Genomic DNA, 60948 nt, shown 5'->3' with positions numbered 1-60948 from the left:
AAAAGCCACTTGCAGTCAAAGCTTACACCGGACCTCTGACCACTCGAGTCAGATCTGTAGTTACGTCACCTTTACTGGCAGCAAGTCCCGTACAGCCCAGCACCGTCCACCTAGTCCCCAGGAGTAAAATGTTATCCGGACTTGGTTGTATACAGAGCAAGGGCAACACATTTCGGGCTCCCACTGTGGCCTTTTTCAAACCTCAGCTTACGCAGGCTGACCGGCATGCAAGGCCAGGAAACTGCGTCTGTGGACACTGCATCTGGTCTTGCCACTCCCAGAAAATGTGGTGGACACGCCCCTGTTTGCTGGAACGTCGGCTGCCCCTGCACTGCCTCTTAAAAGCCTCTGCCCCTGGCCTTGCCATTCCTGGAAAATGGGGCCGACAAGCCCCCGTTTGGGGGAACACCGGACATCCGCACCCAGGCAGCGGCATAACAGGGGCTGCGTGCGATCATGTTGGACCTGTTCTGCACATTTGCAGAACGGTTACTGCGCATGCACAGATTCCCGATAATCGGGAATCTGCCTTCAGCATTGCACTTACGTGCAATGCTGAATCAGCCCCTAAATCAGTCAGTCCTAGGGCGAGATGCACTAAAACCTCGCAGTACTTGCCGCCAGATGCCACCTCACTGCTGATCGCATATGCACTAACATATGCGATCAGCAGCACAAAGGCCATCTCTTCCGATAAGAGCTGTCCTTTGCGATCTGCCCTGCGCCGTGGGCTTCCGGGTTTATGACCCGGGAGTCCATCTGTGCATGTGCAGAGTGACGAGGCGGCCGCAGGGCATGCTGGGAGGGATCCGATCCCTCATAGCAGCGCGATGCGGTAGAAGCCCATAGGCTTCTATAGGGTAATGCTAGCAAAAGCTGGCGTTACCCTCCGCATCGGAGCCCGGCGGCCAGGAGATTGATGCATACGGAAAATGTGGTAAACAGGGGTTTTACCGCATTTACCGTTTAGTGCATCCCGGCCCTACTATTGTTCATTTTATATTTTATTTACAGTGGAAGTAAAGATGCCAGCGGGCCCTAAATGATTGGACATTCTGGCATATGTGGTTATCCAATTGTCGTTGGACAATTGGATAACCAATCGGGGCCTCTTGTTACACTGTATAGAACAATATTAATTCTAAATTTTACACCAATAGCCTTGCTCCCAAAGCCTCCAGGGGTGGTTGTTTCTAGGGGACCACATTTAATTTTTTGGGTCCCCGCTTTCTGAAGATTTCCAACCGTGGGGACCAGTTTTGGACTGGTTATACCCCATGCTGTGTCTCTTCCTGCTATAGTACAAGCCCACAGGCTGGTTCCGACCGGTGATGGTTACTGGAAAATAAGGGGGACACCATGCCGGTTTTTCCCTCGATTTTCCATGACTAGACCAGGCTCAGAGGTCTGGGGCTAGTTATGCTTTGGTGGGGACCCCACACATTTTTTTTATTAACCCTTAATTTACTAATTTAAACACAATGGGGTCTATTTACTAAGCAGTGTTAGGAGACAGAGGGAAAAGTGATAAGGTGCCAGCCAATCAGCTCCCAACTGTCATTTTTCAAACACAGCCTGTGAGATGGCAGTTGGGAGCTGATTGGCTAGCACCTTATCACTTTCTTATCACTTTTCACTCTGTCTCCTAACCAGTGGCAGAACTAGAGAGTGGTGGGCCCAGGTGCAAGAATATGCTTTGGGCTCCCCCACCCCGCCCATTCCTGGCACCCCGCACAACCAACATTTTTCCACCACCCCTCACTTCCCCCAGTAATTAAATCCAGTGTCTGTCCTGCTGCCCAGCCTTGTTTTGTCACCACCCCTCACTGCCGCCCCAGTCAGTAAATCCAGTCTGTCCAGCCCCGGCATGTCAGCCTCATTCTCTCCCCCAGCCCCAGCGTGTGTCCCAGTCCCAGCGTGTCAGCCTCATTCTCTCCCCCCAGCGTGTCAGCCTCATTCTCTCCCCCAGCCCCAGCGTATCAGCCTCATTCTCTCCCCCAGCCCCAGCGTGTCAGTCTCATTCTCTCCCCCAGCCCAGCATATGTCCCAGCCCCAGCGTGTCTGCCTCATTCTCCCCCCCAGCCCCAGCATGTGTCCCAGCCCCAGCGTGTCAGCCTCCTTCTCTCCCCCCAGCCCCAGCGTGTCAGCCTCATTCTCTCCCCCAGCCCCAGCGTGTCAGCCTCATTCTCTCCCCCCACTCCCAGCATGTGTCCCAGCCCCAGCGTGTCAGCCTCGTTCTCCCCCTAAGCCCCATCGTGTCAGCCTCATTCTCTCCCCCAGCCCCAGCATGTCAGTCTCATCCTCTCCCCCAGCCCCAGCGTGTCAGCCTCAATCTATCCCCCAGCCCCAGCGTGTCAGCCTCATTCTCCCCCAGCCCCAGCGTGTCAGCCTCATTCTCTCCCCCAGGCCCAGCATGTCAGCCTCATTCTCTCCCCCCAGCCCCAGCGTGTCAGCCTCATTCTCTCCCCCAGCCCCAGCGTGTCAGCCTCCTTCTCTCCCTTCAGCCCCAGCGTGTCAGCCTCATTCTCTCCCCCAGCCCCAGCGTGTCAGCCTCATTCTCTCCCCCCAGCCCCAGCATGTGTCCCAGCCCCAGCGTGTCAGCCTCGTTCTCCCCCTAAGCCCCATCGTGTCAGCCTCATTCTCTCCCCCAGCCCCAGCGTGTCAGCCTCATTCTCTCCCCCAGCCCCAGCGTGTCAGCCTCATTCTCTCCCCCAGCCCCAGCGTGTCAGCCTCATTCTCTCCCCCAGCCCCAGCGTGTCAGCCTCATTCTCTCCCCCAGCCCCAGCCTGTCAGCCTCATTCTTTCCCCCCAGCCCCAGCGTGTCAGCCTCAATCTATCCCCCAGCCCCAGCGTGTCAGACTCATTCTCCCCCAGCCCCAGCGTGTCAGCCTCATTCTCTCCCCCAGGCCCAGCATGTCAGCCTCATTCTCTCCCCCCAGCCCCAGCGTGTCAGCCTCATTCTCTCCCCCAGCCCCAGCGTGTCAGCCTCCTTCTCTCCCTTCAGCCCCAGCGTGTCAGCCTCATTCTCTCCCCCAGCCCCAGCGTGTCAGCCTCATTCTCTCCCCCAGCCCCAGCGTGTCAGCCTCATTCTCTCCCCCCAGCCCCAGCATGTGTCCCAGCCCCAGCGTGTCAGCCTCGTTCTCCCCCTAAGCCCCATCGTGTCAGCCTCATTCTCTCCCCCAGCCCCAGCGTGTCAGCCTCATTCTCTCCCCCAGGCCCAGCATGTCAGCCTCATTCTCTCCCCCCAGCCCCAGCGTGTCAGCCTCATTCTCTCCCCCAGCCCCAGCGTGTCAGCCTCCTTCTCTCCCTTCAGCCCCAGCGTGTCAGCCTCATTCTCTCCCCCAGCCCCAGCGTGTCAGCCTCATTCTCTCCCCCAGCCCCAGCGTGTCAGCCTCATTCTCTCCCCCCAGCCCCAGCATGTGTCCCAGCCCCAGCGTGTCAGCCTCTTCTCCCCCTAAGCCCCATCGTGTCAGCCTCATTCTCTCCCCCAGCCCCAGCGTGTCAGCCTCATTCTCTCCCCCAGGCCCAGCATGTCAGCCTCATTCTCTCCCCCCAGCCCCAGCGTGTCAGCCTCATTCTCTCCCCCAGCCCCAGCGTGTCAGCCTCCTTCTCTCCCTTCAGCCCCAGCGTGTCAGCCTCATTCTCTCCCCCAGCCCCAGCGTGTCAGCCTCATTCTCTCCCCCAGCCCCAGCGTGTCAGCCTCATTCTCTCCCCCCAGCCCCAGCATGTGTCCCAGCCCCAGCGTGTCAGCCTCGTTCTCCCCCTAAGCCCCATCGTGTCAGCCTCATTCTCTCCCCCAGCCCCAGCGTGTCAGCCTCATTCTCTCCCCCAGCCCCAGCGTGTCAGCCTCATTCTCTCCCCCAGCCCCAGCGTGTCAGCCTCATTCTCTCCCCGAGCCCCAGCGTGTCAGCCTCATTCTCTCCCCCAGCCCCAGCGTGTCAGCCTCATTCTCTCCCCCAGCCCCAGCGTGTCAGCCTCATTCTTTCCCCCCAGCCCCAGCGTGTCAGCCTCATTCTCTCCCCCCAGCCCCAGCGTGTCAGCCTCATTCTCTCCCCCAGCCCCAGCGTGTCAGCCTCATTCTCTCCCCCAGCCCAGCATGTATCCCAGCCCCAGCGTGTCAGCCTCGTTCTCCCCCTAAGCCCCATCGTGTCAGCCTCATTCTCTCCCCCAGGCCCAGCGTGTCAGCCTCATTCTCTCCCCCAGCCCCAGTGTGTCAGCCTCATTCTCTCCCCCGGCCCCAGTGTGTCAGCCTCATTCTCTCCCCCGGCCCCAGCGTGTCAGCCTCATTCTCTCCCCCGGCCCCAGCGTGTCAGCCTCATTCTCTCCCCCAGCCCCAGCGTGTCAGCCTCATTCTCTCCCCTCAGCGTGTCAGCCTCATTCTCTCCCCCAGCCCCACCATGTCAGCCTCATTCTCTCCCCCAGCCCCAGCGTGTCTGCCTCATTCTCTCCCCCAGCCCCAGCGTGTCAGCCTCATTCTCTCCCCCAGCCCCAGCATGTGTCCCAGCCCCAGCGTGTCAGCCTCATTCTCTCCCCCAGCCCCAGCGTGTCAGCCTCATTCTCTCCCCCAGCCCCAGCGTGTCAGCCTCATTCTCTCCCCCAGACCCAGCATGTGTCCCAGCCCCAGCGTGTCAACCTCATTCTCTCCCCCCAGCCCCAGCGTGTCAGCCTCATTCTCTCCCCTCAGCGTGTCAGCCTCATTCTCTCCCCCAGCCCCAGCATGTCAGCCTCATTCTCTCCCCCAGCCCCAGCGTGTCAGCCTCATTCTCTCCCCCAGCCCCAGCATGTCAGCCTCATTCTCTCCCCCAGCCCCAGCATGTGTCCCAGCCCCAGTGTGTCAGCCTCAATCTCTCCCCCAGCCCCAGCGTGTCTGCCTCATTCTCTCCCCCCAGCCCCAGCATGTCAGCCTCATTCTCTCTCCATCCCCAGCGTGTCTCTGCCTCGTTCTTCCCCCCCAGCGTGTGTCCCAGCCTCAGCGTCTCAGCCTCTTCCCCCCAAGCCCCAGTGTGTGTCTCAGCCTCTTCCCCCTCCCAGCATGTGTGTCAGCCTCTTCCCCCCCCAATTACCACCGCCACTTACCTTATTTCCTTCTTCCTCTTCTGCTCCTCTCGATCCGTGGCTCCTCTCGATCCTCTTATTCCAGCAGCTCGGCCCCTTGTAATTACATGGCGCACATGATGTCATAACGTCACACATGCCGTGTCTTAACATGGGGCCAGGCCAAGGCGGGTATCTGTCATGTTGGAGCCAGAGCGGCCGAAGCGGGCCCAGCTCCGGCTCCAACCATTTACTTAATGGGAACCAGGTCGGTGGGCAGTGGCGCTGTTGGATGCAGGCGGCCATGGGCCACTGCACCACAGCGGGCCCCGGTGCAAGGCACCGGCTGCACCGCCGCTAGTTCCGCCCCTGCTCCTAACACTGCTTAGTAAAAAGACCCCCAAAACCTTCGGTTAAACACGCTGCTCACAGGCAGGTCTATTTATTTTGTGCACTGTGCTGTGATTTTGGGTCCTGCATCAGAGACGGAAGGTGCAAACGAGCGATTGTTAGCCATTGCACATGCGTATAAGCTGCACTGTACGTGCGCTGCGATCGCACTGCAATTACAGACGCACTTCAGAAAACATTGCACAGTAATTGACAGGAAGTCAGCGTTTGGGGTGGGTGACGGGATGTGGTGAGAAAAACGCAGGCGTGCCTGGCCGTTTTATCACCGTTTCATGGGTGTGTATAAATTAGCCACTGCGAGTGCATACGCAGCTCTGCGTGTCAGGAGAGATACCATGGCTGCGGCTGGTCAGACCTGCCGCAAAGGAAAAATGGCCGCCGATGAGCATCGATGATACCGATATTTACACTGGTGTGCGTCGTCGTATGCAGGTAAGAAGGCAGCAATGGACATCTTTATGCTTGGATGACCTGTGCTAACATATTTTCGCAGCTGCATTGCGTAAGAAATCGCAGCTGCGATCGCATTACCGCCCATCTCTGAATGAGGCCCTTGGTGTGATTTTGATTGATTTGACAAACACAATTCTTAGTAAATCCGTGATTCTTACTTGAGTCCAGGAGTGTATCTAGGGATCCGAGCACCCCTGGCAAGATAATGGACTGGCGCCCCCCTCCCCTCATAATTTCAGTAAGTACCCCCAGTACGAGTCCCCCCTATGCAGTGCCCCCAGTAGTAGTCCCCCTTATGTATTACCCCCAGTAATAGTCCCCCTTATACATTGCCCCCAGTAGTAGTAGTCCCTATACAGTGCCCCCAGTAGCGGCCATCCCCCCCTATAACGTGCCCCCAGTAGTGGCCCCCCTATACAGTGTCCCCTAGTAGCCACACTCCCTCCCTGTGCTGTGCCAGAAAAAAGCACACACACTCAGGAAAAAAAAAGCAACTCACCTGAGCCCCGCTCCTGCCGACGTCCGCCGCTGTCCACTCATCCGGGCCCGCTCTGGCTCTGCACTATGGGATGGGAGAGACATCATGACGTCTCTCCCATCACCCGCTGCAGGGGGAGCCGGAAGGCGGAGCTCATGAGTGAGCTCCAGCCGGCTCCATCCATGGAAGCAGCAGCCAATGAGAGTCTGTCTGACTCTCATTGGCTGGCTGCTATAACAAACACTGTTGCTGTGTAGGGCAGACCGCTCTCACTGCGGTCTGCCCTACACTTGTGGGGCCTGGGAGACTAGTGGGGCTAGTCCACCCATTGGCTTCTGGTGGCACTGCCGGGCGGCGCCCCTCCTTTGGCTGGTGCCCCTGGCGAGTGCCATCCTGGCCAATGGGTAGATACACCCCTGCTTGAGTCCATGTTATTGATACAATGTTTGGTCCGATGGTGTATTGTCTCCAATTCTTGTGTTAAGTCGTGTTTAACCTGCGAGTTGCCCTCAATTTGGGCTTTAGTAAACCTCAGGGATATTGCAGAAAAATCGACCCAAACTGAACTTTAGTAAATATCCCCCTAGCTGTATGAGGACACATCTGTACTTGCTGACTGTCCCAGAATGTCAGGAAGACTCCCTGAAATATTAGTGATCTCCCTGGGGGAGATGAAAGAGGAGGACGAGTGCTACAAGAAAATGGCTGCCACTTTCCAGCATACTGATACAGTAACTCATACTTACCAACACCTCCGGAATGGCTGGGAGGCTCCATAAAATCGGGTAGCACTCCCGGCTGCCCGGAAAAGTAGGTAAGTGTCCTGGACGTCCGCCTAAGCACGGATGACGTGATTCACGCTGAATCCCGTCATCGTGGCCCCACCCCCTGCTTCACAATGCCGGTATTCTCTGCATTATGTAGCAGAGGCGGTGCCACAATGGCGCAGTCACTTCCCCAATCCGCCCCAACGCTGTCAAGTCCCCGCCCTGCCCCCCTTATGCCGCGCCACACCCCATTGCCGTGCCACGCCTCATTGCCGTGCAACCAGAATGTCGGCAAGTATTATGTAGTAGTTACATGAGACCATGAAGATAAAAATCACATCGGCATGCCATCTGTAATGGCCACTTAGACATCTTTTCGGGATCAGTATCAAATATCTGTAAATATGGTCCATTTCAATTGTATCGTCATATGCGTGTGCTTTAGTATATGGATAATATTAAGATCTGTCACTATTATAGTTATTATTGCTTATTATTGGTGCTTTTAAATTACTAACATTTATTGTTATATATAATTTGTATAATCCTAAATGGAAAATACTTGCTGTCTAAGTGGGCCATTAGTGTATTTATCCACGGAGACGCTTTATATAAATGAAATATAAATAAGTAACAAGCTTGATGTGATTATCCCCTTATCTCCTAAGGATGAGTGGGACTGGGATGTCGAAATTGTAAATATCAACATCACAATGTTGACAGCTGGCATGACAACATTAAACATGTTGGCATATTCGCAATGTCAACATGTGTAATGGCAGCAAAGGGTAAGGCTACCAGAGAGGAGGGTTAGAGTTAGGCTACCGGAGGGTAGGGTTAGGCTCTAGGGGGAGGGTTAGGCTATGGTAGGGGAGGATAGGGCTAGGCACTAGGGGGAACGTTAGGGTTAGGCCATTGGAGGGGAGGTTAGGATTAGGTGCTAGGGGGAGGGTTAGGCACTAGGGGGTGGGTTAGGCAACGGTAGGGGAGGTTAGGCACTAGGGGGTGGGTTAGGCTATGGTAGGGGAGGTTAGGGTTAGGCACTAGGGGGAGGGTTAGGCTACGGTAGGGGAGGTTAGGGTTAGGCACTAGGGGGAGGGTTAGGCTACGGTAGGGGAGGTTAGGCACTAGGGGAAACATTAGGGATAGGCTATGGGAGGGGAGGTTATGGTTAGGCACTAGGGAGAGGGCTAGGCTGCAGGAGGGGAGGATAGGGTAAGGCACTAGGGGGAGGATAGGTATAGGTCATAGAAGGGGAGGATAGGGTTAGGCACTAGGGGGAGGATAGGTATAGGTCACAGGAGGGGAGGATAGGGTAAGGCTACAGGAAGGTAGGTTATTGTTAGGCACTAGGGGTAAGATAGGGTAAGGCCACAGGAGAGGAGGGTTAGGCACTAGGGGGAGGGCTAGGGGATAGGATTAGTCATACTTACCGCTGGAAGCCACGTAGGATCTACCGGAAGTCATTTTGGATCAAGCAGCTATCGCTGAAGCCACTGGACCCACCGTACTAGGTAAGTCACCACTAGACCACCAGGGACATACTGTTTACATTCTAATCATGTTGACATAATGAATGTCAACTTGCTGCATGTTGTAATTATAACCATGTAGACATTTTCCTGTTACCATAATGAATGTCACATGATGAATGCTGACAAACTTTACCACACCCGTGGGACTCATACTAAGCATTGCAGGGGTTGAATTGGGAGGGGAAGCTGTGACAGGTGATGCAAACAAAATGGCTGTGGTGCTGTTTTGCTGTTAAACTGTTCAGAGTACTTTTAATGTATATATTAGTGATTGTATTAATGTATTTAGAATGTTTTTCTATTCATTCAGCTATGCAGTTTGATACTAACATTTAATTATGTTTAGAGGTTGTCCTTTGATATGATTCTGAAAGAAATGTGCTGTAGTTATGTTATGACTAGTTGTATTGCTTAATGCAATGAGCCTTGAACATATAAATGTCAATGAAATTTGTTATATTTTGCCAATAACTATATTTGAGGCAATGCTACCCCCTATTGCTAATATTTATTTGAATATTATGACCATATAAGGTATATAGTATCCGGTCTTTGTTAGGAGCCCTATAATTAGGTGTGAAATGCGGAAGTCTGTAGCCTTAAATCCCGTCTCCCAGTCTCTGCAGAAAGTGCTGGATCTGATGTACCCATCTGGCCTATTGTGATAGGGCGAAGCTCCCGAGTGTGAATTGTGCTGTATTGGACCATTATCAGAATTAATTAGAAATCAAAATTAAGTACCAATAAATCCTATTAATTAATTAACTTAAACTGTGTGTGTATTGTGTCATTTATATCACTCTGTTGCTGTCTTCCTGAACCTTCCGTAACCAAAAAGTCCTCGCCTGGTGGTGTCGCTCAGACCATGGGCCCGATTCAGACATGGACGGTGTTGCCATCGCTGCTGTTACCAGGGAAGCTGCAGCGACAACTCTAATATGGTAATAACTGACAGTATTGTATTAATGTGATGTGAGGCTGTCTGAGCTGCATTTCCTCTGTGCTGCCAGCAACCACCTGCCCCCATCCTCTGTGCCCTGCTGCCAGGGCGTGTGTCAAAGATCACAGAGGAAGTGCTCCTTCTCCAGAGAAGGAACCGCAGGAGAGCTGAGGGGAACTGAGCCAAGAGAACAGACTGACGCAGAAGTGACCTGCCGCCCACATAGCTGACTATCTGCAGAATGTGCAACAAACGTGAGTATGCCGCACTCACACTTTCCCTGGCACCCAGCTATGCTGGGATTTCTAATTGGGGTGGTCCAAGGGGAAAGTGATAACACGATTAGGGTCATCATGGTCCTGACCGCTTCTGCGCAATACGTCATCGTACAGCTGGCAGTGGGGCCATCTCAACACAGTTTGCCTCAGACCCCGCCCACTACTGCATAATGCTGTCACCTTGCACTGGGCCCTGATTACGCAAACTGCGGCATCATGGCCCTGCTACTTCATCCAGACTTTACAAGAAAGACAAATGGGATCCGTGACCGTAGCCTGCCCCAAAGTGAGTCCATAAATCGGGAGTCTTACTGAACAGCAGGTAAGTATACAGTAAAAACGTTGCATTAGAAATGTATATGATGGTTTTGCCTTTAAGAAAATTGCTATTTTAAATATTGTGGATAAATCACTAAACTTTCCTCAGGGATAACAGACGGCGAGGAAAATGTCTCCCAGGTGCATCAGCACCCCATTCAGAAGACAATGGACCTCATTCAGACCCACTCACATGCACTTGAGCGCTCGCAAGCGGGTTGATGTTTGGCTGTGCACATGCGCAGCGACCGCACTGCGCGTGCGCAAGCCCCGGAGCGAGAGAGAAATTCTCTCGCTCCGGGGCTCACTACAAAAGGGGCGGCTGTCGATGATGATCGACAGCTCGACCCGTTTTGTAGGCATGGCGGGGGGGTGGCTTCACAAACGGAGGCGTTCCCAAGCGAACGCTTGCCATTTGTGGGAGGCCCCACTGACATCACCAGTGATGTCAGTGGGAGAGCTTCCGGCTCTATTAGAGCCGAAAGCTCTGGGGCTTGCGGCAGATGAGACCCTACCTCAAGGGTCTCGTCGCAAGCCCCGATGGTCGCGATGGTCTTGACCATCGCGACCATCATCCTGGCTGCTCGTTAAAGCTGTGGGTAGTAACCCACAGCCTAGCGAGCGGCCAGGAGGCCGGATCATTTTTCAGATGCGGCCGCCCTCATTCAGAGCGAGCGCTTGCATTTTGCGAGCGGCTCTGAATGAGGTCCAATGTCCATTGCTGATGATTTATTATTTATTTATTTTATTTATTACCAGTTATTTATATAGCGCACACATATTCCGCAGCGCTTTTACAGAGAATATTTGGCCATTCACATCAGTCCCTGCCCCAGTGGAGCTTACAATCTATATTCCCTATCACATGCACACACACATACACACTAGGGGTAATTTTGTTAGGAGCCAATTAACCTACCAGTATATTTTTGGAGTGTGGGAGGAAACCGGAGTACCCGGAGGAAACCCACGCAAGCACAGGGAGAATATACAAACTCCACACAGTTAGGGCCGTAGTGGGTATCGAACCAACGACCTCAGTGCTGTGAGGCAGTAATGCTACCATTACACCGTCTGTGCTGCCCAAGTGTGTCATCATGATGTCGAAAGTCAGGAGTCGTCTTCTAGCAACCAGGGGCGTAACTTGGAGGTGCAGTGAAATACAGTGAAAACACCATATATACATAAAACAAATATGCTAAAACACACAGAGCTGCAAAAATGTAAATAAATAACATGTTGCCCCATCGGTGCCTTTTTTCCTCCTGTTTCTCTTTTCTCCCACTGCATTTTCTCTCCCTTTCTTACACCATCTCTCTCTCTTGACCCTCCTGTTTATTTCTCTTATCAGCACTTGATTTTATTATATAGATTATTTATTTATTACCAGTTATTTATATAGCGCACACGTATTCCGCAGAGAATATTTGGCCATTCACATCAGTCCCTGCCCCAGTGGAGCTTACAATCTATGGCCCTCATTCAGACCCACTCGCAAGCGGGCGCACGTACGTTAGGCGTACGTACAAAAATATTTAAATTCAATGGCTCGCTCGTATTTTCGTTCGCATCTAAAATTCCTCCCTAAACTCTGACGACCCCTCCTCTAACTAACGAGCGTACGAAATAGCGAGCGTACATCCCCGAAATGGCTTGAAAGGAACGCACGCACACGTATAAACAGGAAGTGGCCTTGTCAGATGTCGATTACCTGCTCCTTTATTCTGCCTACCTCCATCAATCGTATCATGCCAATCAATGTATCAATTAGCTTAATTGTTTGTTTTTTTTCAACACAATGCAAGAAACTTTACTCTTGTCCGTGTTTGTGTTTACCCGCAGAATACGTACGGATGAAACATTCGCTTTTATTGTTCAAAAAACATGTGAACCACAATTAAACAATTGTACTATTGCTGTGGATCCCCGCATATTTCCCTGGGTTCATTTCTTTATTTAAATTTGCTTACGCATGTCACTGCATCAAGCCTATCCTAACTCTCCAGAGATTTCTGGCCCTGTCGAACACATGACTCATACACTAACCAATAAAATTGCTCCTGTTAATTTCCAAAATACATTAGCCAATCAGAAAATTTTTACACACTTTATCAAAAATGATTTTTAAGAAAAACACCATTGCCATCATGAGAGCCTCCGCATTCACCAGGCGTGAGCTGCTGGTGCTTACGGAGGTCATGGATCGCCGGATCACCAGCCAGCCTCAACCCATGACCAACCGGCAGAAGCGCTCCGCGTATGCGGAGGTACGGTCCCGCCTGCGGTCCTTCGGCTCACGCCGAAACATCGGGCAGCTGGAGCGCAGGTGGTCCGACCTGCAACGGCGAACGCCCCGCTTGCTGGCATGCTTTCGCATGCAGATCCTGGCAAGTAAGTGTTATGTATTGTGGTTTTCATGTTTGTGTTTGTGGGGCAAACTGCGTGTGCATGTTTTCCTGTCTGTTCTATTTATTATTTGTACTCATATCTGCGTGTGCATGTTTTCCTGTCTGTTCTATTTATTATTTGTACTCATATCTGCGTGTGCATGTTTTCCTGTCTGTTCTATTTATTATTTGTACTCATATCTGCGTGTGCATGTTTTCCTGTCTGTTCTATTTATTATTTGTACTCATATCTGCGTGTGCATGTTTTCCTGTCTGTTCTATTTATTATTTGTACTCATATCTGCGTGTGCATGTTTTCCTGTCTGTTCTATTTATTATTTGTGCTCATATCTGCGTGTGCATGTTTTCCTGTCTGTTCTATTTATTATTTGTACTCATATCTGCGTGTGCATGTTTTCCTGTCTGTTCTATTTATTATTTGTACTCATATCTGCGTGTGCATGTTTTCCTGTCTGTTCTATTTATTATTTGTACTCATATCTGCGTGTGCATGTTTTCCTGTCTGTTCTATTTATTATTTGTACTCATATCTGCGTCTGCATGTTTTCCTGTCTGTTCTATTTATTATTTGTACTCATATCTGCGTCTGCATGTTTTCCTGTCTGTTCTATTTATTATTGGTACTCATATCTGCGTCTGCATGTTTTCCTGTCTGTTCTATTTATTATTGGTACTCATATCTGCGTCTGCATGTTTCCCCTCTTTTTCAGAATTTTTAATTCTACTGCTATTTTTTTTGGTTTTATTTTTTATTATTTTTTTTTTTTTGTTTGTTTGCCCGGATTTGTCCATAAACTAAACGCAATTTATTTGACATATTTTAGGGGGACAGCCAAGACTCCGCCGTCAACGTCGGCGTTCCCGCCCACTCTCCCCAACCCCCAGCCAACACTCCACCCCAAATCTTTCCCCTATTCCCCACTCCTCCCCATCCTTCCCAGACCCTCTCCCGGAAATGTCGGGCCTCCTTCCCCTCCGTCCCACTTCCCCCTCTCCTCCACCCACCCCTCTTCCAATTACCCCCTCCCCGGAGTCCAGCATAACTCCGCCCCATTCTTTGGGGAATGACGGATCCTCCGAGGAGGATCATGGAGGTTTGGCCGGAGCTCCCGATTTGTTTCCCGGTATGTTTTTTTTTTTTTTTTTTTAAAGCACAAACTGTTTGTATGTAATCATGTGTCGTGCCTTTCTTCGTGTTTTTGTGGCTTGACTTTTGTTGATTGTGAAGGTTTGCCTTTACCTCTTCCTGGTGATTTAAGCATACACATATCATACCTGTGGGAATTTGTACCTAGGCCTTGTATTTTTGCCAGCCCACCCTTTTTATTTCAGTTTTTGGGTTTAGGAGTGATTTGGTTTTTTTTTTATGTTTTTCTGTGGAGTCCCTATTGTTGTATTAACCCACACACTTTTCTCACCCACAGAGGAACAGAGGCGTCGGCAAGAGGTGGCGGATGTTGTGGGGCAGATGCGCCACCATGTAATCGGCCTTCTGGTGGCCCTCGACCGGCTGTCTGGCCTCCTTCGGCATTAGATTATTTTTTTTTGTTCTATTTTCCAAATAAATTTATTAAGACAAATATACGTTGTGGCTCATTTTTAAAAACCAAAACCAAGATAGTTTAGCCTGACATAAGTTCCTGCAAGGATTTCCCTTTTTTAAAAGTTAGATTGTGTTTTGTCTTTGTATGTCAAACAGACACCAGAAACACATAACAGTAACAATGTCATTTCCCTTTTTGGGTGTAGTGTCAATTTCAGATTTCTACATTTTCCAGGTTCCTACTTGGTGCGCAAGCTGCTTAGGCCAATCTTACAAATCCCAAGGTTGGGCCAGGCTTCCTTTTGGTGTGGATTGGGAAGCTGAAAACATATTTCAGTTTTGCTCAACTGGCGTCAGTACTGGTTTACCCCTTAGTCAAATGTAACTTGTGTTAACCTGGTTACACTTGCTGTTAACGTCCCAAAAAAGGAAGACCATTTCACTCTTCAAACATTTATTGACAACATAACAGAGAAAACAAAGTGGTCACTCCCAAAGAAAATACACAGTGATAAATTCAAATACAACACATACCAAGAAATAATTAAATAAAAACACAAAATCAAGAACTGGTTGACGAAGGACCATGCCAACATGATTCCACAAACATGGCGTTGCGATATGGGTTCAAGAATATATGCCCAAAAGGACCAGATCCAGGTTTGGTAAGGGTAGCAGGAAGTAGTGAGCGTTGGAGTGCCAAAGATTATGTGAACAAACAGAAGATGGTGAGAAAATTAAAAATAAATTAGATGTTCGCCAAAAAACACAAACACATTAGGTATAAACACTGGAGTTTTGTTCAAACTTACCTAAAAAATCTGGCCACCACATCATCGCGTATGGCCCCCCCACATACTGACCTTCGACCAACCTCGGGGGGGCCATCCTCAGGTAAGGCATCCTCTGGCTGCATTGGGACACCACTCCTTATGGCAATGTTGTGAAATATCCCACACAGGACCACAATTTTCGACACCATATCCGGCACATACATGAGCTCGCCACCAGAGCGGTGGAGGCATCTGAATCGGCCTTTTAAAAGGCCGATACAGCGCTCCACCACTTGCCTGGTGGCTGTAAGTGCGGAATTATACGCACTTTGTGGCCCTGGTGTGGGAGCCAAATAAGGAGTGAGCAGCCAGGACATGCAAGGGTATCCACTGTCTCCTGTGAACAAAAATAGACCACATCAGGAACACTGTGTATCAAGCTTAACATTGTTAGGTACTAAAGGTCTCCACTTACCCAGAAGCCACGCATCACCAGCTTGTAGGTTGGTTAATTTCTGCCATATCCCTGATTGCCGGATGACGAAGGAGTCATGAGCACTTCCGGGTAATTTAGCATTCAGGGACAGGATCTGGAGGGAGGCATCACATACCACCATTACATTCAGGGAGTGATAGTGTTTCCTGTTTCTAAATATTGCCTCCAGCCGTGCTGGAGGCTGAAGTGGTATGTGAGTACCATCCACAACCCCTATGATGTGTGGGAAGCCAGCTATTTGGTAAAAATTGGCCTTGGCCACACTAAGGGCACCCATATCCAAAGGCATTTTAATAAAATGATGGAGGTGCTTGAAAAGTGCCTCCATCACTGCCCTCAGGATCCTGGAAAAGGAGGATTGGGAGATGCCCGCCACTATTCCCACCGTTGTTTGAAATGATCCTGAGGCACAGAAATGTAACACCGCCATAAATTGCGTCAGTGGTGGTATTGCTGTTGGACTGTCAATTTGCCGCTCAAGATCACTTTCTATTAATGAGAGAGTGTCTATGATGATTTTGGGAGGTAGACGGTAGCGTCTTAAAACCTCATCATCGGGCATTCCAAAAAGGGTGACACGTGTTCGAAATATCTGGGGCCTTGCATGCCTACGATGCCTACGCCTGGGACGAGTTTGAGGTTGGTCGTCTTCCGGGAGCAGGGCCAGAACAATTCGCCCCAGATATACCTGAAATTCAAAGTTTACAATGTAAGGCTTTTGACCCACCCCAAAAGTAAGAAAAAACAACTTAGCTTTCTGATACCATCCATAGCTGCTTACATGCCGGGGTATTGTCATGATACGTATAAACTGTAAAAAAGCCAACAATGAGACTTCAAAAATTTAGAGGGTGTTTTTTTTGTTTAAAAATTGTTGCAAGCCAACACAGAAAATAGCGGAAAAACACATTTGGCCATCGATGAAAACTACATTGCACACCGTACGTCAAATAGGGTTCAAATGGACCCAAAAAATGGAAAAGGGAAAAGCAAAACTGGATTATATGATGAATAAGCCGTCAAAAATGCGGTAAATAATTCGCAAATGCAAGTCACTACACCAACAGTCAAAAATGCGGTAATTAATTCGCAAATGCAAGTCACTACACCAACAGTCAAAAATGCGGTAATTAATTCGCAAATGCAAGTCACTACACCAACAGTCAAAAATGCGGTAATTAATTCGCAAATGCAAGTCACTACACCAACAGTCAAAAATGCGGTAATTAATTCGCAAATGCAAGTCACTATACCAACAGTCAAAAATGCGGTAATTAATTCGCAAATGCAAGTCACTACACCAACAGTCAAAAATGCGGTAATTAATTCGCAAATGCAAGTCACTACACCAACAGTCAAAAATGCGGTAATTAATTCGCAAATGCAAGTCACTACACCAACAGTCAAAAATGCGGTAATTAATTCGCAAATGCAAGTCACTACACCAACAGTCAAAAATGCGGTAATTAATTCGCAAATGCAAGACAAAAAATGGACTTACCCAACTCGAATATATAAGATTTCCACAAAAAACTTCTTTGGGTCCGAAAACCAAAAAAAACTAAAAAAGATGAAATGAGTGTTAAACAAATTAACGAACCACAAAACAGAAGAATACACCAATTGGCCACAAATTTGAATGCACAAAACTTACCAAATCAGGAAAGGATGTTGAAAAAATGAAAAAAATGCGAACGGAAAAACCAAAGAAATGTAGCAAAAACAAACAAAAAAACAACTCTGCAAAATCCTCCAAACGCAACCAACCAAATCCAAACCACTTAACCGACAACACTCCAACAACCCCACCTCGAATCCACACACACCAAGCCATAAATAGTGTTTATTTTCCCGCACAAATTAAGGATGAATCATAGGGACGCACAATCAATGATGCGGCCGCAAACTAAGGACGCATGTATAAATACGTCACGAAATCACATAGAATTTCTGGATGATTTCATGCTGGAAGCAGAGACATGGCTTCAAACCAGGGAAACAATGGTTAAAATTGCGGCGGTAAGGCCTTCATGCATTTTGTGTCAATGATTCTTTTAAAACATAATATTGTGCAAGTTGTGAAGTGGCTAAATCTGCATATTTACCCAAATAGGTGAGGAGGATGACATGGAAGAGACTGCTGGCCCCAGTCAACCCGCCAAAGCTGCCAAAAAAAAAAGGCAGCCACATTTCACAAGCAAGGAGATGGAGGTTTTGATCCAGAAGTGCGTTGACATCCTGCCCCAGGCAGCCAGGAATATGAGCCAAAGCCAGAAGTGGAGAATGTGGGAGGAGGTCGCCGTTGCTGTCAATAGGGTGGGTGATTATGTCCGTCTAGCCCGGGATGTCAAACGGCGGTAAGTAAACACTTTCCCATCCTATAAACAAACCCCATTGTAAAAAAAAGGATAATGGTTCCAAATTCATTCCACAGATGGGCAGACTTCAAATATCGTCTCAAACAAAAACTTGCCGACAGGGCTAGGCATGCAAGGGGGACAGGTGGGGGTCCCACCCCTGTGTCATTGGAGTTGACAGACTTAGAAGAGATGGCACAGGGGTGTGTGCAGGCTGTGGAGGTGTTTGGCGTGTCCAACATGGATACGGACATGCCAGACTTTGCGGCTCCTCATGTTGGCCAAGGTAAGTCTTGTGATGTCACCAACTCAGAAATGCTATTGTGCCAATATGTAGATTCTAATGTGAGTCTTTTCTCCAATTTCCTAACAGAGACAGAGGCGGATGAGTCTGCTCCAGAGGGGAGCCTTGGCCGCAGAATTTCTGCTGACTCTGCAGGGGAGGAACCAGTACATCCGGCTGAGGACCCTGCAGAAGCCAGTCCAGGGCGTGCCCCCTCGCAGGCAGTGGGCCTCCTCACAGAACTCAATTTTAAATCGGATTGCCATACGGAGATTCTGCAGAGGATGGACGCCAGTCTGATACGGGTGGCTGAGGCCCTGGAGCAAAATGCTGCGGCCAACGTGACCATTGGTCAGGCCCTGGCGGAAAATACCAGGGCCAACATCCGCATCGCCGATGCCCTGGAGCAGCTCGTTCGCCAGCACATGGTGGAGCCGACCTCCCTTCCTGCCGGAACATCCGGATCCTCCACCTCTGGCACAACATCAGCCAATCCTCCAAATGTGCCTAGCCCTGTGCCTAGTCCAGAGGCCACAACATCTGCCTCTGGACAGGCCAGCCCGATGGCATCCCGGACCCGGTCTGGCGCCCACCCTCACCCAGCCAAACGGGCGAGAAAACGGTGACAGCAATGGCGACTTTTCCCACACTCCTTCTGTGCTTGGCTCATATTCCTTTCTGGTCAAAACTTCCCTCTCCTTTCTTGTGAAATGTTTTTAAATTTTGTATTTACGCTTATGTTAGTAGTTATGTTATATTTTTTTTTGGATCAAATATCTTGGCCACAAAAAAAGGCAATACAATATTAGGCCAATTTGTTTGTGTGTAAACAATAAATTAAAAACAAAACACTGACATTGTATTGTGACATTATTGGACAAATGGGTTACATTTAATCCTGGCCTTAAACGCAAAAACTGACCTCTTTAAAAAAAAAAAAGGCCTCTTTAAGGAACGTTTAAAAAATCACATAGCGATGCAAATTCCACAGTAAACCAAAAAAAAGGGGAGCTAATTAAAAGATGATGACATTATTGTTACAATAGGCCATAACCACCAAATTGTGGCCAAAATAAAACCCCAAAAATGTACGCTAATTGATTGTGTAATCATGACATTAGCAGCTCTGATTTCCACCTGCGTACGCTTTTGTGCTATCCCAATAACCTGCTTTCCAAACACATACCAAGCCGGATTTCAATCCAACACTAATTACTTTACTGACCAGCCGCGATTAATCGCTGCACCATCGTGGAGTCCCGGGACGGAGGAGAAGGCCATCGCCAATGTGGTCGAGTAATCCTGACCCTAAGCTGTGCGAGCATTTTGAAGGGAAAGCGGATGTTCCAGTGACGTATGAGACGGTCCGAACACATTTGACGTTCGCATCTGCTAATGTATGTACGCCCCAAAAACGCCTCGCCACGCCTGCGTTTTTTCATCTCCACCCCCGTCAACACCCAAAAACGCCCTGTTCTGTCAATCACATTTGACATGTCACTTCCTGTACGCTATTTTAGGAACGAGAGAAAAAAAGCTCGCAATCTGCCGTACGCACATGCGCAGTGTAACACCGACGCATGCGCGGTTAGTCAACATCGGAACGCAACGAGCGTACTGTTGTTAACGTGCGGCTCTGAATGAGGGCCTATGTTCCTTATCACATGCTCACATGGGTGTAGTAGGTAATACCACCGACAGCGGAAGCCCGGCAGAGGTGAAGAGCCAGGTCGCTAATAAGGTAAGTATACTAACCCTATTTCCCCCCCTAACTCTCCCTTAGGGGTGCCTAACGCTAACCTGCCCCCCATGTGCCTAAACCTAACCCCCCCCGTCCCCGCAGCCTAAACTTAAGTCTCCCGGGGGGGTGCCTAACCCTAACCTCCCTCCGGGGGTGCCTAATCCACCCTTCCCCTAGCCTAACCCTCCAAGGGGGGTGCCTAACCCTGAGTCCCCCTGGGAGCCCTAAAACCTTACCCCCCCGCGCAGCTGTCCGCGCCCGGTCTACCTTCATTCGGTATGCCGGGTGTCGGGTTTTTGACGCCTGACATTAGTACTTAGCCGGGATTAGACAGTCAGGAAGCCGGCGGTCGGCATTTACATACGCGCTTGTACAGTTAAACGCTCCCTTACAACAATCTGCCCCAATCCACCATCCTGTCATAAGTCTCTGGAGACAGGTGTAACAAGAAATGATAAATCTGTACGGTCTTGTATACGTTTGCTCACAGTTGTGGTCATGCGCAGAGCAAATCTGGGCTCCGGCAACTGTTGTACTGCTCCCTCTGCATAAGCCCCCTTGTCGGGAATCCCCTTACGCTCTGCAACTATTGCAACATGAGTTGGTGACTTTGTGCAGCTGCTGTGACCATATACAGAGAATCACGGCATTTATAGTTTCTTTATTCAATATTAGACCTTTTTTGTGTTGTTTTGTTCCATGTTCTGTTGAAATATTAGTCAATAATTTTTTTTTTTAAATAAAACATTATTTGTTAATATTCTGTGATACAAAAAGACCATAAGGAAGACCAAGATAAGACGGAGTATGCTAAGACCAGGAAATTATAATAAATAATTCTATATAAAGCGCTTTTCTCCCAATAAGACTCAAACCACTTGGGCGTGGACAGCTGCTTTTCTAAGTAATCGTTCACCTCAGTCGCTGCTTCCTTCAAGTTTACAGTCTAAGCTCCTGATTTATAGCTGTACGCTGTTAGCATCAGTGCTGGCTCTTCGGACGCAGCAGCGATGTTAACATATGCTAGTGCCGCAGGAGGCGTCTTGTGTAAATAGACGCCTCCTTCCAGCTTCTGTGACCTGCTTCTGTGTCCAAGGAAGCAGCATCAGGTCACCAACGGCCATCTTAGTAAGCCTAAGCTTATTCAGAATGGCCGCTGGAGCTCCTCTGCCCCCGTTTCCTGTGACGCAGGGACCCAAATGGCTGCGGCTTCTCGGATACTGCGATGCAACATGCCCACTGCTGCTCCGGAACATGCCGAGACAGCCCACCATCGGGTTTGTGTACATCTCTGTATCAGGCCCTAAATTTCTGACCTCTTTTTGGGATACGGGAGGAAACCAGTGCACCCGATGGAAACCTGCGCTAACATGGACAGAGCATACAATCTCTACACAGATAGGGCCTTGGTTGGAACCCAACCCATGAACCCAGAACTGTGCATCAACAATGCGAACCAGTTTGCTGAAAGATCGGTAAAGTACAAATGGTGGTGGCGATGCTGCTTAAAGGTTAACTCTACTTTCATGGAGACCCTGCCATTTGGGGTTAAAATATTTTTAAAATTGTTTTTTTTTACATATAATCCCTATTGTATCTGTAAATGTTTTCTGTATACAGTCATACAGTCTGCAAGAATACCATCTTCAGGTAAACTTGGGGGGACAGCTGTAGAGAGTCCTCCGTCACCACATAATCTTGTCTACGCCATTGGATTTGACCACAGTAGCATGAAAATCTATTCCCATTACTCAGTTCAGTCTATATGATGTTAGGCCTGTGCTACAGATATCTTACATTAGGGATGGGGTCTATTGTGGACATTTAGCAGTTGATGTATCAAGCAGTGAAATGAGCAGAGAAGTGCACCAGTGAAGAAGTTGCCCATAGCAACAAATTGGCAGCGAGGTAACATTTATCAAGTACATAATATAAAATGATAGGCAGAAGCTGATTGGTTGCTATGGGCAACTTCTCACTACTTGATACATCAACCCATTAAACCCTAATAAAGAATCAAACCATTAACACCCTAATATAGAATTAAAAAAAATTCACAACAGAAGAATTTGCTCTTAAAGTCACTGGTGAGAACAGCTGCAGTACTGGCTAACAGACTCAAGGGGGCAGAGGAGGACTTATGTCACTGGTGAGAACAGCTGCCTGACTGACTGACAGACTCAAGGGGGAAGAGGAGGACTTATGTCACTGGTGAGAACAGCTGCAGTACTGAGTGACAGACTCAAGGGGGCAGATGATGACTTATAATATATCACACATGAAATATAACAACCCTGAGACACACTGAACTAACAACACTGTGAATTACAGTGTGAGCCCATAGCTGAACTTCATGAATATATAATTATATCAATATTGTGATTTGTGAATGGATGACACAGACTGCCCACAGCAAGCAGCAGTTATATCAGGTGACAGGCCCTAAGGGCCAGGTCGTTGCAGGACGAAGTCTTTCTCTGTTACACGTCATGGATTGTTCTTGTCCATAGAAATGTATATATATATATATATATATATATATATATATATATATATATATATATATATATAAAAAAATCTTCCGTCTCACGGATACCTAGGAGTGTCCTGCGCGGAGATCTTCATCTGTGACGAGAGAAAGTCTCTATTTTACCTGTAAGGTTCAGAGGAATAAAGACAGTGACTGTGATTGTTGAATGGATACAGAAACAATACAGAAATCTGTCATCTCTAGAGTAATTGGCTGCTGACAAAATTCACCTCTTTTCTCTGTAATGCAGATTACATGCCAGCCTTCATGACTGGGGTCAGTTCTGTCCATTTTAAAAGTGATTCAATGTTATTTTAGGCATAATGTCAGTGTAGGACTTGCAGGGATTTGAGGACCTGTGATGTGGGCTGTAAGCTATATTGTTATGTATCAAACCTAAGTGGGAGATGTATCAAACCTTTCAGATAACATGGAGAAGTTGCCCATAGCAACCAACTAGCTTCAACATAATCACACAAAGCTATTCTGCCTTGTGGGCGTCTCATGGGAGTCTCATGGACGTGTTGTGGGCATCTCATGGGCATGTTGTGGGCATGTCATGGGCGTGTTGTGGGCATTTCATGGGAGTGTTGTGGGTGCCTCATGGACGTGTCATGGGAGTCTCATGGGCGTGTTGTGGGAGTCTCACGGGTGTGTTGTGGGAGTCTCATGGGTGTGTTGAGGGCTTCTCATGGGCGTGTTGAGGGCATCTCATGGGAGTGATGTGGGAGTCTCATGGGCGTGTTGTGGGCATGTCATGGGCGTGTTGTGGGCATGTCATGGGCGTGTTGTGGGCATCTCATGGGAGTGTTGTGGGTGCCTCATGGACGTGTTGTGGGAGTCTCATGGGCGTGTTGTGGGAGTCTCACGGGTGTGTTGTGGGAGTCTCATGGGCGTGTTGATGGCTTCTCATGGGAGTGTTGAGGGCATCTCAAGGGAGTGTCGTGAGAGTCTCATGGGTGTGTTGTGGACATCTCATGGGCGTGTTGTGGGTGCCTCAAGGGCGTGTCATGTGAGTTTTGTGGGTATCTCATGGGCATGTCTTGGGTGCATTATGGGAGTGTTGTGGGAGTCTCATGGTGCCTTATGGGAGTGTTGTGGGAGTGTCATGGGTGTGTCCTGGGCACCTCATAGGAGTGTTGTGGGCATCTCATGGGTGCCTTATGGGAGTGTCGTGGGTGAGTAACTTGAGTTCCATGCTGCTCAGTCCTGCATATGGAGGAGAAAGACCTATATCTGATGGACCTCCTGCACCCGGCATAGGGCTGGTACAAGTGATGATAATAATGATGTGAGAAGTTTCCCATAGCAACCAACTAGCTTTAACATAATCTCATGGAGCTATTGTGCCTTGTGGGCGTCTCATGGGAGTCTCATGGGCGTGTTGTGGGCATCTCATGGGCATGTTGTGGGCATCTCATGGGAGTGTCATTGGAGTCTCATGGGCGTGTTGTGGGCATCTCATTGGCGCATTGTGGGCATCTCATGGGAGTGTCGTGGGAGTCTCATGGGCGTGTTGTGGGCGTCTCATGGGCGTGTTGTGGGCATCTCATGGGAGTGTTGTGGGTGCCTCATGGACGTGCCGTGGGAGTCTCATGGGCATCTTGTGGGAGTCTCATGGGTGTGTTGTGGGAGTCTCATGGGCATCTCATGGGCGTGTTGAGGGCATCTCATGGGAGTATTGAGGGCATCTCATGGGAGTGTCGTGGGAGTCTCATGGGCATGTTGTGGGCATCTCAAGGGAGTGTTGTGGGTGCCTCATGAATGTGTCGTGGACGTCTAATGGGCGTGTCATGTGAGTCTCATGGGCGTGTTGTGGGAGTGTCATGGGCATGTTGTGGGAGTATCATGGGCGCCTCATGGGCGTGTCATGCGAGTGTTGTGGGTATCTCATGGGCATGTCGTGAGTGCTATATGGGAGTGTTGTGGGAGTCTCATGGTGCCTTATGGGAGTGTCATGGGTGTGTCCTGGGCACCTCATAGGAGTGTTGTGGGCATCTCATGGGAGTGTCGTGGGTATCTCATGGGTGCCTTATGGGAGTGTCGTGGATGAGTAACTTGAGTTCCGTGTTGCTCTGAGTCCTGCATATGAAGGAGAAAGACCTATATCTGACGGACCTCCTGTACCCAGCATAGGGCTGGTACCAGTGGCGATAATAATGATGTGAGGTTTTATACTAAAACATCTCCAAAAGTGGAAACAGTAGCAGCACCTAGAGGAGGAGCTCAGGGGAGGTGTGTGAGCGTACAGGGGCTCAGTCACTCATTATGTACCGTACTTCTATGTGCAGTATAGTGATGTCCAGAAGAAGCACTTTTATACTGACAAGATTATATAGTGAGTGGGCTGCGCTTCAAGGTGTGGTGAAAAATTGGGGGGTAAGTCTAGTCAAAGGGGTGATGGTGGGAATGGGGGTGGGGAGGTGCTGCAACATACAGTAGGGGTACCTAATCCTACTAACAAATGGACGTATATAAGTAGAAAGTTACGTGCACTCCTGGGTTGTGGGTGTGGAGTTGGGTGGATATAGGGGGGGCTTAGAGGAGGGCACGTAACTTTCTACTTATGTACTTATATACTGACCTCTATTATTTATCTTTTCAGATGGACAAAACTTTCACTACAATTTTACCGACCACAACAACCACCCACAGATCCGTCGTCACCGCTCACCCTACACCAGGGCTGTCTTAACAGCAGTATGGGCCCTGGGCAAAGCAATGCGCTGGGGCCCCTACCCACCCATACAAGGGGGAATAAAATGTAAATGGTCAATAAAATTAAACCCTCCTGCATGCCCATCAGACCTCCCACACATGCAGAGAGACTCTGTCTGACTGGTCTGAAGCCGGTGGATTAAGTGAAACTGGGACTGAGGTGAGTACTCGTCACTGGGGGGGAGGGGGGTTTGATGGGGGGGGGAGGTTAGATCAGGATACAGTGCATCGGCGGCCGGCTTATAAGAATATCACAAATTTACCAACTAGCCATGGCTGTCGGGGGACTGGTTGGCGGGCCCCTACAAGCTTCGGGCCCTTGGGCAACTGCCCAACAAGCCCAATGGAAGAGATGGCCCTGCCCTACACTGATATAATCCCACCGACCTCACCTGACAATGACTCTCCTTCTACCTCCCAGGCCTCAGTTGGTGTCATTATATCCTGGAATTGGTGTATAACCTGCAGAGAGAGTAAGAACATACTGAACATCACAATCACATACCGCTTATACTCTGCATTGCCAGATGCTTCTTATGTCAACGCTCTCTGGTGTAACAGTGACTTTTCCACATGTTAACATTTACTGGTTTCAGTTAGACGGCCGACAACAAAAAAGTTGAAAAACATTTGGTTGACATGGAAGAAGGTCGACATAACAAAAAAGTTGATTGTTACAAAAGTAATAAAATTGTCGAGACAGAAATAATCAATAACTGTTAGGCACTTACTGGAGGGTAAGGTTTAGGCACCAAGGGGAACAGTTATGGTTAGGCACTTTGGGGAGAGTTAGGTTTAGAAAAACTATTTTCATGTCAACCTTTTGGTGTCAACCAAATGATTGTCGGCCTTTTCTTTCACACCCAATATTTACATAACACATGTTAAACTTACAGAATAAGAAAACACCTATTATACAGACTGTCACACCCTAATACTAATATACTATATTATATCATCTTGTTCGTACCTCTATTACATAAGGCACATTATATGTTAATTATGTATCCCTGTGAATTTGGGAATCTGGGAATTGCTGCCTATGTTGCATTAGGCTACGCAATATTTTCGAGCCGCAGAGCATATACACTGTCAGGACAGCGTCCCTTTAAACATCTTCTGTTTCTAATTGTTTTTTTTTTTTTAACAAATTCTGACGTTCAAACAAGTTTTTTCCCTTTTACATACTTAATGTTACCCCCCAATTAATAAAGACAAAAACAGATCAGGTGCGATCACTATGGGGCATATTTGCTAGAGAAATACAGTTTCTCCATAAAGAGTCTGAACCTGTGTTCTGTATTCTCTGCTAGTTGCCCGGTCTATAGGGGGTGACAGAGAGCGAGGCATTAGCACTGCAAGGCTGCTCTAACAGGAGCCATTCAGAACAATATAATAATAGCATCAGGATTTTTCTAACCATGCAAATGAAATGATACATTGACAGAAAGGAGACTATAAATAAAGTATTATACACTTGTGTTTACAGCCCCTTTACTACAGCAGAAATTATTCGAAATCCATTCTGTGCACTGAACAAAGGTATTTAAAAGCAGTAGATCCGCTGAAGGCCCTTGAGGTTATTGCAGGTGAGACCCATTTACTAAGAGGTCTCAGTTTTTATTGTCAATGCACCATATTATGGCCTTACCAGGAGCTTGTATAGCAGACAATGATGACCTGTGGGCCTCCAACTGCTTGCTGGGAGTTGTAGTTCCACATCAGCTGGAGGTCCACGGGTTGGCTACCTCCAGCAAAGAAAGGACAAGGCCCAATATTATAATTTTTTGTAAACTGCCACAGCAGCAACCTTAATCTTTACCTTTAAATAATGCCAAACCGGTTTTGAACAGGTTATTTCATAATGTTTGTGGGATTCCCAAGCCTGCAAAGGGCTGCCAGTAACACAGAATTGGGTTTACGGGATCTAAGAAAATCCTGTGTCTCGCTGAATGCAGGTTGCCATGACAACCAGACAAGCATCTTTGATTGACAGGTATCTGGGGAGATTTAGGATTAGCCGGAGCTTCTCTCCAGAACCCGGGGCTCATTCTGCATACAAGAGCATTAGCGCTGTATACTAAAATCGAATAAGCTTAAAAAGCAGTAATGAAAAGTAGATAAAGTGATATAGAATGTTCTTGCCAACTATTGATTATTACTAAATAAAATCATCAATCTTTTCCTGTTTAGGGACAGTCCAGGTGAAGAGTAAAACAGAGGTTGCCTGACCATTTTTTAAAAAAAGTCATGTTTTGTCAGTTACTCGCTTCCTTTTAGAAATGGCAGCCACCTTTAAATCATGGCGGACAGCAGTCTTCACATTTGTTGGCGTTTACGCAAATGCGAATATCTCAGGACTGGGAGGTGGTACAGCCTTGGGTAAATAAAAACATTGTTCTCAGCAAGGTTGGGGCTACATTTTTGTTCACAAATTATTTTCCTTATCTCATTTTATAGTGACTGAAAAGGAAGGCTCCATCAGAACAAATATATATGTGAAATTATGACATCACAGGGCATCACCATCTCAGCTTAAGGCGCACATCCACTAGCAGATTTTAATGAGCGATTACACGATTACAACATCGCAATCATTCAATCGCTCATTAATCGTGCACTATGATGTCGGAAACAAGCAGCGATGCGCTCTCCCGCTGGTCGTTTCCGACATCAATCATCGGCCGGTAACAACGGATTGGCCAAATTCAGGGATGATGGAGGGTGCCTACACTGAACGGGATGGGGAACGACGGTATGATTCCGATGTCATAATCGTACTGTCGTTACCCCATCGCCTAGTGGATGTGCGCCTTTAGACTGAGATCTCAGGTCTCAGTTTTTGTGGGAGATATAAATACACTAGTAATTTGGTGCAAGAAGAGCTGAGATCTGAGATTTTTGGCCAACTTTGAAACAAGGTTTCTTCAAAGTTGTAACTATTTGAGGCCTAAATATCAATTGTTGGCAACACAGGAACCATTTTATTTATGGCCCAAGTATATGATATTATTCTAGTGTGAAAATTAGAAGATTCAGACTGAAGTGGAACTAGATTTATGTACCAAACAAATACCTTTGTAACAAAATTATTACCCTAATCCTTAGTATTACAGGGTTATATCTGTTATAAGATCTATTTTTAATTGCAATTAAACAAAATTATTAAATTAATTTCTCCAAGATTTAAGTTTTCTATAAAAAAAAAAAAGAAAAGAAAAAATAATGTATTTAATTTTAGGTTGTTCTACTTGGGATTACCTTCATTTCCAAACATGACTGTAATTTGGGGCAATGTTTATTTGGCTGAGTAGAATACAATTTTGCTCATATACTAAAGCTGTTAGACAGAAGATTTTGTTTTATGCTATTTGAAAGTCAAATCGCCATTTTGTTGTGTATTTCCCTGTAACTAAGGGACTCACCAGTCAGCTGCCATAAATAGGGCACATTCTGCCCTGAATGAGATACTCAACCAACCCAGCTCACCGTCATTATCTCAGTTACTATTTAACTTACTCAAAGGGGTAAATTTATTAAAGTGAGAGTTTTTAGAAGTGAGTTTTAAAAGTGATGTTACCCATAGCAACCAATCAGATTTTAGCTATTATCTTCTAGAAGGTGCTAGTTAAATGTTAAGTAGAGTCTGATTGGTTGCTATGGGCAACATCACTTTTAAAACTCACTTCTAAAATCTCTCACTTTAGTAAATTTACCCCAAACAGTTTTAGGGATTGTATTAAAGTTACTGACAGTGAGTGCAGCCTGTGGAACTCCTGCTGAAGCTCTAGCTGATCCTAGTACGCCACTTGTTCACTTGTAGCAGCTGTAAAACCCCATCCCAGCTCAATCAGACAAGAGAAACATAACTCACCTTATACTCAAGCAAGAACCCATAGAAAATGCTTCCAACCCATAGAAAGACCTGGCCTTCTGCCATTTTGGATGTCTCTGGCTTTGTAGGTCTCTCCTGACAGTAACATTAAATAGGGACCCAGCATCTATAGATATCCTAAAGTCTCACAGCATATTTAGTGCACATCCCTGGTGCAAGGAAGGACTCTAGGTACTCAGCCCAGGAGGAATACACTTGAGAGTTCCCCCACAATCAGCTCCCCCTCCAGGGAGCATGACTGACTCTCCTCCCCAGTGCCTGGTAGTAGCATGGAAGCAGAGGCCACTTGGGGAGATTAGTTCGGGATCCTTCGCTGCTTAAAGAAACTGATGAAAGATGGCAAACGAGGGGCCAAGGAGACAAGAGCGGTAAATAAAGAGTGAAACACACAACCTATATCTCTCCGACGCTTATAGAACTACAAGTCCCAACATGCCGGGGATGGTGACCTCACAAAAAAAAAACATTTGTATTGTTTTTAATATAATTATTACAATAAGTTTGCCACCTGGCTGTTATTTTACTTGCATTGTCCATAACAATGGGTCTCAGCACCAATGGTATTAAAGGAAGAATAGTCTTTTATGTTTTCCAGCAAAGGTGCCAAACATCTGTACATATGGTTACATTTCCTTCTCATTGCTGTGAGTCATTCTTCATTATTAGTAACGGTGATACATATGGGCGTGTGCTACAACCAAAAGTAATCAGATATTCACTTTCATTTTCTAATGTCAGAATCTCAGCGGCGCCCATAAGTAACCCTACAAATGTCTGTATAGCCCCCTTTTATGTTTATATATGTAACTTTGCTACTAAAAATAAACTTAATTGTACAGAGTTGCACCAAACAGCAGATTCTCATCACAGTGGAGCTTTTAACCCTTTATTTTCCAGATTACACAGACTAAAGTGAACAGCTCATTTACCTACACCGGTCTACGGTTGGGTGTTAACAACAACATCTTATCAGTAAGGATCATTTATCTAGCAGTAAGCAGAATGTTTTTTGGGGTGCTTTTGTTTAGTCTTCTCTCTATAGTAACATTTTGTACTGGTTAGGGACTGTACAGAGCTATGTAGATTGTTGGTATTTTCTAAATGTTAGATGCTATTATTAATAGTAAAACTAATGGCTGCTAGCCAATTGTACTGTGCACCTCACTGATTTTCATTGAATAAGCCTGCAGCAGCTTTAATTGACCAGTAGGTGGCAATGCAGATTAACTGTTTAAAAGTGATTTGTGCACACACTTAAAGCCTATAAAACATGCTGGCTTGCACAATGTTCTGTATAGCAGGAAGACATTTATCCACTTACAGTTGGGACGTTTCTTAACGCAGTCGATTGGGGAAAAACTTTCCTACAACCTTTAAACATTTATGGTTATAGCTGCCACCATTTTTAGGGTTCCCCCTTACTTGTCTGAAACTATATCACCCCCACGCCCCTTCTTCCAGGGACCTTTAAGACTCCGCCTTTGTAGCCAGGCCCGCCAGAGCAGACATCCTGCGAGGAGAGAGCCTCCTGAAACCAAAGGCAGCATTCTCATGCCACAACAAAATGGCCGCCCCTGAGTATTTTAGGGGGCTCACTATCTTCTGAGGAGAGGGAGAGTGAGCGAAATTAAATGATATCTTTCCTTTTTCCATATTATATTTTCTTACCACTTTTCTTGGCATTCTTCCAGCATACGACCCCTATGATGAGAAGGACGAGTCCTACACAGAAGGCCGCTGTGGAGACACTGATCTTTATTATCTGACTGGAGGTCAGACCAGCTTCTGTAGGAAGGAACAGGAGAGGATGGTGAGGTTATTGGTTGTTATAGGCCCCTCATGTGGTGAGATAAAGCTGGAGAGACACAGGGACAGACAGTTGGAGCTTTTTTGTTACAGAAATGGCGGATCAGGTCCTGTTACTGAATGTGCTCAACTATCACAGAGAGGATTATGGGAATGAGCAGGGCTAAGACATGGCTGTCGATTAGAATCATGCCGTGTACACACTTGCCCATATTTTGAAGGATTGAACGAGAACGTCATCGTTCAAAATATTGGCAACTGTGTATGCAAAAAACAACCAGCGATGCGCTCTCCTGCCGGTCATTTACGATAACCCCAGTCGACATGCAGCCCAATCTGGGGATATCATGAGCGATGGCGATGACGGCACCCCCGGTGATGATATCGCCGCATACACACATGGTGTAGTGTGTATGCGGCTTCATGCCGCACATTCCGATATCCATTTTGTTGTTTCCCACCACAGCCACATACCACGGACTTGTTAGGGATTGCAGTTGCGGCAGTGTTCATTTGCACGATACTGCGTGGCGGGATGCATAGCGCGGCTCAGTTATATCGGTTTCCGGTCTCTTGCCTTTTTTCTCATATTAGCGTCTTTTTCACATTGCTATTAATATGCGAGTCCACTAGTGTATAGGGTACGGGGACCTTCGCAATAGCGGGGCGAAAAAGATGCAAAATTAGGAAATATTGAGTGAAAAAGACGCATGCCGCGGCTTTGTTGCATTTCTCATGGCGCACCTAATGGGACTATTTGGCGTGATCTGAGGACAGGTGTATGTGGACACAAATGTAACATAGACTTCTAAAGTGGTGCAAGAGTCTGTTATGTCATTAACTTTGTTGCACCAATCTGATTGGCACTGAGAAGCTCAGTACTAAAGTGCACAATGATAAGTGACCCCCGCACCATCGTACTGACCTCTCACCTGATGCCGGTACCATTTACAGTCACGTGGATGCACAAGGACAAAAGCATGAGTCCTCCAGCCACATGCCCAGGGTACTCCAGACGACTTTAGTTTATTGCTTTACACATTTTATTTTTAAAGTGTGTGCGTCTGTGCTTTCCAGCAGAGTATTAACATAATCATATGGAGTTGTTACATTTACAGCTTTAACCATGCTCCCTGTATTGGGTTACACACATGCCCATAACCAGTTCTGTTTCACGTACCATGGAAACCTAAATAAACAACTCTAGTGGATGATATAACAACATTGCTGAAAGGGGCAGAGTGAAGCTAGAAAGGCAATGTATTTAGTAAAAGTTGTCGGGTGGCAAATGTAAGTCATGAAAAGATGGAGACCACAGTTAGTGCACTTTTGCACATGTGTAGTCTTTGTAAACTTGATATACATGGTGATAAGGGAAGTAAGAGCAATAAGCAGGAGTATGGTGTGTAGTTAGATAGAAATAAAGAATTAAGAAAATGGTGAAGAGTAACACAAAGCTTTCGTAGTAGTGAGAACCCAACACAACCCAATCCCCTCACTCACGCCAACTCTTCATCATTGGTGCGTCCAGGCTAACATGCTCTACCACACATGTGTAGTTGTCACCAGGATGGGAGTCTCTCAAGTCTAGCTTGGCCATGATCTGGTAGGTCCAGTCCCCGACTCGCACCCCCGCTGTATAGTTCTTGATCACGGCTTCCTCATTTTTGATCCAAGTTACAATGATTTGTTGGGGGTAAAAGCCCCACACATAGCATATCAGTACCGGCAGGCTTTCCACGTTCACTTTTACCGGAGAGAAGACTTCCATAGATGGTTTGACTACAGGGGCAGATAAATAACACGTATTAGCAAAAGGCAAAAACAACTGTGCTACAGTCATGGAAGTCAGCGATAATTTATTGTGAAAACAATTTGTGCACATGTAAGATATGTAGCATGGAACTATTATATATGGGAATTACATTATTTCTCCCATTACAGAACTCTCTGACAGCAAAACAATCTTAATTCATAAAATATATTCATCTGAATCAATTTAAAGTTGTAGATTTTCTCGCCTGATATTCTGCACCCACAGCCTGGAACGTACTTGTTGTCGGAACTTGTACCAACTGCTACAAATCTGAGCGTGTCTAGCAAATGAGGGCACGAGGAACTTGTTCATATTGTAATCAAAACATTTAAGCTTTGCCGGCTGCGCCAAGGTCTACTCATTGTCTGCAAGTTCCTACGGGTATGCAGTCAGGATGCCGGCGGACCTAATCCCGACAGCCGGCTTCCCGACCGCTTAATCCCGGCGAGGGTTAAATGACAGGCATCTAAATCTAGACGCCTGTCATTTTACCGACGCCGGGAGACCGGCGCCCTGATGGAAGGGATGCCGGGCACGGATAGCCGCGGGGGGGGGGTCGGGTTAGGTTTAGGGTTCCCGGGGGGACTTAGGGTTAGGCGCCCCCCCCCGGGAGGTTACGGTTAGGCTAGGGGAAGGAGGGGTTAGGGTTAGGCACCCCCGGGGGGAGGTTAGGGTTAGGCACCCCCCCGGGGAAAGGTTTAGGCGGCGGGGAAGGGGGGGTTAGGTTTAGGCACTTAGAGGGGGGATTAGGGTTAGGCACTGGGGGGGGGAGGTTAGGGTTAGGCACCCCTAAGGGAGGGTTAAGGTTAGGGTGCAGAATTAGGTTAGTCAATACTTACCTTGGACAATCGGGATTTCCTCCTCTGCCGGGATGCCACTGTCGGGATTCCAATCGCCGGGCATGGGTCCGGCGGTAAATCATATTGATTCCGTTCCTACGCTATCAAAATACATGTTTTGATCGAAATTTGAACAAATTCCCCAAACTGTCATTTGCTAGAGTGACACAGATTTGCATTAGTGGTGACAACAATTATCTTTGTGTTTAGTATTCATACGTCATTAATATTTCCACGCAGCTGGTACCAGGTACAGAGGGGCTAATGCAATTCCGATTTGCGAATGTGCAGAATGGTTCTGTGTGATCGCACACAGCCCCCTCCTATGCCTCTGTCTGTGTGACAGGCAGAGGCATTTAAGGCCGGTGTGGGAACGGCCGGCGTTCCCAGAAACGCGGCGGATTCCAGGAGTGGCAAGGCCAGGGGCTGCTTCCACTGACGCAGTTCCCTGGCTTCTCAAGCCTGCCAGCCTGAGTAAGCTGAGGCTTACTGAACTGGCCAACGGCCCGGGGCCTTCGCAGGCTGGGACCAAGGTTGCAGTCCTGGGATCGTAAAAGCAGCAGTGGGTGTCATACAGGGGGTGTCATACAGGGGTGTCATACGCCTCCTGTTGCATTGTGCTGTCCCACAATGTCCTCACCTCCTCCCTGCCCCTATGTGGGCACCATGTACACTGTCCCCTATCACTCACCTCTCCTTTCCACTGTGCTGTCCCAGAATGTCCTCACCTGCTCCCTGCCCCTATGTGGGCACCATGTACACTGTCCCCTCTCACTCACCTCTCCTTTCCACTGTTCTGTCCCAGAATGTCCTCACCTCCTCCCTGCCCCTATGTGGGCACCATGTACACTGTCCTCTATCACTCACCTCTCCTTTCCACTGTGCTGTCCCAGAATGTCCTCACTTCCTCCCTGCCCCTACGTGGGCACCATGTACACTGTCCCCTCTCACTCATCTCTCCTTTCCACTGTGCTGTCCCAGAATGTCCTCACCTCCTCCCTGCCCCTACGTGGGCACCATGTACACTGTCCCTGCTCACTCCCCTCTCCTTTCCACTGTGCTGTCCCAGAATGTCCTCACCGCCTCCCTGCCCCTATGTGGGCACCATGTACACTGTCCCCTCTCACTCACCTCTCCTTTCTACTGTGCTGTCCCAGAATGTCCTCCCCTCCTCCCTGCCCCTATGTGGGCACCATGTACACTGTCCTCTATCACTCACCTCTCCTTTCCACTGTGCTGTCCCAGAATGTCCTCACCTCCTCCCTGCCCCTATGTGGGCACCATGTACACTGTCCCCTCTCACTCATCTCTCCTTTCCACTGTGCTGTCCCAGAATGTCCTCACCTCCTCCCTGCCCCTACGTGGGCACCATGTACACTGTCCCTGCTCACTCCCCTCTCCTTTCCACTGTGCTGTCCCAGAATGTCCTCACCGCCTCCCTGCCCCTATGTGGGCACCATGTACACTGTCCCCTCTCACTCACCTCTCCTTTCTACTGTGCTGTCCCAGAATGTCCTCCCCTCCTCCCTGCCCCTATGTGGGCACCATGTACACTGTCCTCTATCACTCACCTCTCCTTTCCACTGTGCTGTCCCAGAATGTCCTCACCTCCTCCCTGCCCCTATGTGGGCACCATGTACACTGTCCCCTATCACTCACCTCTCCTTTCCCCTGTGCTGTCCCAGAATGTCCTCACCTCCTCCCTGCCCCTATGTGGGCACCATGTACACTGTCCCCTCTCACTCACCTCTCCTTTCCCCTGTGCTGTCCCAGAATGTCCTCACCTCCTCCCTGCCCCTATGTGGGCACCATGTACACTGTCCCCTATCACTCACCTCTCCTTTCCCCTGTGCTGTCCCAGAATGTCCTCACCTCCTCCCTGCCCCTACGTGGGCACCATGTACACTGTCCTCTATCACTCACCTCTCCTTTCCCCTGTGCTGTCCCAGAATGTCCTCACCTCCTCCCTGCCCCTATGTGGGCACCATGTACACTGTCCTCTATCACTCACCTCTCCTTTCCCCTGTGCTGTCCCAGAATGTCCTCACCTCCTCCCTGCCCCATGTGGGCACCATGTACACTGTCCCCTATCACTCACCTCTCCTTTCCACTGTGCTGTCCCAGAATGTCCTCACCTCCTCCCTGCCCTATGTGGGCACCATGTACACTGTCCCCTATCACTCACCTCTCCTTTCCACTGTGCTGTCCCAGAATGTCCTCACCTCCTCCCTGCCCCATGTGGGCACCATGTACACTGTCCTCTATCACTCACCTCTCCTTTCCACTGTGCTGTCCTAGAAAGTCCTCACCTCCTCCCTGCCCCTATGTGGGCACCATGTACACTGTCCTCTATCACTCACCTCTCCTTTCCACTGTGCTGTCCCAGAATGTCCTCGCCTCCTCTTCGCACCTTTGCTTCTCATGCCTCACATACCTTGCCAATTCTGGATAAGAATTGAACTGGTCGCAAACTGCCGCAGCTAAGTTTTGTACTTCGGGGAGGCAGTAATAACATGGGAAAAAAATATCATTCTCCTCACTGTATCCTATCACTCCTTGGCGATTGAATGTAATAAAATATTGGAATGTAATGTTCCCTTGCTTGTTATCCCCGAAGGTGCACAAGGACGTTTCCTGCATCACATAGCCTGCAAAAAGAAGGGACAGTTACCTATCTGAAAGATCATGTAACCTTATAGATCTATTGCTAATAGTAAAAAGGGGGATTCCACTGGCAGATAGATTTTGTTTTTTCTCATGTTACTTTGCTCTCTAGGTGGCGCTGTTCCACTGATCATTTCACATGAGAAATATTGCTGCATAATCATTGTGGCAGCTCCTATCAATAACACATTCAGGTAAATAAGTGTTTCTGTGCAGAATAAGGATCTATCTGTTGCAGGTCTACTGGCTGTTGTTGAAATGTAACATTTAAATTAACTCTACTTATAAACAATGATCATTTTACTAAAGCCAATCAGCCACAAAAAGTGCCATCTGGCGAAAAGCGGAATGAATTTGCTTCGTTCGCCTGTTTTGACGCGATGGTTTCTCCATGATGCGCATCTCCGCTTTTCGCCCTATTCAATTGTAAAACAGGCGAAAATCCGGATACACAAAAGCGAAACAACGAAAGTACCTAAGATTTTGGGGAAAAGTGTCTGTACCCCAGAAAAAGCTGCACTAACACTAGAACTCAATATAGAAGTGTACTAATAGACCTAGTAAAGGGGATGTAGTCAGCATCCCGGCGTGGGGGATGCCGTCGGGCTTAGTACCGGCGCCGAAATCCCAACAGGTCGGAATCCCGGCACCAGTATCCCAACCGTCAGCATCACGAAGGTAAGTATCGGGGTGTTATGGGGAGGGTAGTGTTAGCTAGCGGGGTTAGGCACTAGGGAGACGTTTAGGGTTAGGCACCGGGGAGGGGGTGGTTAGGTTTAGGCACCAGGGGGGGTGGTTAGGTTTAGGCACCGGAAAAGGGGTCTTAGGTTTAGGGTGCGGGGAGGGGTTGGTTAGGTTTAGGCACTAGGAAGGGGGGGTAGGTTTAGGCATTGGGGAGGGAGGGTTAGGGTAGGGGTTTAGAAAAGTTCTTACCATAGCGTCCTATGGGTGTCGGTATTCGGGCTGTCGAGATATCATACACACCTCTAATAAAGTGTCAGAATTGCCTGTTATATGCATATATGCAGAAGTGCTGAAAAATTCTAGAAAGCTATTTTTTTTTTTTTAAATAAGTACCGAGGTCAAATTTAGGGGTACATGAAAATGGGTACTAGCATATTTTGATGTCTCTAAAGTGAAGATTTAAAATATCTTAAAAATACACCTGCTGCAGCGTCATGCAATCCCCAAAACACCTGTCCCATCCATATAGCCCCCCAAAGTACTAGGCCCCCCACTTTTTACTCATTTTCCAACACTTGTTACATTTTCTTTACTTTTTTTGATTGAATAGTCATTAGGGGGGTGTCCAAAGGGTTCTGGATCAAAACCCCACATTTGCACCGCAAAATAACGATTTTGCACTTCCAATTCGCCTGCCTATAGGTGGAGAAACTTTTTCGACTATTTTTCCATGTAAAGTTTTCGTGCAGGCAAAAACATCTTGGAGTTAAATACGGAAATAATCGAAAAGTCCAAGTCGGCGAAAACTTTTTCTCCATACAGCACTTTTCGCGGCCAATTGAATATGGCCCTAAAAGTTACATAATGATTGTAAAAAGTTCTACATGTCCTGTAACAAAAACAAAGCCATCATACACAGTACTGCAGCAGCCGGAAAGTGCAGACTGTCTACTTGTATGTATATCAGTATGTATAGGTAAATATGCGCGGTCTGTACCTGTTGCAGAGTAGTATGTAGTGCTGTATATCAGCAGCAGCAGCCCAGCAGATAACCCTCTCATCTCTGCAGTCTCTCTCCGATATCCCAAGGTAATGCTAGCGAGCCAGGCTTGCTAAAATTCACAGTCCCTGCTGGCCTGTAGTTTGCAGCCAATAGGAAAATCAGATGACTCAACGTCATTTGTTACCAAGGAGAACATTGTTCAAACTTGTAAGGTACTTTTCTTCTTCCCTGGTCCATAGGGGACACAGGGACTAAGCTGGGGTATAGGCTGACAGGTGGATTCTGGGCACCAGTTAATATCTTCAGAGAAGTGAAGCCCAGGCTCCTCCTCCCCTACACCCCACTCCCAGGGCCCCCAGCCCAGTCTAATGCTGGCCACACACACAGCGATATTTTACCCGATCTGGCCGATTCCGACACATTGGAACGACAGATCGTGTAAAATATGGCCAAATCGTGAGAAAACCGTGAGTCCCCACTCACGATGCGATGCGCGTCCCCACTGGTCGCACATCGCATCGTCAGATCTGCCGTGCAGTAGGGCAGATCTGACAATCTGGGACACAATGCACTGGAAAAAAAAAAAAAGTTAAGATGCACGATAGATCTTACGTCAGATTGGATGCTTTTTACTCCAAATCGTGTGTAGGAATGCTGGGGGAGAGTTCAGGGGAAATCGCACACATCGTGGGATTGTGTGCAGATCGCTATGTGTATGGGCACCTTAAGTTGGGCTGCTCTTATTCTTCATTTAATTTTTTTTTTTACTACTTTGAACAGGCAGTGCTTGGCGTCCTATAGGACGCCTGCGAAGCCGCTCCACCAACCCCCGGCGCCGGTGGCCGCGGTGCCGGTGAGTCGGTCGGCAACCTCGGTCGGGTGCTCACAGCACAGAGGCACGCAGCCGCAGCCGGACACCGGGGACAGTGATCAGATAAGAGTGGCTCCCAGCTACAGGGAGCCAAATCAGCGCGGCTGTCACCGCCTGTGTGGAGTCCATCGGTGGTGCTGACAAGCGGGGCGGCCGGGACGCCCGCAAGACCACCAGGGCACTTAGGCAGCGGGAAGTCTGCAGCGCTGGCGGCATCGCGGAAGTATAGTGGCCAGGGCCGGCTCCAGGGGTCTGAGCACCCTGTGCCGGCCCTGCGCGTGACTGAAATCGGGGGCGTGGCCTCATTTCCATAGGCCACGCCCCCTGCGTGACGTTATTTGGCGGCGTGCCCGCATGGCACGCCTACCAATAATGCCAGGCTGGGGGTAAAGCCCAGCCCTCCGTTACTGGCTGGGCTTCCCCAAGCCCTCTGCCGTCAGTGAATGGATGACGCGCGCGGCATCCATTCACACTCCGGGGGTCCGGGTCCCCAAGCTCCCGATTTGACTGAAATCGGAATGTTGGGAAGGGGTGCGCCCTCTATGGGTGGTACCCCTGTGCGACCGCACTGGTCGAACACTCCTAGAGCCAGCCATGATAGTGGCCGCCAGCGGGACACTGTAGGCGGCCATTGCCCGGGGGGATCTCTGTTAGCAGGGGGAGGTAGGCTCTCTCTCCCCATTAGTCCCTCCCCCGGTCCTTGATGTGTTCCCTCACGGAGGTTTCCCGCCACAGGGCTTACTCCTCCTCCTCTCTCCTCCTTCATGCAGATGCTGAGCGTCCATTTCAGTGTGGTGCTGGCTACAGTAGTCTCCGGAGAGGTTTGGCTCCTGCCTCCCTGTATTTCTTCCCTCGGGTCAGGTTATACAGTCTAGCTCCTTCCAGCCGACTGGGGTTGGATTGTTGAGCATTATCTGCCTATTATATTGCATTGAATGTAACTGTGCGCTTGTTTTCATATTTCACACTATTGTCTGTGTCTATTTTCATTGCTATAGCTGTGAAAGGGGTTAACTCCCCCTCTGTGGCCCCACTCATTGTCAATTTTGTGTGGCTCCTACATTCAGTGTACTCTTCCCTATTTCGCACCCCTGTTCTATAACAAGGTGTGTGGGACCTTTCTTGGAACACTGGAGCCGATTCAGACCCGCTCGCTAGGCTGCATTCACACGCAGTCGTCAGCCGCTAAAATATGCAAAAGCTCCGGTTGCATGGCATGACATTAATACGCCCACTATGTCTTAGCGTGCGGCGGCAGTGCGATCGCAAGCCAGTGTTATGACGCCCACTTTCCCTTCGCAGCACACGTCATCTCTAGGAATTGTATATAGCAATCGGTAACATCGAGAACCATCGGAGGCATACACAGTGCCTGTGGTTGACTCTATCCTACCGCAAGCACTGCGAGTGCTTCAGTGTTTAAAACAGCCAGGAGACGTGTACTATGACGCTCCATCTTAATTATCCATGCCCAAAAAACGCCATTTTGATGCTTAGACACGCCTGCGTTCACACCATTACTCCCCCCGTTTTCAAGGACCTTCCCCTGTCACCACCCACAAACGGCACATTCTGTCACTCAAAGTAGCGGGCAGTCTGTGTGTTCGGTGCGATCGCTTCCCGATCTCAATGACTGGCTCGCGCATGCGCATTTTGAAGCATACGTATGCACAGACAGTGACAATCGGCCAGCAGCGTGCAAATGCAGCCTAGCAAGTGGGTCTGAATCGGGGCCCTCAGTATAATGTCTTCCAGGAACAAAGCGCCCAAGGAGGTGGAGGCTCCTTTGCTGCGTACATGTAGACACTGTTCTGCTGGTCTTTCCCCACAGGATGTGGTCCATGATGGTCTCTGTATCCTGTGGTACTCAGACACACAGCGAGACGTCCCTTCTACTGCTTCCAACCAGGACACAACATGGGCCACTAACTTGTCGCAGGTAATGTCGCAGTTGGTGGATCACTTTACAGCTCCCATCGTTCCTACTTTGGGGGTCCAGGCCACCCCTCTTATGCAGCCTCAATTGCAGCTGCCTGCGCAGGAACCCCCATGGATGAGCACCTCCTCACAGTCAGTGGAGGGTTTAGCTCAGGTCTCTGCCTCTTTTCAGCATATGCTGGATAGGGACCGTACGCAGACGCAGACCATCCAGGCGAGAAATCTGTCCCCCAGATGGTTGACTTTTCTGAATCGGGGCTCTCCTCGGACCAGGAGGAGGATTTTTCCGGTGCCTCTGAGGATGAGGCCTCGTCTGTTCAGGAGGAGCCTCTCCCTCAAATAGATGTTGTTGCCTTAGTTAGGGCAGTCAGATCGGTCCTTTCTATTGAGGGCGAGGAACCGGCTCCTAGACCAAGGACTCTGGTTTTCAAGCATCAGAAGAAGATCTCAGTGGAGTTTCCTAAATCTGAACAGCTTGAGGAAATACTAGCGGAGGCTTGGACCGCTCCTAACAGGCGGTTTCAGGTCTCCAAGTGGATTGCGTCCTTTTACCCGCTCCCTGCCAAGGAGCATGGAAAATAGAAGTCTCCTCCTGTAGACGCGCATGTTGCTTGTCTCATCAAGAGTTCTACCCTTCCGATTTCCAATACGGCTTCCCTCAAGGATCCGACAGACAGGAATCTGGAAAATTTCCTCAAGGGAATTTATTCTCATGCGGGTGCTATCGCACGTCCGGCCATGGCATCTGCCTGGGTGGCCAAGGTGATTGGTGCTTGGGCGGATGCCCTGCAGGAGGGCCTTTCGTCAGGGGCCCATGACCACCACCTATTACCTCTGGTGGCACATATCAAGCAGGCTGCTTCCTATCTAGATGAAGCGGCTATTGACAATTGCGTATTAACTTCCAAGGTGTCAGCTTCTTTTGTGTCGGCCAGAAGGGCCCTCTGGCCTTGGTGCGCTGACTCTGACTCTAAGAAGGCCCTTCCTTATTCTGGAGACGTTCTATTTGGGCCAGAATTGGATAAAATTGTGGCCACTTAGGCGGCTTCCAAGACAGCATTTCTACCTTTGGCAGCAGCACCAAGACCCCAGGCGTCCTTCTTTCGCCCACAAGGAAAGGCCAAGGGGCAGTCCTTTTCAAGGTCCCAGAATTCTTCCGCTAAGACCTCCAAGCCCAGAAGCAAGCAGTCCTGGCCTACCAGACGCCCGGCGGCCAAACCAGCCGACAAGCCTACCGCTTGACGAGATGGGCCTCTCACTGCGGGTCCCCAGTGTGCAGTGTGGGAGGCCGGATTTTGCTTTTCTCCGATGTCTAGATGACAACCACATCAGATGCCTGGGTTCATGGGGCGTAGTCTCGCAGGGCTACGCTCTGACATTCAGCAGGCATCCTCCGGCACGTTTGTTTTCCACAGGAAATCCGGGAAAGGCAAAAGCACTGCGGGAGTCAATTCGCTCTGTACTAGCCACCACTGTAACAGTTCCTGTCCCTCAGGATCAGAGCGGCACTGGCTTCTACACCAATCTCTTCCTGGTTCAGAAGCCGAATGGCTTTTTGCGGGTGTTCAAATTCCGTATGGAGTCTTTGCGCTCCATCATTTTGGCCTTGGAACCCGGGGGATTTCATGGCCTCCTTGGATATCCAGGATGCTTATTTACATGTGCCTATTCGACTCAGGGCCTGATTCAGAGGCGAGTGCTCGCTCTGAATCAGGGCGGCCGCTTTTTATTTTTTGTCAGCCTCCTGGCCGCTTACAAAGCTGTGGGTGACCACCCACAGCTTTAGCGGGCGGCCAGGTGATGGTCGCGACCATCGGGCTTGCGATGAGACCCTTGTGGTAGGGTCTCATTCCCGCAAGCCCCAGTGAACTTCCTGCTCTAATAGAGCAGGAAGTTCACTACTGACATCACGGGGACGCCTCCGTTTGGCCAGCCACCCCCCCTCCCTGACTATAAAACGGGGCAAGCTGTCGATCAACATCGACAGTCGCCCGTTTGTAGCAAGCCTTGGAACGAGTGAAGTTCTTGCTCGCTCCGGGGCTCGCACGTGCGCACTGCCTGGCCATCGACCCGCTTGCGAGTGCAATGCGCTCATGAGCGGGTCTGAATCAGGTCCTCAGTCACCTGCATTTCCTCCGGTTTGCAGTCAAGAAGGAGCATTACCAGTTTCGGGCCTTGCCTTTTGGTCTTTCCATGGCTCTTCGTGTGTTCACGAAGTTCATGGCGGTTATGGCAGCTCACTTGCAGCACAAGGGTATCAGAATTCTCCCTTTTCTGGACAATCTTCTTATCCTGGACAGATCTCCGGAAATGCTCATGGAGCACCTTCGCCTCACAATAGATCTTCTACAATCGCACGGGTAGGTCATCTATTGGAAGAAGTCCTCCCTGACTCCGACCCAGGAGATGCTCCACTTGGGAGCCCTGTTGGACTCACAGATTCAAAGAGTATTTCTCCCAGTGGACAAGATACAGGATCTGCAAGACAGAATCAACGATTATTACTTCCTCACCGGGTGTCAATTCACACCTGCATGCAGATCTTGGGATCTCTGGTCTCCACCTTCGACATGGTGAAGTATGCCCAGTTTCATTCCAGACCTCTCCAGACAGAGATTCTGACTTGTTGGAATGGATCCCATTTCCAGATCAAGCTGCAGACAATTGTCCTGTCTCGGGAGGTTTGTATCTCCCCTGCGTGGTGGCTCCAGAGCTCTCACTTGGACAAGGGTCGCCCCTTTTGGATTCTGAACTGGGTCCTTCTCCACACGGATGCCAGTCTCCATGGTTGGGGAGCTTTGACCTGTCAGCAGTCCTTCCAGGGTCGATGGACGACTCAGGAGAGCCGTCTCACGATCAATGTCCTGGAACTTCGAGCTGTCTTCAGAGCTCTCTGTCAGGCTCAGCAATTCCTTCAGCATCACCCAGTCCAAGTACAATCAGACAATGCAACTGCCGTCACTTACATAAACCATCAGGGCAGCACTCACAGTCGTGGCACCATGAAAGAGGTCAGTCGCATACTTCATTGGGCGGAGCATCATGTTCCAGCTCTGTCGGTAGTTTCATTCCGGGGGTCCACAATTGGGAAGCAGACTTTCTAAGTCGTCAGGAAGTCCACTTCGGCGAGTGGGCCCTTCATCCAGATGTCTTTTAGCTTCTAGCTCATCGTTGGCGCCTGCCAAAAGTCGATCTGATGGCGTCTCGGTTCAACCGCCAGGTACCAAAATACAGATCTCGCACCAGAGATTCAGGGGCTCTTCTAGTGGATGCCTTGGCTCGGTGGGCTTTGATCTTATGTACATATTCCCTCCAATCTCACTTCTGTCAAGGGTTCTCCGCAAGTTCAAGGTGGAAGGCGGCTCCGTGATTCTGGTTGCTCCCGATTGGCCGCAGAGGGCTTGGTACGCAGATCTTCTCAGCTTCCGTTTGTTCCTCCGGTGGCACTGTGGGACTTGTCCCTGGTGCTTCGGGCTCTTCAAGCGCCTCCCTTTGAGCCTTTGATTTCGGTTGGCCTTCGTTGGCTCATGTGGAAAACCATTTTCCTCCTGGCTATTGCTGCGGCTCGGAGAGTGTCAGACTTGAGCGCTCTGTCGTGTCGCTCTCCTTTTTTGGTCTTTCACTAGGACCGGCCGTTCTTCGGACTCGACTAGGTTACCTTCCGAAAGTGGTTTCTAGATTCCACCTCAATCAGGAAATTGTAGTCCCAGCCTTTCAGTCTTCGGAGGATTCGAAGGATGACGCCTCTTTGGATGTTGTATGGGCCTTCCACATCTATGTGGATCGTACCAGGGATATCCAGAAGTTGGATTCCCTTTTCATACTCTATAGTTTCCACAAGCATGGTTGGCCGGCCAGGAACCAGACCTTAGCCAGGTGGCTCCGTCTAACCATCTGCCACGTGTACGTGGCGGCAGACCTTCCAGTCCCGGCTGTAGTGACTGCTCATTCCACAAGATCGGTTGGTTCCTCTTGTTGTCGTGGTGCCTCTGTGGAGCAGCTTTGTAAGGTGGCCATGTGGCCTTTTGTTCACACATTTATCCGCTTTTATGCGTTTGATACGTTCGCCTCCGTGGATGTGGCTTTTGGGCAACGGGTACTCAGTGCAGCTCAGGAGTGTCCTCTGCCTTATGGGGATTGCTTTGGGATGTCCCCAGTGTAGTCCCCAGTGTAGTCCCTGTGTTCCCTATGGACCAGTGAAGAAGAAAAGGAGAATTATGTCTTACCTGTTAAGTCCTTTTCTTCAAAATCCATAGGGGACGCACCTGACTGGTGGGGTTTCTCCTCTTTTTCTGGTTTCCCTGTCACTGTCCGTGTGTTTTTGTCTGTGTGTGTAACGGTCTTCCTTCTCCTGCTTCTTCCCGCTCCTGCCGTAGGCTTGCTAACTTGACTGGGCTGGGGATGGGGTGTAGGGGATTTTTGAGCCTGGGCTGCACTTCTCTGAAGAAATTAACTGTTTGGTGCCCAGACATATACCCCAGTGTAGTCCCTGTGTCCCCTATAGAGTTTGAAGAAAAAGGTAACAGGTAAGACATAAGTCTCCTTTTTGCTCTGTGTCAAAGTGACCTTAATGAAGAGTTTGTGCACAGATGCTTTAACTCTGCATGAAGCTGCTGCTGTTTGCATTATGTATTATTTTCTTGTGCAGTGTACTAGTAGTCACTGTACTGTACTTTTACATCTATGACCAATGATATGACCATTCACACTAGGGTTATATAAAACACAGTGGATAGGGCCATTTAATTTGGTAGCAACAAGTGACATAAATGAGGCATGAGGCACAACTTCCTAATGAATGTGTAGGCTCCAATAATCAATATTGGTTCAGCCCCCCTCCCAAATGGCTGCCTTCGCTGTGCATGGTGTATCTGCTTCATAATCGTCTACTCTGCTGGACTGTCCGGTAGTAGTTCTCCCTGACTCCCAAAAGAGCAGGAAGCCATCTCCTGCCCAGTCTGGTGGGGCAAGGGCTTGATAATATGGGGCCTGATTCAGCTAGGAATGCAGCCGTGGATTCGCACGCAGCTGGTCGATGCTTGCATTCTGCGCATGTGCGTATGCATCACACTGCGCGTGTGCGTGAACTAGCCACTGCGATCCTGAGTGAGGTCTGGTCAACCACTATTGTGCATATGGGTCCCATGGTTCTCCGATGCTACCGATGTTATCGCAGACTTGCGAGGTATTGTGGCTGTGAGTAAGGTAAGGGGGGCGGCTGTATGTAGGGCTGGACGTCTGCTTCTTGTGGTGCGGCGGCAGTGCGAATGCATTGATTAGCATATTTTTTCAGCGGCCCAATGCGTGCGATTGCAGCACTGCGTTCCGTGCTGAATCAGGACCATGATTCGCTGAAACTTGTGTCTTCGTGACACCCCCCCACCGACTCGGTGCCGTCATTATACTGTGAATGCGGGGCCATGTAATGCCAAACAGTTTGCCAGGCTACATGCACTTGTCACTTGAAGGTCCCCTCGTGATATCCCAAAGGGCAGGTCCTACAAATAAGAAAGTATAGTGTACTTTAATTTAATTGTGTTATCATATATGTTTTAGTCTATGGCAGGGGTATTCAACATGCTGCCCCCAGCTGCTGTGGAACTACACATCCCATGCCCTGCCACAGTTTTTTGCTTGCCCTGATAGCAAAATTGTGTCAGGGATTGCTGGGTTGTATTTTTTAAAATAGGGACATAAGAGACGCACCCAAATAAGGGCCATGGCCTCATGGGGAAGGGCCAGGGAAGAGATAGGGGAGGCCAGGAGATGCTGGGGATAAAAGAAGAGGAAGCTTCAAGTGAGAATGATAATAAACAGATAATTTACAGGCCAGAACAGCGCCCCCTGCCCTGCGGTGCCCTGTGCCATGGCACTGGTCGCACTACCCTAGTTACGGCCCTGCTACCAACCACAAGAATTCCGAGATATTGGTCGCGACAATTATTTGACCCCAATACAACAAGCAAATGTAAAGGGGGTGGGAACCGTGGGATCAGCGACAAATACATTTTAGAAATATTGGCAAAAAAACAGGAATTGCTCTTGTTATTCTTCATAACTGCGACTGACTTGTTTTTGTATGTAATTTTACTTTCTTTTCCTTCAAAGTGTTGGGACATATGGCTTCACTGCCTTTCTAGCACTGCACAGATACTTATAGCGACTCCTCATTACAGAGCAGTGTGATATGTACACTATCCCTGAGCAGGGCATACAATATGTACAGCGCAGTGTGATATGTACACTATCCCTGAGCAGGGCATATAATATGCACAGCGTAGTGTGATATGTACTCTATCCCTGGGCAGGGTATACAATATGTACAACGCAGTGTGATATGTACACTATCCCTGAGCAGGGTATACAATATGTACAGCGCAGTGTGATATGTACTCTATCCTTGAGCAGGGTATACAATATGTACAGCGCAGTGTGATATGTACTCTATCCCTGAGCAGGGTATACAATATGTACAGTGCAGTGTGATATGTACTCTATCCCTGAGCAGGGTATACAATATGTACAGCGCAGTGTGATATGTAGTATATCCCTGAGCAGGGCTTATAATATGTACAGCGCAGTGTGATATGTACACTATCCCTGAGCAGGGCATACAATATGTACAGCGCAGTGTGATATGTACACTATCCCTGGGCAGGGTATACAATATGTACAGCGCAGTGTGATATGTACTATATCCCTGGGCAGGGTATACAATATGTACAGCGCAGTGTGATATGTATTATATGCCTGGGCAGGGCATACAATATGTACAGTGCAGTGTGATATGTACTCTATCCCTGAGCAGGGTATACAATATGTACAGCGCAGTGTGATATGTAGTATATCCCTGAGCAGGGCTTATAATATGTACAGCGCAGTGTGATATGTACACTATCCCATAGCAGGGTATACAATATGTACAGGGCAGTGTGATATGTACACTATCCCTGAGCAGGGTATACAATATGTACAGCGCAGTGTGATATGTACACTATCCCTGAGCAGGGTATACAATATGTACACAGTGCAGTGTGATATGTACTCTATCCCTGTGCAGGGTATACAATATGTACAGCGCAGTGTGATATGTTCTCTATCCCTGAGCAGGGCATACAATATGTACAGGGCAGTGTGATATGTACACTATCCCTGGGCAGGGCATACAATATGTACAGGGCAGTGTGATATGTACACTATCCCTGGGCAGGGCATACAATATGTACAGCGCAGTGTGATATGTTCTCTATCCCTGAGCAGGGCATACAATATGTACAGGGCAGTGTGATATGTACACTATCCCTGAGCAGGGTATACAATATGTACAGGGCAGTGTGATATGTACACTATCCCTGAGCAGGGTATACAATATGTACAGCGCAGTGTGATATGTACACTATCCCTGGGCAGGGCATACAATATGTACAGCGCAGTGTGATATGTTCTCTATCCCTGAGCAGGGCATACAATATGTACAGTGCAGTGTGATATGTACTCTATCCCTGAGCAGGGTATACAATATGTACAGCGCAGTGTGATATGTAGTATATCCCTGAGCAGGGCTTATAATATGTACAGCGCAGTGTGATATGTACACTATCCCTGAGCAGGGTATACAATATGTACAGGGCAGTGTGATATGTACACTATCCCTGAGCAGGGTATACAATATGTACAGCGCAGTGTGATATGTACACTATCCCTGAGCAGGGTATACAATATGTACACAGTGCAGTGTGATATGTACTCTATCCCTGTGCAGGGTATACAATATGTACAGCGCAGTGTGATATGTTCTCTATCCCTGAGCAGGGCATACAATATGTACAGGGCAGTGTGATATGTACACTATCCCTGGGCAGGGCATACAATATGTACAGGGCAGTGTGATATGTACACTATCCCTGGGCAGGGCATACAATATGTACAGCGCAGTGTGATATGTTCTCTATCCCTGAGCAGGGCATACAATATGTACAGGGCAGTGTGATATGTACACTATCCCTGAGCAGGGTATACAATATGTACAGGGCAGTGTGATATGTACACTATCCCTGAGCAGGGTATACAATATGTACAGCGCAGTGTGATATGTACACTATCCCTGGGCAGGGCATACAATATGTACAGCGCAGTGTGATATGTTCTCTATCCCTGAGCAGGGCATACAATATGTACAGGGCAGTGTGATATGTACACTATCCCTGGGCAGGGCATACAATATGTACAGGGCAGTGTGATATGTACACTATCCCTGGGCAGGGCATACAATATGTACAGCGCAGTGTGATATGTTCTCTATCCCTGAGCAGGGCATACAATATGTACAGGGCAGTGTGATATGTACACTATCCCTGAGCAGGGTATACAATATGTACAGGGCAGTGTGATATGTACACTATCCCTGAGCAGGGTATACAATATGTACAGCGCAGTGTGATATGTACACTATCCCTGAGCAGGGTATACAATATGTACAAAGTGCAGTGTGATATGTACTCTATCCCTGTGCAGGGCATACAATATGTACAGGGCAGTGTGATATGTACACTATCCCTGGGCAGGGCATACAATATGTACAGGGCAGTGTGATATGTACACTATCCCTGGGCAGGGCATACAATATGTACAGCGCAGTGTGATATGTTCTCTATCCCTGAGCAGGGCATACAATATGTACAGGGCAGTGTGATATGTACACTATCCCTGGGCAGGGCATACAATATGTACAGCGCAGTGTGATATGTACTATATCCCTGGGCAGGGCATACAATATGTACAGCGCAGTGTGATATGTACTATATCCCTGGGCATGGCATACAATATGTACAATATTTATGTGCCTGGATCATGACTTAGTGATGAAACGCTCTGGCTGGATTTCCCCTCTGACTCATTCACTTCCTCTAACTCAGAAGTGGATTTGTCCAACTTTCACTGTTATCAGTACGGTTACATATCTTCCTGTTGTTCAAACCCCTGTAATACTATCACTGTACATTGCACATGCTGGCTGATCCTATAGAGGAATAGCAATCACACCTGACTGGCTGCATCACCTGGCCGTGATCACCAATGCATGATGAAGGCAACACACCGGCATATGGCTAGTCCCCTCCTCCCCCCCATTACAACCCAGAAACAGACAGCTATATTGCATGGTTCTGCATACAATTTTCATCTGCATCTTTGTGCAGTAAAACCATCGGGTAGACATGCTCGGACTGAAAACACGGACGTCATGCGTGCGGCAGCGACATTGCGTGCACCTCTGTATCATGAGATAGGGGGACTCCAAGACGTGGTAAGGGGCATTTATATGTTCAGTGTGCCTGACTGTCTGTGGGGCCCATAGTACAGATCATGCCAAGCCCCTATTTACAGTACGTTTTATTATAATATTAGTGTCAACCTATTGGTGAATGATGGAATAAACTAAAAGGGGTACAAGAAAGTAAGGTGATGTAGTTATGAGACCAGCGTCTGCGAGGCCACTGGTCTCAATCACGACACTGGAATCCCGACAAGGGAGTTAAGATAGGCATCAAAATACCGCCGCCTATCTTAATCCCGACGCCGGAATCCAGGAGGACGCGTAACTGAACGAAGGTAAGCCGGGGCGCCCTTAGCGTTAGCAGCGGGGGGGAGGGTTAGGTAAGTTAGCGGTGTTAGCGTTAGGTTTTGGGGGTGTTAGGGTTAGGCACCCCTAGGGGGGAGGGTTAGGGACAGCCACCACTGGGGAGGGGGGTTAGGTTTAGGCACTATGGGGGGATGGTTAGATTTAGGCACAAATGGGGGAGCCTTAGGTTTAGCACTAACAGGGAGGGGAGGGTTAGGCTACAAGAAGGGAGGGTTAGGGGGAGAAGGGGGAGGGTAGGTATACTTACCCGAACCCTATCGGTATACCAACCATCGGGTTTCCGCTGTCTGTATTGTGACAGGAGGCATCCCGACAGCCGGCATTATATACCCATTCCGAAAGTAAGTGCTGCCATGAGAAATCAATGTACATACAAGTGGTGAAAGCAAGATTTCAAATACAATATGCACAAACATACAGAACATATAAACACCATACAGATAGGACACCATGGGCCATAGTCAGGAACCTAACATGACCCTAGCACAATGAAGCAGCAATACTAACTACTGTGCTATTGTGGTATATATACAGTATGTTTGATAGAGGGGCCTACCCTCTTGTTATCCCCCTTAGAAGGCACAGAAACAGACAAATCTCAGGTGCACGACTCCAAATTACTGATAATATATAAATGCAATCAAATTTTGCAATCAATAGAGGTTTTTAGCATAATCTTGGCCAAGGTTATGGGCCTACCCACCATATCCAGGTAACCTCTTTAGGGTAGGTCCCTAACATACAAGGGTTCAAATCCAGAGCGCAGGACACCCCCAAACTGGCCCAGCTAAGCTGCCCCAGGGCACCGCTATAATAAGAAAAGTGTAGTGTAAAAGAGATAGTTAAGAGCAGCCGCAGCTGCATATAAAGAATGAAAATAAAAAAGTGAAATACATGTATAATAAACAAACAGTGAAGGGTTAAAATGTGTTATAAAAGAAAAATGTGTTATAATGCGGTGCCCTGAAACAGATCAACCAAAGCAATCCAGGGGGACCCACGCCCCAAAAATTGTGCCTGCAATTAGTCTCATCAGGTAGCACCTCCCATTATATATATTCAGGTTGTGCAGTCCAGGAATCTTTCCCATATACTCCATTTAATGTGCTTTATTGCACACTTGAGGGAAAGGAGACGCCCTCAGTCTGGATTAGCACCCTTCCTTATTGGTTTAAAAGCATGGAGGCCCTCATTCAGAGTCAGTCGTAAGCGGCCACTCGGTCGTACGCCTAACGATCAAGAATCTAAAAAAAAGCAATCGCACAGCCGGGCGATCGCAACCAAAGTGACGCCCATACATGAACAAAGCACCTCCTCTAGCTAATGAGTGATAGCAGCTAGCGATCGAGTCGATCGTTGTCAATCGTTGTCTGTCGCTGTATATTAATTTTCTTCTGATGGTTGCGGCCACTTGATGCCCACATGTCATGTTTGCATACGTTATCGATCATCTTGTTAGTAGCTTGTTTTCAATTATGTTATTAGTGTTCTAAAGTGTTGTTTATTAATTTATTTGTCTTTATAATTTTTACTTATTTTGGCATGTTCACCAATGCTTTTCAAAAAATTATATATATTCGTGTTCAAAAAATCAGCAAAAAAAAGCATATAAAAAGCCATCACCATGACATTAATTTATTCTTATTATTCGCTAATGCAAACGCAACTGAATCAATTACAAGCCAATTAGCAGTGTTAATAGCTACAACAATCGATTAATAGCCGATTGCATTGTGTGGCACAAAATAGAAACATCAAACATATCATCAGTCACATTCGATAGTATCGATTGTGCGCTGGGGCTTGAGAGAGCACATACCCAACCTCAAGCTGTACGATCAGCCAGGCCTCTAACCTGCTCGCAGAGTGACGTTTTACTACTTCCGGCCTTCTATGTCGGTCGTAGCAGGTAAATTATGTACGCCCCTAAAACGGTGAGGAATGCCTGCGTTTTTAGACCACCACCCCCGTCAACACCCACAAACGGCCTTTCATGTCAATCAACTCTCGTAAGCCGTACGCTCGATAGCATTTTGGATCGCAAGGTCTCATACGCACATGCGCACAACTAACCGCATGCGTGGTTTGGAAACATCAGATGCGTACGACCGAGCGGGCGCTTACGACCGACTCTGAATGAGGTCCGGAGTCTGGTAGAGTATATGCACACTGGTATTAGGCACAATTCTAGGTAAGTCCTACAAGTTATATACTGTAGTGCAACTTTGGTTCATTTTTGGGGCGTGGGTCCCTCTGGATTGCTTTGGTTGATCTGTTTCAGGGCACCGCATTATAACACATTTTTCTTTCATAACACATTTTAACCCTTCACTTTGTTTATTATACATGTATTTCACTTTGTTATTTTCATTCTTTATATGCAGCTGCTCCTCTTTACACTGCACTTTTCTTACTATGGTGGTGCCCTGGGGCAACTTAGCTGGGCCAGTTTGGGGGTGTCCTGCGCTCAGAATTTGAACCCTTGTATGTTAGGGACCTACCCTAAAGAGGTTACCTGGATATGGTGGGTAGGCCCATAACCTTGGCCATGATTATGCTAAAAACCTCTATTGATTGCAAAAATGTATTGCATTTATATATTATCAATAATTTGGAGTTGTGCCCCTGAGATTTGTCTGTTTCTGTGCCTGCAATTAGTCTCATCATGTAGCACCTCCCATTATATATATAGTCAGGTTGTGCAGTCCAGGAATCTTTCCCATATTCCCCTTAGTAGGCATAGTATTTGTTGATCACTTGTGAATACAGATGGGGCCGTAGAGAGTGGTCACTGTAGGGGGCGTGGCCTAATTGTGGAGGCGTGGCCATATCACCTACAAGAAAAAAATATCTAAAAAAAATTATGAGTGGCGCCACAGAGCTCCACCGTGCACTGCACAGGGGGGAGCAGTGCGCCCCTCAGCCAGGAATGAGAGTTGGGGATTAGTGCGATCGTTGTTCCCCTCACATTATGGAGGGAGAGAGAGGAGAGTGCTGCTGCCGAGCAGGATAATTATTTACATTAGAAACAAACTGGATTCATGAACTTAAGAGGAAAACAGTCGGGAAGCCGGCGAACGCAATGCCGACCACCGGCTCTCCGACTGCTTAATCCCAGCAAGGGTTAAATGACAGGCGTCGAAATCTCGATGCCTGTCATTTTACCTAAGCCGGGAGACCGGCGCCCGGCATCCCGATCGAAGGGATGCCGGGCGCGGACAGCCGCAGGGGGAGAGGGTTAGGTTTAGGGTTGGGCACCACCCCTGGGAGGTTAGGGTCAGGCTAGGGGAAGGGGTGGTTAGGGTTAGGCACCCCCGTGGGGAGGTTAGGGTTAGGCACCCCCCCCCCCCCGGGGGACTTAGGTTTAGGCGGCGGGGAAGGGGGGTTAGGTTTAGGCACTTAGAGGGGGGATTAGGGTTAGGCACTTGGGGGGGAGGTTAGGGTTAGGCACCCATAAAGGAAGGTTAGGGGGTAGAATAGGTTAGTTTATACTTACCTTCCGACTTTCAGGATTTCAACCTGCGTCGGGCTGCCGCTGCCGGGATTTGCGGCCGACGGTAAATCATACCAATTCCACTTAAGTATATTGCACTAAGTGGCCTTAATGAAAACATTTCCTGAAATATTTTTCATTAATTATTACACTCTTATTCCTATCCATACCTATGTTGAATTTAGTTATTTATATTGCAGCTCATATTGATGTTATATTGGGCTACATAATATGCTATTAATGTTTTCCATGTTTCATATTATATTAATCTCCACTGCAACTGCGATCATATTATGTCTGATCTGTGGCGATTTCATTTGTGTAAAGGCCCCCATACATCAGCAATTGATGGCAGCAATCGTGCAATTCGCAATCGATTGTGTATAAAAATCTTTCCCTTTTTCAATCGATTGTGGCATCTCTGCAATCGATTGAAAAAGGGAAAGATTTTTATACACAATCGATTGCAAATTGTACGATTGCTGCAATCAATTGCTGATGTATGGGGGCCTTAAGCTTTGCTTTACCTTCATACTGCTACATTGTTTGTAACTGCACTTTATTGTATCCAATAGATTCTGAGGGCCTGATCCAGCAAGGATCGCAGTTGCTAATACGCACGCAATCGGACGATTGTTGCGTTCTGCACATGCGTATGCATCGTAGTGCGCGTGCAGGAACTAGCTATTGCGATCGGGACTGCGGTCACAGAGGCTACGCATGACCCCTCGCAGAGTGATTGACAGGAAGCACCGTTTGTGGGTGCGACAGGGAAGGGAGGTCAGACGAACGCAGGCGTGCCAGTGCGTTTGCACACCTTTGCAGGGGCGTGCATAAATTATCACTGCAATCCAGTGGCGGGCTGGGCCGGGGGGCAGGGTGCCATGTGCCCCCCGGGCCGCAGCGTCATGCGGGCCGCGGGCCGGGGCAGTCTGTGTCACTGTGACACAGACTGCACCGCGTGTGTAGCGCTGACCGGACGGAGTTCGGTCAGCGCTACACACAGGGCCGCCATCAGGGGGGGACTGCCGGGACTGGAGTCCCGGGCCCGCCCATCCGCTGCAGCCCAAGCCCAGGAAAGTCCTCCTGCTCTGCACCCTAACAGCCGCGGCCAGACACTCTGGGGGCCCGCCTGCTGCTAAGCCCTGCTGCTGCACAAGCCATGGCGGCAGCCGGACACTTTGGGGACCCTGCCCGCGGCGCTCCTAGTACTGCCGGCAGCTCTCCCACGCCATACATGCATCACTATTATTAACTGTGTCAGAGCAGGAACTGCCGCTGCGCTGCCGAGTTATATGGTCTTGCTCGGCAGCGCAGCGGCAGTTCCTGCTGTGACACAGTTCCTCCTACCTGAAGGACTGCTGGGAGCGCGACGCTGACCTTGTGACGTCACGTCGCGCTCCCTGCTGAAGAGAGGAGCCGCCGGCCGCGTGGGTCTGAGACCCGGACCAGCTAATGGAGGATCATGTAAAAGGTAAGAGAAGGGACATAGGCTGGGAAAACAAGGGGGTGGAAAGGGTGCAGGAGGCTGGAAAAGGGACAGAAGGCTGGACAAACGGGGGTGGAAAGGGGCTGAAGGCTGGAAAAGGGGGCAGAAGGCTGGACAAACGGGGGTGGAAAGGGGGCTGAAGGCTGGAATGGGGGCTGAAGGCTGGAAAGGGGACAGAAGGCTGGAAAGGGGGCAGAAGGCTGGAAAATGGGGGTGGAAAGGGGGCAGAAGGCTGGAAAGGGGGCAGAAGGCTGGAAAGGGGAAGAAGGCTGGAAAAAAGGGGGTGGAAAGGGGGCACAAGGATGTAAAAAACGGTGGTGGACAGGGGGTCGGAGGCTGGAAAAACGGGTGGAAAGGGGCAGAAGGCTGGAAAGGGGACAGAAGGCTGGACAAACGGGGGTGGAAAGGGGGCTGAAGGCTGGAAAGGTGACAGAAGGCTGGAAAGGGGGCAGAAGGCTGGAAAGGGGGCAGAAGGCTGGACAAACGGGGGGGGGAAAGAGAGCTGAAGGCTGGAAAGGTGACAGAAGGTTGGAAAGGGGGCAGAAGGCTGGAAAAACGGTGGTGGACAGGGGACCAGAGGCTGGAAAAACAGGCGTGGAAAGGGGGCAGAAGGCTGGGAAAACGGGGGTGTAAAGGGGGCAGAAGGCTGGAAAAACGGGTGGAAAGGGGGCAGGAGGCTTGAAAGACAAAGGGGTGGCAGGCTGGAAAGACAAGGGGGTAGGTGGCTTGAAAGACGGGGAGGAAAGTGGGCAGAAAGCTGGAATGGCGCAGGGATCTGGAGATGACACAGGGCAGAGAGGTTTGAATGACAGGGATCTGGAGGGGAGACGGGACAGGAATCTGGAATGTTGCAGTGATCTGGAGGTGACATAGGGAGCAGGAGGCTGGAGATAACATGGGGTATGTAGCTGGAAAGACAAGGGGATAGATAGGACATGGAGCAGGAGGCTGGAGTGACACATGGGCAGCAGGCCAGAGGAGACACAGGTGGCGAGTCTGGTTGAACCTTTGTTGTATGACAATGACATTAGTTATATTCCTACACAAACAGGCATTTTCCTACATGAATAGTGAATACCGACTGAAGACACCATCTGCCCAGGGAGGATCAATTTCTTCAGAGGTTCCCCATCACAGAGAAACCACCATACAGGTAAGGTCAGGTGTATTTTTTATTTCATATGCACATGCTGTGTCTGTGCCAAATATATTAGAATTGCACATTGTACATGTGCCGGATTTTGGAATTGTAGAGAGAGAGTCCAATGAGCTGCAAAACAAAAGATGTGGAAAAGCAGTTCTACAGATTACACATTTTGTTGTGCAGATCATTGCTCTGTTGTCTCTGCCTTTCCAAAACCCCAGCACATGTACCATGTGCAATTCTATTTGGCTCAGGTACTATGCAAACAGTCCAGTCACAGTGATCCCCCTTCTCATCCTGTCCAGTGCACCCCCATTCAGCCCAGTGTCCCCCACCATCTCACTGACTACCCCATCCCAGTGTCTACCCCCTTCCCTCCCCAACCAGCCCACTGCCTCCATCTAACTGCCCCTCAGCAAGAACCCCAGCCAGGCTAGTCAGTGTTCCGCCATCATCCAGCCCAGGGTTCCCCTTCTAAATCCTAGTGTTCCCCCCTCCCACCACCATCTCACTGCCCTCTTTCCATCCAGCCCAGTGTCCCCCTATATCTCACCCACTGCCTCTCCCCATTATTCTCTACCTGTCACCCACTGCCTTTCACCTGTTACCTGGCATCACCCACTGCCTTTCCTTTTCTCCCTCTACCTGGCGTCACCCATTGCCTCTCCCTGTCACCCACTGCCTGTCACCCTACCACCGGCGTCACCCACTACCTCTCCCTGACACTATCCCTGGCGTCACCCACTGCCTTTCCCTGTCACCTTGTCCCTGGCATCACCAACTGCCTATCCCCTTCACCCTCTCCTGTCACCCACTACCTTTCAATCTCACACTATATCTACCAGTCACCTATCTCTCCTGTCAGCCACTGCCTCTCCCCGAGGAGCCACAGCATGTGAGGACTGGGGAGCAGCTAGAACTTAATAATAAGAAGAGTGTGGTAACTTAGTTAAGTGTCTGGGGTTGTGGGAAGGGGGGGGGGCCCTGCCTATTTTGGTAGTCCCGGGCCCCATAATTTCTGATGGCAGCCCTGGCTGCACAAGTGACAAAGACGTCTCTCCCATAATGCAGAGCGGCCCGGCCCGGGAAGGACAGACGGAGGAGCGGATGGCGACGGCGTGAGCGGGGATTCAGGTAAGTGGCTTTTTTTTTTTTTTTTCCACTACGTGTGTCTACTGGGGGGGGAGGCTGGCACTACAAGGGGGGAGACCACTACTGGGGGCACCACAAGGGGGGAACCACTACTGGAGGCGCTGCAAGGGGGGGACTACTACTAATGGGGGCAATACAAGGGGGGGACTACTACTACTGGGGGCACTACAAGGGGGGGACTACTGGGGGCACTACAAGAGGGAGGGACTACTACTGGGGGCACTACAAGAGGGAGACCACTACTAGGGGTTACTACAATGGGGGAGATCAATACTGGGGGCACTACAGGGGGGGCACTACAAGAGGGGACCACTAGGGATTATAACTGGGGGCACTTCAAGGGGGGGGACTACTACTGGGGGCACTACAAGGGGGGGGACTACTACTACAAGGGAGGGACTACTACTACTATGGGCACTACAAGGGGAGGGGACAACTACTAGGGGCACTGCAGACTGGGGAGAAGACTACTACTAGGGGCACTGCATCGAGGGACCACTGCTGGGTGCTCTATATAAAGAGCAATACTGGGGGTACTGCATAGGGGGGAGATTACAACTGGGGCCACTATTTAAGGGGCACTGCATAAGGGTTACCACTATTGGGGGTACTGCATGGGGTGTGGACTGCTACTGGGGGCACTATATAAGGAGCACTGCATAGGGGGTACCACTACTGGGGGCACTATATAAGGGGCTTACTACTGGGGGCACAAGGGTCACTGCACAGGGGGGACCACTACTGGGGGCACTGTATAAGGGGCACTGCATAGGGGGGATCACTACTGGGGGCAATACTGGAGGCCTGCATAAGGGGATCCTCTCCTGGGCACAGGGGGGCACTGCATATGGGCACCACGATGGGGCTGTCCCTAATCTTTATTTTTACTTTACAATAATCCCATATGGCCAGCCTCCTCCCTGGAACACTTGAGGGGGGGGGGGGCGTAGCACGCACGTTCTTCGGTCACCCTGGCTACATGCTACTCCTCTGCCAGGGCCGCCTGCATGCATTTGCCCCCCAGACTAAAAGTTGCCAGCCAGCCCCTGCTGCAATCCCATACGCAGTGTGAGGTCTCATAGCGTGCGAGGTTGTTAGCAATTTCTGAGTAAGGTCAGGGCTTGTGCAAGGGTGCATGAGGCTGCGATGGTAATCGATTGTACCGATGGTTTCATTATTCTGCTAAACATTGCAGATGTGTGTAAGGTAAAGTGGGCGTCCTTATGTGGTGCTGAGTTTACATTGCGATCGCAGTGGATTCGCTTGCTATCGTAGTTGAACTGCGTGCGTATGCAGTATTGCGATCTGTAGTGAATCAGGCTCTGACACCACAGGTGGGGCTATATTATTTATATATATATATAAAGCCTACTAAGCTGTATTCTTTGCAAGCTGCCACTTCTCATCGCATTTAGGGCCTGATTCAGAGCTGAACGCTCTGACCAGAGCGCTCGCTCTGAATCAGGACCCTCCTACCTTTTTTTGGAGCGTCCTCATGGAGCGTCCATGATGATGGTCGCGATGGTCTTGACCATCGCGACCATTGGGCTTGCGACGGAGACCCTGCGGTAGGGTCTCGCTGCCGCAAGCCCTGGAGTGATTTTGGCTCTATCAGAGCCAAAATCACTCCCACTGACATCACTAGTGATGTCAGTGGGGCCGGCTTGAGACGGTAGGTGTTCCCATGGGAACGTCTCCGTCTGGCAGGCACGCCCCTGGCACGCCCACCAAAGGGGGCGTGCTGTCAATCAACATCGACAGCACGCCCCCTTTGGTGCGAGACCCGGAGCGATGGAGAGCCCGTCGCTCTCCGGGTCTCGCGCAAGCGCACGACGGAGCTCCCTCCGTCGTGCGCATGCGCAGTGGGGGACATCGACCCGCTTGCGAGCGTACTGCCGCTCACGAGCGGGTCTGAATGACCCCCTTAACCCAGAAATGTGAAACTGCAATGGTATTAACAGCAAAAACAAATTAAATGTACCCCTTGATCTCTCCCACCTTGGCTCCTATTGTCATTGGGGTATTTCACTTTTATGTAATGGTTTGTAATTTGTGTAGTGTTTGGTGAACCCCAGATAATATAATTCAATATGCATAGTAACATAGCAATAAAATACCCTAAAGTTCTGGGTACAGAGGTCCTCCTGGTACTTCCTATGCTAAGTCAGTCCATACAAAGGGGACCCCATTCTTTTTAGAAGACCATCAGGCATCTCTGCTATGTTACATTGTACAAATGGTTATTTGGTAGATGTATGAATGTGATTTTTATTTTTTACAACTCTGCGAACTTCTAGAATCTCCTGTGCAGTCCAGTCTGGCGTTGTAAGTGAGAGAAATAGACCAATCAGCTCTTACCTATTATTTTATAGACTATACTTGATAAATACTACTTCAAAGTTGGGCCCTCATTCAGAGCCGCTCGCTAGCGGCAGTACGCTCGTTCCGAGCGATGTTCGCACATCTGCGCATGCGTACGGTTTTTAGTACGCATGCGCGAACCAGTCAGTGCGGCCGAAAATCGTTTGTACGCTATATAGCGAGTGCCTGCTATTTTGAGTGACAGAATGAGGCGTATGTGGGGGGTAACAGGGGAAGGTGCTTGAAAACGGGGGAGTGGAATTCGAACGCAGGCGTGCTTAAAGGTCAAAATGGGCGTTTTAAGGGAGTGCATAATTAATACAGCAGCGTCATTGACCACGTCACTTGGTTTTTTTTAACTCAGAACTGCTCGCAAAATAGCGGTTGAAAAAACCAACCACAAGAATAGCGAGCAGTTCATACGCTGTACGATGTACTCGATTAATCTAATAAATAGCAGACATGACGTATGGTGCGAGCGGCCAGGGGGCGTTTTTATCAAATAAACGAGCGTATGTTTTGCGTGCTCGTTCAGACTTAGAGGTGGGAACAGACTGCAATTTGCGAAGGGATCATTTGAATAGCCACCCCTTGTTTTTGAACGAACGACCGCAAATAGCGAACGGCTCTGAATCAGGCCCTTGGTTGGTTGCTATGGGAAACTTATCCATTGGTCCACTGCTCCCCTAAATGTGATGAGTAAGGATGTCTAGTAATTTAGATGGCGTGCCTTGTGGGCCCATCATTATCACCCTTACACATTTTATGCATTATACGTAAAAAAGTGCAAATGACCAAAAGAAATAAAAATTTGTCTCATCATTTTCGAAAGTGATTTTATTAGGAAAACCTGTCTGTATAATTCAAATGTTGCTGCTTTGGAGAAGTAAATTGGTACCAACCCTGTGACAAGCAATAGAATGTATCTACAAAGTACATCATGTACACAATGGTTTCACTATCTTGCCATTTTAATAGAAAACAAAAATACCTTTTTGTTAATGTATACAAAATAATAAGGTTCCACTTGTGTGGCCACTACCCAGAGAAACGTGAAACTTGGTGTGGGAATGTGATCCGCCAAAATGGG

At 48.8% G+C, this 60948-nt stretch overlaps 1 protein-coding gene across 1 annotated transcript; it reads right to left on the bottom strand.

The window, feature by feature from the left end:
- Window positions 1-22396: 22396 nt before the first annotated feature.
- Window positions 22397-37840, bottom strand: LOC148506509 (HLA class II histocompatibility antigen, DM beta chain-like). The gene is made up of 6 exons (XM_088446523.1): window positions 37765-37840; window positions 35780-36067; window positions 32268-32546; window positions 30627-30743; window positions 25456-25525; window positions 22397-22468 (listed from the first exon to the last, which is right to left on the bottom strand). The coding sequence occupies exons 1-5, from the start codon at window positions 37826-37828 to the stop codon at window positions 25488-25490; spliced, it is 786 nt and encodes a 261-aa protein (XP_088302649.1). The 5' UTR covers window positions 37829-37840; the 3' UTR covers window positions 22397-22468; window positions 25456-25487.
- Between the last annotated feature and the right edge of the window lie 23108 nt (window positions 37841-60948).

This window comes from Taudactylus pleione, unplaced genomic scaffold (genome assembly GCF_031769625.1).
Source record: "Taudactylus pleione unplaced genomic scaffold, aTauple2 ptg000400l, whole genome shotgun sequence".
NCBI classification, from domain to species: domain Eukaryota; kingdom Metazoa; phylum Chordata; class Amphibia; order Anura; family Myobatrachidae; genus Taudactylus; species Taudactylus pleione.
This window is presented reverse-complemented; position numbering and strand designations above follow the sequence as displayed.

Coding starts and splice junctions, on each gene's coding strand:
- LOC148506509 (XM_088446523.1), bottom strand. CDS start 37,828: ATGAGAGGGTTATCTGCTGGGCTGCTGCTGCTGATATACAGCACTACA. Junction 32,547..35,779: donor CAGCACAGTGGAAAGGAGAG/GTGAGTGATAGA, acceptor CTGCCCCTGTAG/TCAAACCATCTATGGAAGTC. Junction 25,526..30,626: donor GAAGAATGCCAAGAAAAGTG/GTAAGAAAATAT, acceptor CTCTCTCTGCAG/GTTATACACCAATTCCAGGA.